Source organism: Akebia trifoliata, chromosome 7 (genome assembly GCF_017979445.1).
Source record: "Akebia trifoliata isolate Shusen 1 chromosome 7, ASM1797944v1, whole genome shotgun sequence".
NCBI lineage: Eukaryota > Viridiplantae > Streptophyta > Magnoliopsida > Ranunculales > Lardizabalaceae > Akebia > Akebia trifoliata.
In genome coordinates this window covers 29,261,775-29,332,378 of record NC_141381.1, presented here as the reverse complement: position 1 = coordinate 29,332,378, position 70,604 = coordinate 29,261,775, and the positions used below count along the sequence as shown (strand labels likewise).

The window sequence follows — 70,604 nt, the reverse complement described above, 5'->3', positions numbered from 1 at the left end:
CTTTTATCTGTATTTTTTTTTGTTGTTGCAGGAAATGTCATATCCTTCGGCCTGTTTGTCTCACCCGTGTGAGTTTTCTTTCCTCAATCATGGTTTTCAAACCCAGTTTTCATCCCGTCTTGGCATCGACCGAATTGACTCGTTTGAGTTATTTCAACTTGGATGAGAGTTGAGACAAATCCTTTATAACCTATTTAAATGTTTTTAGAAAAAGAATTATTGTTAAGTAGTAATTATTTTTATTATAAACTAGGTCATTGGACATTCAATCACATAATGTCATTTGAGATCAGGCCTAGGTCACTTAAATATCAGAAAAATAAAAAATTGTATAGAAAAATCAATGCAAGATTTCACAGAATCCAGATTGATAAATTCCAAAGCTTTATAGGACTTTGTTGCCCCTTGTATAGAGGCCATCCCTAATTTAAAAAAAAAAAAAATTTACTCACGTTATGGAAATTCTCAATACACTTGACATCCTGAGATTTGTCAATCCGAGATTCTATGAAATCCTGAGAAAGAATAACTTTATGTGCACAAAAAATTTCTCCTTAGATCTCAAAGAGTCATGATGATAGATGATTTACACCAAACATCTCTCTTGGATGCATCAAGATCGAGTTGAGTTATCTCAATCTTGGGCGAGTTTTAAGAATAAGTTCTCAATTGTTTGAAGGATATACTTGTGATGGTTTGCAACATTGATTTCTCCCAACAGACCAATGTTTAAAGGACTTTTCTAAGCTCAAACAACATTTGAGATTCTCCATCAAATATACTCATGGCTGACTTTTCTAGGGTTCGGTATTATTTTATAGGGATCAAGTCTTATTGGCAATATTTTGCGTTTTTTTATCTCTTATTTTTCAAAAAGAAAAGAAAAAGAAGACTATATTAAAGATTTGTGGGTGATTTAGACTTACCTTTTCATGCATGTTTTCGTCAATATATAGTAGAGATACCCCAGTGATGATATGTTGACCTAAGTTTTGTCTGAGATAATAACATAAAATGACTTCGTCTTCAACCCATTTTATGGTTATTAATAATCACTCAAAAAAGTTTGATGTAACCTTCTATGGTGGTGATTTATGATTCAGGCCAACATTTTATAAAATCATTAAGAAAGGAGCAGTACAGGATTTTTCACCGATCCCTTATCTGGCGACCATAATGAATTGTGTGTTGTGGGTCTTCTATGGTCTCCCTATTGTCCATCCACACAGCCTTCTCGTCATCACAATCAACGGTGTTGGCCTCTTTCTCGAGATCTGCTACATAACAACTTACCTCATTTATGCCAATAATCAACAGAGGGTAAGTTATTTTTCCAAACTCCCCTCCATTTTGATAGTTATTTTCTGATATTTAATTTTTTTTTAAAAACAGAGAATCTATAAAATTAGAAGTACTTTCCTACAGACATATAATATTACTGGGAGGATTCTTGATTCCTAGTGTTGTTTGATTATAAAATTTAATTCCATCTAAAATTTCCTTTTGTGCTTCTTATCAATCTAGAAACCATGTCCAAAGTAGTTCATCGTAAACATTTCTGCTACGGAGCCTAATCTATTATTGTTTTATTTATTTTTACTGAGGAAATTATATAAAAACAGGCACATATGATCTCAAAATTACTAATATATATATGTATCCATGAGTTTAATACCCAGTTTGAGCATTAATTCCTCAGGAGCCACCCAGGAGGGCACACCCTCACTTACCTGGTGCATGTGATGTGAGGGCGTTGTATGTGCCTGGGATTAATCCTTTGACAAGACAATGGTCTATGGACTAGGCAAAGGCCAGATACAGGCCGGGTCCTCTACATGCAGGCATACCTAGTCATCAAGAAAACAAAAGTTCATGTACACAGTTTGCTATTTATTTATATCAAAATAAGAACCCAATGAACTATCATCTAACTGAATTTACCGTTGTACCATTGATTTGAACCTGAAATTACTAGCCTAGATACATTTCTAAAATATTTATCAAAAAGTTCGTATGCGCATTTTGGTATTTGTTTATTTATATCAAAATGGGTACTCACCGTCTGGTCATTTTACTCAATTCACCTCTAAACATTGTTTGAATCCAAAACTACAAGCCCAAACACATTTCAAAAATATTTATGAAAATATGTATCCATTTTGATCTTATGTTTTGTATTAAAATATATATAAGTTTTTTACCCAATAAATACATTTATTAGGTGATCAATAAATGCATTTATATTATATTGGCATTAATTACCAAAGCATTTACTATAATAATAAAAAAAACATATATAATTCAAAATACTTAAATGCTCATAGCATATATTATGTAAACAAATATTTATTATGTAAAAGACAAAAGAAAGAAGAGTATTATTGGTAAAAAAATTATTGAACAATATTAACATCCCTATGAATATTGGACATTAACATTCCTTATATACATAAGATGGCATTCAGAGACCCTAAAGAGAGTTAAAACATTTTTTCAATGTATGGGTTAGAACTTTCAAAATGGGCTGATTTTTTGTAAGATCTCTATGATGTAGATATCATTCTCACCAAAAATCAGCCCATCCCAAAACTTCTAACCCCATCAAAAGTGGTTTACAAAACTTGGACGGTCCACAATTTTTTAACTTGTAAACTAGTGTTAAACATACACATGACCATTTTACTGTATTTTCTTTTAATACCATTGTTTTGATTTACACACCAATGAACTTACTTTTTTTGGAAAAAAGAAATAAGGTAATGGGTATAAAAGTAAAACCATGAAAGTGATACTACAAAATATATCCATTTTGGTAGAAATAATAAATGCTGAAATAGATTTATACACTTTTAGATAAATATGTTTGAGAAAGGTGTCTGGGCTTATACTTTTGGTAAAAAAGCCCACCCATTTTGGTAAGACATTCTCTCCTCTTCTTTTTCCTTAATGCATGATAATGTTAAAGTCTTAAAGACAATGCCTACATTTTTGTAATGTATCATACTATCATATGTTTAACTCCTATTGTGTTACTTTCTTTTCAGCTAAGGGTATTTAAATTTTTGGCCATCGAAATAGTATTCTTCGTCATTGTAGTAGGTGTTACACTAGGTGTATTTCACACCTCCGACGCAAGGTCGATGTTTGTTGGAGTTCTCTGTGTCATATTTGGCGTGTGTATGTACGCTTCGCCTCTCAGTGTTGTGGTATGTCAACCACTCTTGTGATTACAATCATAAATTCTGTTTGCATTTTTCTTCTCCATCTTTGAGATTCTCTCTTTTTTTTATCCATTTAATGACAATAATAGGCTTTATTTTAATTTTATCACTCATTTTCCTTACTTGCAGAGATTAGTTATCCAAACCAAGAGTGTGGAATATATGCCATTCTTTCTTTCACTTACAAGCTTCCTCAATGGACTCATTTGGCTGACTTATGCTCTCCTGCGTTTCGACCCCTATATCTTGGTAATTACATTAGATACAATGCAATTTAATAAGAATGTTTCCCAAAATGGAGATTAAAATATTTATCAGAAAGGCCACATAAACATTTTGGTATTTTCTATTTTTACTAAAACAGGTATCTAGCCACTAAACTGAATTTATCTTTATACCTTCATTTTTCCAATTCATACATATAAACTTTTTTTTTTTTCAAAAAGGGTACCATTTAGCTGAATTTACCTTTATACCTCTATTATTTTCATGTTTCAATCACCATCCAAATCCTAAATATAGTTTAAAAATAAATAAATACCAAAATGGATATACGACATTTTTTATGAAGATTTTAGAAATATGGCCGGACCAGTAGTTGTGGCCTTGTACAGGACGATTTTGGTATGTATTTATATGCAGATAAGGTTCATTTAGGGAAATTCGTTAAAATTAATGTTCCTTTTGCAGACTGGGAATGGTTTGGGAACCTTGCTTGGTATAATACAGCTTCTGGTGTATGCGATTTACTACAAGTCAACCTCTACAAAGGGAGACAAGACGAAACCTGAAGTGCAGATGGCGGCCAATAGCGTTTGATTGTAATGTTCATATTCGGTTTTTTTTGAGTTCGTAATTCGGTTGGATCAGGCAAATAAAGCAAACTTAATTAAACAATTTATGGTGTGCGATGGTTTTAATTTTCTTTCATTATTTTTGTTTATTTATTTATTCAAATTTTTTTTTTTGGGGGGGGAGGGTGGTGTTCATGCAACTTTGGTACTTATTGAATGGTATTTTTGCCATCTTAACCTGTGTGTCTTCTTCAACTTTATCTAGTTGTTAACCAACCCTTGTGTAATCAATGACAAACTCTCAAAAATGTTAATTAGGATTTGTGTTTCATTTATAATAGAAAAATGGGAATTTGATTGATTTGGAGAGAGTGAGAGGAAAGAGAAGATTAGGATTATGGTTTGGCCTGTTTGAGATTTTGGGAAGGTACCTGAAATGATAGATTAATTATTAGGATTTTGGTGGAAAAGAGGGTAAATAGAGAAAGAAAGAGATGGAGATGGACCATGGAATTAGGAAGACCCTGAAAGAATTTAGAGGGGTAAAGAAAAATAGAGGCACTGTGGTTGATTTATCAGTTTTTTTTTTTACACTTTATGGCCATTTTCTTGGAAAATGTAATATTTGCTTTGAGCTAACCATTTAAATGGATTACAACATCAAAATGCTTCCTGACTTTCTTTTTTATAATTTTCCTAAAGAGAAGAGTAAGTATTGCATTAGATGACACAATACCTTATAAAAGTAGATTATCTATTTGAAATTTTTTAAACAATCTCATTAACTAGTTATACATATAAAGAGAGAACCTTTCATAGATACTAATTTTGTAACCCATGCATGCTACTGTCCACCACTGCATGAAGTACTAGAACTGCAGTCTTTAACAAATATACACATTTCCTAGAGGGAAAGAAGGTGAACAGAGAGGAATTTTAATCTCTCTACTGCTGTTGGATTCTGAACTTTGTGTTTTCCTTTCATGTTCCCAAGCAAAATGTTGGCAGAATCGATACCTGAGATACATTCATAACAAATACAAGAGAAGACTTCAAAGCTAGGCGACGAAGTAATAAAAAATGGAAATTAAATAATTAGTTATTCGAAGGAGACGGTGAACACAGAACCTGCTAAGTAAGCACCATGTAGATAACCATTGTAATATTCACTAGTATGTTCCCCAGTAAAGTAGACCCTCCCCACTGGTGTCTGTAATTCCGAAATTGGTATCATCATTATCTTTCTTCTATTTAATTTCATTAATGGAGGAACAATACTCATTGGAAAAATTCGATTTTATATACAAAAAAAAGGTTACATGGACTGAAGGACCACCCGAAACATGATTGGGTATCACATGGATGTAAAGCATGCAAAATTATGAGATTTCTAAAAAAATATTTTTCACTATTAATCAATGTGCATGTTTTAAATTTGGAGTTCAGTGGCCATTCATTTTCAATGCCGTTACTTAGGTAAAATGTTAAATCTAATGTAAACCATAAACCCTAGAGGGCTGAAGTGTCATTTGGGCCAGCGTGGCAACCCACGTGACCCAAATGTGGACCTCGGTTATATATATAACTCTTTTAGGTTATAATATAGTGAAATGGAGCAGAAAAACTAGAATTTCCAGGTTTTGAAGTCTTAGAATTAGTGAATCACGCTCACGTTAAGAGGCTAGAGAGAAAGTAGTTACCGATTTCTCTACCTTAATTTGATTGTAGGCATGTCTAGTAACACCAATAGGCCAATTTGAGAATGCTCCCTTGAAGAACCTGTTAGACCACCATCTGGGGACCATGATATCTGTGGCCTCTGGAATGTGATCGCCGAACATGTTACGTAGAACATCCATGGCCTCTTCTTTGGTCTTGGAGTCAGGTTGCTGCTCTATCCTTCTCGACTCATCATCTGTTACCGAGACAACGAGAATGTTGGAGCCTGGGTACTCCCTTTCCAGATGCTATAACCAAAATCAAATATTGAAGTTATCATCTTTAGCATTTGACACATTACCATAAATAGCTCCTCTTAGATGACCTGATTTTCAAACTAAACACGCTTTAAATAATAAAAAATAGGCCTAATTTGGTCTATGGAATCACTTCTATAAGAATCATGATTGCCAACATCGTTTTCTTGTGCTTTTGTATTAAAGTGACATTTTTATTACGCTTAGGTATATAATATTGCATATTAAAATGGTAGAACCCATGATCAACAAAAATCAATTTCTATATTCTGAAATCAATTTCTACAAATAGTACATCTAGATGAGATTCTGGACTCTGAAAAGCAATTTTTATAATCAGAATCTAAAATGGTCTGAGACCCTTGTTAGTGCCACCCCAGAAGCAGCGCCAACAACGACCAGAAGTTGCCAATGGGTGATTGTATATCAAATAGCTTCTGAAGGCTTGGGTCTACAGAGAAGCAGATGTTGTTAGTGAAAACCAACTGACCTGCCACATAGTAAAGTAACCATGCTTTTCATGGGCATATATGAAGAATTCTGAATCGAATCCTGTAGGCCAAAATGAGTAAGGGAACTTGAGGTATATCTTGGTGTATATAGACATGTCAAACTTGCAGATTGATAACAGTTTCCATCCCTGCTTCATCACAGTTTCCAATGTAAGAGTAAGATATTAATCAAACTGAAATGTAGATTTTATTTCCTTAATTAAAACCCACCGGTAAGTCAGGTTGAAATTTAATGAGATTAGATTGAAGGACTCCGATACTGGCCGAAACCATTATGTACTCAGCTTGGTACGTTAAACCGTCCTCCGTCTTCACCATCACTCCATTCGTTGAATGATGTATCTCTCTCACTACCTGTAATTTTCAACATATTCTTGTTAAATATGCTTGTTGATGTAAATATTGTCAGCGAAACTAAAAGATCGCAAAACCAAGCATGCACATGCAAACATGTACCGACATTATTGAGCTTGAGGCGAGGATCTGTGATGAAACCATCTTTGTCAGTCAAGAGGAATTGTTTGGCCACGTAATGTACTGTACTCTCGAAACCCCTTGAATCAGCGACGAAGTACTTTTCCTCACCAAAGTCGACGAAGGTTGGAGTTGGTTGAGTGTTCATGAGACTTGTAACACTTGGTGGCTCTCCAAATTCATAGTCATACATGTAGTAGTCAAGAGCCATCTCCAATGGAGTCGATGGGAAGCTGCCATTGACAGATCTAGATAAGTTATATGCATTATACTAATGTATTAGATACTAATTAGGGTAACCCCAAGGGGTTGGCCTAGTGCAAGCTTGGGGACACCCTCCAAGGTCCAGTTGACTCTCGAAAGGATAGGTTAAGCGTTTGAAACTCCATGAAGCTGTGAATTCCTTGGGGCCACCCTCCAAGGTCCAGTTGACTCGCGACTCAACCAATTGCACGTAGGACTTTCCGAGGGGGTGGGGATACCCACGATAAGCACACACACACAAAAAAAAGATACTAATTAGGGTTATAACATTCTATCACTCACTAAAAAAATTAACTGGGTTTGAAATATAAATACACAATTAAATTCATCAACATCCTTAAAGCCTCATCCCAAAGATTTGGGATCAGCCAAACAAATCATGCACATGTTCCTTCATTCCACTCGCATGCCACGTATTTTGGTATTGAATGAAAGTGTTCAATCATCTCTATTTTTATAATTATCCCCATCGACATTCTTTTGGATATTCCTCTCACCCTTTTAATACCTTTAACTTGAATATTTCTTCTAACTAGAATTATAATTGGCCTCTGAATCATATATATATTTTAAAAACATTAATGAACAATTTTGTAACTATGAGAAATGATTCTATTTTTCAAAATTAGTTATGCCAAAAATAATTGCAACAAAATTTGTAGATACCACATTTGTCCCCTCCTAGGATGGTAGCACAAAGCCTAGTCATATCATGTACCAAAAAAGGAAAGTAAAATGAATGACCTTGAGGTTGGTCATCGTCTAAGGACACCAATTTCAATTGACCAAAGATTAGGGAAATATAGTTCAGTCTAACTCTCGAACCGAGAAAAGTCGAGCACACTCATATCTAGCTCCCTGAAGAGGAAACCACCCAATAAAGCTTGAGAAAGAAAGAAATAAAAAGGGCATGGGTTAAGATTGATAGCTCAAATATCTCACTGGCACATAATGAAAAAAATATGTGAAATCATGGAGGTAGTGAAAGCCAAGTTTTTAAGCGAATACTAGATCAACTTGGAGTAAGGAGCTTAGACATTTCTTTACTGCTCATTAGAAGGAAATGCTTGAATTTCTCATACATAACTTAAAGATTCAAGCGTCTTAAAAAGAACTAGTGAGCTCGAACATCACTCCAACTCGATTTGAAAATGCACAACATAGTAAGACAAAACATTCAAGAAGATTTGAGCTATCATCTTTCTGCCAAATCTCCCTCATCAATCCCACATCAATCCCACATCAAATGATCTGAGACCCTCACTAATCAAACTCAAGTATTCATTAATGAACATTACTACACCGAGCGGAATAGGAGGCGCTCATGTTTTAATTTTTAGCATCGGATTTTAAGTAAAACAATGTTATAAAGGTATAATTTTCACGAAAAGTTGCACGAAATTCTATAAAGGTTTATAACATTAGTTTATTTATTTATTTATTTATAAAACTGACGTTATTAACTTTACTTAAAATTATAGAGATGTTTATAACATCAATTTTTGCAAAAGTCGACATCACAAAGCTATATTTTTCATGGTTTTCGCGTGAACTCTAGAAATGTTTATAACAACAGGTTTTTCACAAAACAGCATTATAAAAACATTAATATAAATAGTTATTTTTCTTTGATTTAACGACTCTAGAAAGATTTTCTATCTCAATTTGTTTTTCTGTGCTTCGACTCTAACCCTAAATTGTTTTCAATTGGATACCATGAAGAAAAGAAAAAACTTTATCATTTCATCGAGACCTATTGACATGCAAGAATTTAGGAAATTGTAGCAGTATACTTCAATTTGATAAGTTGAAAAATGAAGAAAAGCAACTTGTAGAAGCAATCATTGTGTGCTGCTGAAGTTTCAATTTTAAGTCACAGAGGAAGAAAGTGTTTAAGGATATGCAAACCCATAAATAATTACCAAAGTTTGTGAATAACAAAGAATGTAGGATATTTCTGGATTAATGTTGTAACTACGAAAGTAAAAAAAATAAAAAAACGTTGGTTTTGCATAAAATAGACGGTATAAACTGTATATAATTTTTGCGATCTAGAAAGATTTATAAGTGATGGCCTATTTGTAATATTTTATTTTTAATAATAGTGTCGGTTTTGCATAAAACCAGTGTTATAAACTATATATTATTTTTAATAATAACGTCAATTTTAAGTAAAATGGACGTTATAAAGTTGATGGTATTTTTCTAATATTTTATTTTAATTATAACATCAATTTTAAGGAAAATCGACGTTATAAAGTTGATGAAATTTTTGAAATATTTTTTTAATTATAACATTGATTTTACATAAAATCAACGTTATAAAGTTGATGGCCTTTTTGTAATATTTTATTTTTAATTATAACATCGGTATTCAATGAAATCGATATTTTAAAGTTGATGGCATTTTTGTAATATTTTATTTTAAATTATAATGTCGGTATTTAGTGAAACCAGCATTATATAATGCATCTTCAAATTTTTTGTTTTTAATTATAACTTCAGTTTGTAGTAAAATCGACGTTATATAAGTGATGGCATATTACTTTTTAATTATAACATCGATTTTAATAAACAATTATATTATAAACTTTTTTAAATTAGAGCTTTTATGCCTTATTCTATCACTTTTGCATTTTTGTTCTCTACTCAAGCTTTAACTCTCTCAAATTTCTTCCCTATCAATCTCTCAAGCTCTAATATCTCAATCTCTTAACTTTCTTATCTCTCAATCTCTCAAGCTCTACTAAACTCATCTCTTTCTTGTTTTCTACATCTCATTCGAAGTCCTAACTCTCTCGAACTCAATTGGTGAAATAAGTATGACATTTACAATGAAGAATCATTATTTTTTATTATTTTTTTGTTTACTACTAACTTGACCTCATCAAAAGTTTTTTTTTTTATCTGAATCATAGAAGAAAAGAAAAGGTTCATGGACAATTCTATTTTTGGATTCGATATCGTTCTCCTTCTTTTAAACCCCAACTTTTTCAAATATCGTTTTCCCTCTTTCTCTCTCTCTCTCTTCTTCCTTTTCTTAATTTTAAAGATTTAGGATTTCGATCTATAATGAAATTTGAATCTTTGATTCGATGCTTGAAAAGGATCATAGAGATTTAGTTATACCACCTCATTGTGCCTTTATCTGGTTGTATCATTGAAATAGATCATTTATCCAAGGAAAAGACACATCGATATGTTTTACAAGACATAAATGATCTTAGCTTTATATCGAGTATGTAATTTAACCTTTCAAATTTAGTTTTTTTTAATTACTTATGTCATTTATTATCTAATGACATATTTATTAATTTATTATAAGAAACATATGTCACATTTAAAAGAAATTACTATTACCAAACAATTGAAAGATAAACAATGGTCACAAGAACAATATTATCGTGATTTTATACCGTGGATTAAAAAAAATGGTTGAAAATTATTTAAGTATCTCGAGGAATATCATATCAGACACATTGAGATAGATAACACAGTGACCATGAATAAAAGTAGTAAAATGTATTAGTTTTATCATCAATGAATGTCATTAGAGTACAGAAAATCAGGATAGTAGTTACATCACTCAGAATAATGGGGTTATTGTAGAGGCCACATCTTTGGATGTTGCAATTGCGAAAGATAAGAACTTTATGATTAAAAATATGTGTTATTACGGTGTTATTATTGAAATATTACATCTTGATTATGGTATGTTTAAGATTCTATCATTTAAGTATGATTAGATCGATAACAATAACGATATTACAGTTGATGACATTGGTTTCACGATAGTTGAACTTGGTAGACTTAGTCATAAAAATGATCATTTTATTTTTTCTTCCCAAACTAAATAAGTTTTTTACGTAAAAGATCAACTTGATTCAAAATATTGAATTGTTCTATCAACTCCTTCAAAAGAGTATCTTATCAAGGACAATGTCAATGATGTCATTGATATCTTCAACGAACTTCAACCTTATACCAATGCATTACTAAAAGTATAATCATTGATTTAGCTAACGATGATGAATTTGTATCAACTTATATGAACTATGATTGTAATGGAACATGGATCGATTCATAGGTATTTTCAATACATATATTTCTTTAAAAAATAATTTTTATTATTTATGATTCTTTTAATATCTACTTATTTGTATTGTTTATTTGTTATTTCAGAAATAGATCAATCCCAAGCTAGTAACAGTCAGGGGTGGAAAGAAAGAAAAAAAAAATAGACGTGGTTAAACAATAAGACCAGAATTTACTAGGTCGAATGATAGAAAACAACTTGAATACAATAACATGTGAGTTGCAAAAGGACCTAGTGCAAAGAGTTTTAGTTAATACCTTACCTCATTGGCATTCCAATATGTTTATATAAGTGTTAAAAGTTAGAAGAAAGTGCATGCATCAATCAAAGACAATATGTGATCTTTGATAAATGTGCCTAAATATTTTAAATTTAGTATTCTGAATTAGTAATTTATTTCAAATGTGAGCTAACAATCTAATGTTATGTTTTCAGTCCATATTTATAGTGGAACCAATGACCTAAACAACGAAGTACATCATTCCTTACATAAATGACGAGGAATATAAAAAACTTCGTAATGTTCCAGATAAATACCAGCTCATCCAATAAATTGATTGGGATGCATTCATTAAGTTCAGAGTGACAGAGGAGTTTTAACAGTTCAGAATGACTCAAACTGAAAGACAGTCTCATAATATTTACCCTTATCGTTTTAATAAAAAAGACTATTTGAACTTGATAAAAGAGATGGTAATTGTTTTTCAATCTCTTATGTTATTTTTTATTAATTCTTATTGTAATTAGTTTAAGTAAATTATATTTAACAAAAAGTTAGCGGTGAGCTTTCATTGGAAGAATCAATTAAGTAAGGAAAACTTTAGAAGAAAGCTCATCAAAATTCAAAGAGAGATTATATCAATGAACCCACGAGACTAAATGAGAATAAAATTGTGATTTGTCTTATGTAATATTATTTATTTATTTAAATTTAAAAAATTTATCTCATTATTAAATCTATTGACATTTATTTGTAAGACGAGTTATTAAAAAAAATTGAGGAGGATAGCTTAAGCACTCAGGGATCCTGCAATGTCTTGTCAATGGCACTAGAGACTTCCGAGCATCCCGGGTGGGTTAGGGGGATGAGATGATATATGACACCAAGCCAATACTTCCAGACTTGTTATAAAATATAGTAGACATATGTGAAAGAACTCGAGTCACAGGTACTTGCACAGATAGAAATATTTAATTATTATAAAGAATACAATGAGAGACGATGGGAAAAGATGGAAGCTAGAATGCATTGTGTCACATGTGTCACATGTTGCACCTGTTGACTCGGAACACATTGGTTCTAATACTAGACAATCGAAAGTATGTCATTTTTTCTCTTTTATACAAGTCTTTTTATTTGTTAATGTTAATTAAGTACGATATATATATATATATATCGGTTATTTAGGTTCAAAGTGATAAAGTAAAGGGAATCGACCTGACTCCATTGTTTGGCAGCAACCCACCTTATGATTCATCCCGTAAAAATCTTGGATTAGAAAATAAATGCAAGATGACATTAGATTAGTTGAAGATCATCATTGTTGTTAAAGGAATCAATTTTGAGAGACTCGTAAATGAGTTCGTGCACTGTGAAACATTGGCAGAGGGATACGTTCGTGTATCAATACTTGTTGCCATACTATTACTCGTCCCTATGCCAGTTAAATATAAGATCATTATTGTCATAGATGTTGTCAACAGTTGCATTGCTTAGCCACAATATCTATTTGTAACAGACATAGAGGTAAAATTTAATTAATTTTTATTTTAGTAGTTAAATATATCTATGCACATATATCTCTAATAAATATTTGATATATTAGGATGATAATAATTTCAATGATGACGATATTGAAAATTTTCATGCCATATTATCAAGGAGGTTTATTGATCAAGTTTTTGAAATAAATTTCAATCAAGGAGTTTTTAGTGAAGCTAACGATTTACTTCATTTTATCAAGGATATATTGGTCACATGTAAGATGAAAGAATTGATGACTACCATCTTAACATTATATATAAGGTAAGATATATGTATTTGTTAATTATTTAATTAACTTTAGTTTTCTACACTTTTAAATGTTATAAAAGCTTTAATTTTTCCTATTTTTCAGTTACTTGTACGAATAAAATATTCTATTGAATCGCGATTGGTTTTACTTCATCAACCTATATACAATAAGTACTCTATTACAACTTAACCAGGAGCAAGCGTCTAAATACCTTAGAAATAAAATAGTGCAATATTAGCGGAAGTTAGTTATTATTCTAATATTTGTTGGATACGTATTTTTATTAAATATATCACTATTTGTAATGCTTAAATATAAATGATAATCGATTTCATTACTTATATATGTGATACATTTCATTGTAGTTGGCATTGGATCTTAATTGTATTAGACATATCAAATAAAAAGATTTACAATCTTTATCCAATTGGAGAACCTATTTCACCACATATAAAAATATTTATTTTAAGGTGTATATATATATTATTAAATATTAGTTAAATATATATTAATATTGTTCGATGTATTCTTGTTGTTCATTAAAAAAATTTGCATATTCAGATGGCATAAAAAGGGGTACAATGCCCTAGAAAAATATAATGATAAAAATTAAAATATTTATTTAAAGTTCAAAGTTTATTATTACTTGTTCTAAATTTATTATATATACTAATTTTGTTGTTATATATGATTAATGTATGTAGTACCCTAAACAAACAAACAATACAAGTTGTAGGTATATGTGATGAGATTCATAAAAGAACTCAATGAAAATTTTGAAAGTAACAGAAAGAAAATCTTCAGCAAGGTAATATAATAAATTTTATTAATTTTAACCTTTAATGATTAATACGATGCATATTCAAATTACTAATAATTTATAATAATATTTTAGTTCAATATTGATAAAAAAGAATACATTGATGAGATCTGGAGTGAATATATCAAAAAAGTTAAAGAGTTAATTCAGATAGTAATGTACTCAGATCATTCCTTATGTATTTAAACTCAAATTTGTTTATGTATGTGTATGTACATATAGATGACTTGATCAACTATGTTAATTAGTTTGATGTTTTTAAGTGAAGATATCTTATAATAATATTTTTATTGTAGGAATGATTTTAGCAAATCGTACAAGGATGCAAATCCAGACAACAACAATATTTTAGTACTGGTGCAATTTGTTTGCGTTTGATTTCATATTCTTCTTCTCATTAGTAAATATTTTCTATTATATATTTGTTTGTTTGATCTTATTTAATTTTACATTTGTAAATGCAAAATAGATTGCAAAAGAATAAAAAGTGATTAGAAATTGAAGTATAATAATAAATTTGCTCGGTCATAGTGGTAGTGGCATATGGTAGTCAAGTCATGGTGGTGGTGGTGGCATTTTGGTGGTCGTGGCATGGTGGTGATGGTGGTGGTGATTATGGCATGGTGAAGGTAAATGGTCGTGGTGGGGGTGATCATAGTGGCATTCTAGTGGTCATGGCATGGTGGTGGTAGTAGCATTTTGATGGTCGTGGCATAGTGGTGGTGGTGGTAGTCGTGGCATGGTCGTTACATGGTGATGGTGGTGATTGGTGCATGGTAATAGTGATTGGTCGTGGTGGTGGTGATCGTGGTATGCATGGTGGTGGTGGTCATTAGTCATGGTCGAGGTGGTGGTCGTGATTTGTCATGATTGGTCGTGATGACATGGTTGTAGTGATGGTGCATGGTGATCGTTGTATGGATGGTGGTGTTGGTCATGGTTTGTCATGATTGATTGTGATTTGCTGGAATTGACTACAATGGATTTTAATATTAGTATTGGACATATGTAAAATCTTATGAGCTAAGTAACCCAATTATTTTCTTGTAAAACTCAAGTTAGGTCATGGGTAATCTTTTTTGCACTATTTACTTTGAATAGCGATTTGTTGTCGAGTTGTCTCGTTGTTTTTTCCCTCCTCATTCTAGGATTTTTCCACATTAAAATTTTAGCATCTCTTATGTGTGTTTGTTACTTTAACTAGGTTAATTTTCCTTTACCTTTTATTAATTAGTTTTATCAAATATATATATGTATGCTTATGAACTTATAAATGATTTGAATTAGAGTTAAGAGCCTTTGAATGTTAGAAACTAATATTTTGAAACTACCATGTATATATATAAATATAATTTTAATTTATAATTTTCTATTTATTGAATATCTGTTTGTGGTGGTGGTGGTGGTGGCATATATGCATGTTTCTGTTTCTACAAGGTGCATGCATGTTTCTATAGATTGTTTTTGCAAGTTACAGCATGTTAAATATTATTTCTATTTTGTATAGGGCACTACCAAGAGAAAAAAATAAAATAAAATCATAGATATAATATCGGCTTTATAAAAAATCGACTTTATATATATAATGGATATAACATCGGTTATTTATATACTAATTACTATTTACAATATTTATTATTACTTAACTTACCTTTGACGACCCAACATAAAAAACCGACATTACTCCAAAAATATAACGTCAGTTTATAACCGACGATAAAGACAATGTTAAAAGACAATAACGTTGGTTATAAACCAACGTTTAAGGCTTTATTCCTACTAGTGAAGGCGTGGGCATAATCCCAAAGAAAGAGTTAGCAGTCCTCATCAAACTCAAGAACCAACCCATATATAGCTTACCTGAACATATCTTATTATGGTGTGTTATCCAGGAATAAAGAAAGACCATTCACCTTAGAAAACCTACGGGATAAGAAGGCACATCCTTATTTGTGTATTTCAAAAATCTTTCTACTATGTATTTAAAAACGGAAAGCAGAAGAAAGGAGAAGATAAGCAAGGCTCCTAATGACAATCATTCCACTCATGCTTCCAGTGAAAGAAGCACTTCGTTTCACATTCCCTCTAGGTGAATTCTGGCGAAAGCACAAGTTCTCGCTGGATATATTGTTATAAAAACCCTTCTCAACGATTGAGAAGGGGTTCGGAACCTGACTTCTCATCCTCCTTTGAAATCCCTCTACAACTTTACTGTTCGTGTTCTCTCTCTCTCTCTCTCTCTCTCTCTCTCTCTCTCTCTCTCTCTCTCTCTCTCTCTCTCTCTCTCTCTCTCTCGCTCTCTCTTTCAATTTTTATGACTAACTTAACCATCAAAGCATTTTGACAGGCACTACATTGGCGCCTCCTTTTTTCCTTCTCTCCTTCATCCGTAGCGACAACCTCCATTGAAGCCGTTTGAAGAAGCAAGCTTTGTTTGGAGACATCTATGTTGTCAGACCAAGTCAAGGATCACCCCAGTGGCTTCATCCTTGATCTCGAGGAGTAGAGGCTCATAAAAACCTTCTACAATTTTTATTTTTATTTTGAAATTTACTAAACAATCAAAGATGAACTAATCATATATATCGAAGACAACATGGTCCCACTATCTTTCAGTATTTTAGAGAGAGAGAGGCCGTAAATCCTCAATGAAAAATTATTTTGTTTAAGAAAAATATATATTTTTTTAATTCTAAAATAATCTATTTATTATTTTATTTTCAAACAACTGATTATATAGTTAATTATCAAATGTCATTAACATTCATTATAATCAATTACGAGGCCGATAATTAATCATTGACCTCATGATCCATTGAAAGAGATTTCAAAAGTACCATAAATTACCAAAGTAAAATGATAATAAGATTGTTATATATATATATATTTGCTTAGCAAGCAAGGAGATCATTATGATAATAAGATTGTTACATGGGAAAATAACTAGAGCAAGAAATAAATCAAAACAAACATATACACACAAATGTAACACAAAGACTATGTGGTTCGAAAAATTGCCTATGTCCACGAAGTATCAATGGTAATGATTTGTTCCAAGCTCTCAAACCTCTACAACTCTCTCAGCCGCCAGAAACTTCATATACAACAATAAAAATAGTGAAAATCTCACAAAATCCTAACCCGTAAATACTTATAAATATTGTTCCTTTCCCTCCCCCTACAGAAAATGCCCCTTTCTTGATTTAGCCTCTTGAAAATACTAGACAAATCACAACAAATATTAAAAGGTAAATTTATTGAAAAATAAAGGAGATTGCTCCACACCACATGTTGTCATGGCTAGGCACGATTAATTGTGCATGCATGTCTTGTTCTTCTATTAATTGATGTTGTATTTCCACTATGAATTTTTATATTTTTACTTCTTAAAAAAAACAGCTAGTAATAAATTAAAAATATTTCAATCTTAACATGGAAACAATACGGGCAATTTCATCCAAGAAGATGCTAAAATTGGTTCTTACCATTGATTGATGCGTTGGAATGTCCGGATAGAGATATCCTCTTTCAGAGTTTTCATGATGGGTAAGTTGCAATTAGCCTTTGCTTTCATCATCGCATCCAAAACTTCCTTCACATCTGCTTTAGGGTAAATCCCACCTCTGCACCACAAAAACATCACTTAGTAATAAGTATGCTTGAAAGTTTCATACCATATATCTCAGAATGTTTACATCGATATGTCTTGATGATACCAATGAAATATCAATCAATTAAGAAAATATCAAATGTTTCATAGGTATATTTTTTCAGTTGAGACCTTGGTTTTGAAACCTAAAAATACACGGCTCAACTCAAATGTCATTAAAGAGGAGTAGAGTACTCGATGGCTTGTTAATTCAACATGACTAGTTTTTGCTAAGTCAAATCGATCGAATTTCAAATCAACTCCATGAAATTTAAACATTGAGACTGTCTTGGTTTTTCTTTGATCGAGATAATACCTTAAGGTAAGATATGTTGAACATTAACTGAAGAAACAAAACTAATGGGTACTCTCCTCAACCTTGCATCACGTGTGGCCTGAACGAAATCGTCTTCTGTTTGAAGAGCAGGAATTAAGTGATGAATCTGTATGCCAACTGATTCTTAATGATCTTCATGGGAGGTTAGAAGGTCTGGATGTGTCAAAAACTCAAGAACTTAATCTTCTTCGACGTTGGGGCTGTAATGTTTCAATTAAAAGTGAAAAAACAACAGTGGGTTCGATGGATTCCCCCGCCAACAAGAGTTTTAAAACGGGTGTTGGGTATGGCTTTATTGTTATAGATGATAGTGGAGAGCTCATTCTGGCAGGTATGGGTAAGTCGCGGTACTTGGATATCATGGCTATAGAGCTAGATGGAATTCTCCAAGGTCTGAAATTCATTAAACAGCAGGGGTTTCCTAGAATTATTGTTAACCTAGATTCGTTGTTGTTGGCAGTCCAAAGTATTTTGGATACTTGTAATACTTCTTGGAAGCATCTGAATCTCCTAAGAGAAATCCAAAGGCGAACCATGGATTTTAAAGAAATCATTTTTGAATTTGCTTGGCATGAAACAAATAGGGCTGCTGATTGACTTGCTAGAAGAGTTGTAATTGAAGAAATGTTTAGTTTTTTTTTTATATATATATAGAGAGAGAACACTCCTGCTGACTTGTATTTGCATCTTCTTGAGGATCAATCTTGTAACTATCATGGGCATTAGCCTCTATTAATAAATCAGGGTGGGGTCCTTTATAGCCCCAGCTTACCGATAATAAATAAAACAAAAACAAAAAAACTAATGGATACTTACTTTTGTTTGTAAGTGTTTGAAGTTATGTTGTCATAACTCGATTTAAAGGTCCTTAGGCCAAGTTTGTCAGCCATGTCGAGTATGGGATTGCGCTCCATACCACCCACTCCTTCAACCCAATTCGCTCCCATCTCCAATGTGTATCCAGCAAAGTCAGTTTTCTGTACTCGACCACCGATACGGTCCGTTGCTTCTAATATCAGTATGTTGTCTATCCCAGCGTCATGAAGTTTCTTTGCAGCTGATATCCCTGAAAGTTGATTAATTTATTAGCTTACTATTCGTATGAAGTTGTTAATTCTCAGTTTTGCAACCCATGGTACCCCTAGACAAAAAGATGAAAAAATTATGAGTAACGGGGCAGATAGGAAACAAGTATTAACTTAATGCTCGTATGAGATGACTACTGCGAATAGAATAGCACGACAGACTATAGAATGATTGTATTAGATCAACGAAGTCCCGATGGGATAAAATGTGCGTAAATTATCATGTCGTGTGTTAAATATGCGAAAATTCCAATTCCAGTACACTGTTCATTTTAATTCCTAAAACATGCTTTTTAGTGAGATGGTCACTTTCATAAAATCAGTGATCTCGTCATTTAGATAAATAGCAGTGATCTTGCTACCTGTTAGCGAGATTCACTTTTATAAACCAGCAAGATCGTTACTTTTCGAATAAATATCAACGAACTTGCTATGCATTTTTTGAAATTAAAATAACAGTGTACTGGAACAAGAATTTTAACAACAATTGCCCAAGAGTCTGAAGAAGTGAGGAATTTGTAAGTTATTGTATCTATTTTCTTGAATGTATGAAGTTTATTTATATTTTGTATAACAAATTGGATTGAATCCGTTTTGGACCCAATACAATTGTCATCGAAACCATTTTGGATCATAACATTGAGCTTGGATAAGGGTTTGATCCAATTATATTTGGATTGATTTTGGGTCCAATTTGATCCTCATGGGATTGGTCCTAGATTCACCCTGATACGATCCAGACCCGATCCTTTGATGACCCTAAACCAAACCAACTTTATTAAAATTTAGTGGGGCCACTGGTCCGGTCTTATCCACATCCAAGCAGATAAGAACTTATATGATGGGAAAAAACTCATCAGACTTTGGGTTTAATCCCATCCATTGACAGCCCTAGTTTGGTTTAATTTGAATTGAAAACTTTGGGGGAAAGGAAAACAAAAAGGTCATTTCTATAGATTGGATGTTTCAACTGATTTATCACTTGATCGAAGAGCAGATTTTTATGAACCATTTTAAATATATAAAATTTTAGAATGTTACAGAGATCTTTTCAGGATAAGATTATAATCAAATCTTAGCGAGAATGCTTAATATAAAATTTAAGGGTTCATGAGACATAGACATCCTCCACAACTATATTTCTTTCACAAATATCTCTTAAAAAATGTTTTTGACAAAAAAAAAAAAAAGATTTGTATTGTTACTGTTCAATGGGTTTTCTTTTCTTTTTTCTTCTAAATATCACAAAATTGTAAAAATGATCAAGGACTATAAACAATTTTTTTCTTTGCATTAAAACTTAAAAGACAGTAAAATCCCTTTTTGAGGAGCAAGATAGATGGTTAACTTTGTGCGTCACTAATACCACAATTGGGGTTCAATCCTCCTCCCTCCTCCCTCCTCCCTCCTCCCCCCTTACCTACTAATTACTAATTACTAATTCACTTGTTCGTAAAAATAAAAATAAAATGAAAGAAACATGATTGTAGAGGATGCTGATGTCCCCATAAAATCTTGGACTTCGGGATATCCCTTTAATATTATATTTTGAGAAGATCAAAAAATAATAACAACAATAAACAAACTAGTTAAGAAAAATTACATAAAAGTTTAATCAAACTAAAGAGGTCGAAGCAAATTGAACCAGGGTCCAACAATGGTTACACCAATTTGACAAATGTTCCATCCATTGAACCATGGGTTCAATTTTTAAAACATTGCTTGGTACAAGAGACTCAATGTTGCCCTACTCACCTGACATGCCAGCTCCAACGATGATGACTAATGAAGAGGATGATGTTGCTCCCATTGTTGCAGGAAATTGCCAATGTTTGCACTCTCAAGGTGATAGCCCCCTTTATATTTGAAATTTCGATACAAATTAGGGCCATAATTAATGCATAATTAAGTGTAATAAATGTCCAAGAGGGTCTATTAAATGCATTTTATTTTGAGGATTTGCATACAAAGACGATATCAGCGGTATTTAACCCGGAACTAAACTCAGCTCATGTATCTATTGAGTTAGTCAATTCTATGATTCGCATAAATCGATAAAATGTATTAAATTTAAATAGTTTTCATCATTTTAAAATTTGAAAACATATTTATTTTCTTTTTCTTGGAAAATATTCGATATCATATGTATAACTCGGAAGAGTTTTCAAGTCAAATTGATAAATGTATCCTTTATGAGTCACCTCGAAATTGAGTCAGTCGAATTAGCAAAATCTTTTCTTGGTGGATTTTTACATGGATTTTATACATATTTTACTCATAAAAGAATTGGTTCAATGTATAGTTAGCTCTTGGATAGACTCATGGATAGGTTTGTTATCCTCTTTTTGAAGTGTTTGTAATCCTCTATTTAAGCATTCGATGGATGTAGACTTGTTTTCAAATGGGTACAAAACTACAAATGATTCTTTTTCAGATTATTAAAATGGTTCACCAAACCAGGTGGTTCAAAAGTAGAACCACTGATTCTCTTTGAACCGAATCTAATTCATTAAGAATTGACCCGTTGACCAATGTCATCCAAGGTCCCCAACATTGCATTTCAGGTTAGTCATGTGAAAAATCTATCATTTTTTAAGTAAAATCATTAATAAAAACAAAAAAAAAATTATTATTATTTATATAATAAAACATAACGGTGGTTCCTACTCATATTACAGTTATAAAGTATAAATATCCCATCAAATGGGTTCCACACTACATTACTCTATTATTTTTTCTCTTCACCCTCTTCAATTTTATTATTTTTTCCATCTAATTTTATCTCTTTTTTCAATAATATCCTTCCAACTTTACTATCTTTCCTTTTTTAACCTTTTAACCTTAAGAAGATGCTTATGACGTATGCACAGACAAACTCTACTCATTTAATAAAAAGAGATTTTATTGACACACCAACTTTTACTAATGCCAAACCAAAATGTAAATCATTAAAGAGTCACCACACATCTTGGGGTGACGTTAGCAAAAGTTGGTGTGGCAATAAAAGTTTTCTTTCATAACTTATGAGAGCTTCTATTAACACCAACTTTTACTTATAAAACTAACCCTAAGGAATTGGCCTAGTGGCAATCTGATCCTTTATAAGCTCCTCGGGAAGGGTAGGTCAAGTGTTCAAAACCCACAAAGCTATGAATTACTTGGGATCACCCTCCAAGGTTTAGTTGATCCTCGACTCAACTAGTTGCACGAAGGACTTTCTGAGGCGGTGGTGCATGTGACTGTGGGATTAGTCTCACTAGAAGGATGGGGATACCCACGATAAGTAAAAAAAATATATAAAAAAAAGTATACACGTTAATTTATGAAATCCCACAAAGCTATGAATTACTTGGGATCACCCTCTAGGGTTTAGTTAACCTCTCAACTCAACTAGTTGCACAAAGGACTTTCTGAGGTAGTGGTGCATGTGACTGTGAGATTAGTCTCACTTGAAGGATGGGGATACCCACAATAAGTCAAAAAATAAATAAATTATAACACGTTAATTTTATATGAAGACAATCATTTACTTTCAAAAGGATTTGTGTTATACTAATAAAATTTGGTGTGCCAATAGTCTCTCTAAATTATTAATCAATTGAATTTGTCCTTTAGAACATAAACTCATTTTAATCTAGATTATTATTTTTGACTGAGGTAGAAAACCAAGGGAGAAAAGATCTATCCAAATTTAAAATACATTGGCTCCAACCAAGACCTTTTCTATTAGGGTTGCAACTCGAGTGGGTTGGGCATGGGTTGAGGGCCGAGTTGGGGATTAACCTGTACCTAAGTCAAACTTGACAAACACCAACTTCAACACGACCTCGGGCACGAAATGCTCAACCCAAACCTGAACCCGAACCCAAACCCGAACCTTAGCCAAGTCTGGTTGGTCACGTTGTTCAGGTTGTTCAGGTTAATGTATTCCTCATTAATACTAGGTAATTTTATAATTATAAGAGTTTATATAAAGATAAGTGGATTGTATTAACATTGAAAATTTACAATTATTTTTCCTAAAAATGTGTTTCAAAATTTTCTATACATAAAATTATAAACAAATTTAAAAAGAGAGAAGAAAAATAATAAGAATAATTAAAATAATTATCTTTTATTAATAATGGTAATTTTCAAAAAAAAAAAAAAACATTTAAAATTGTAATATAATCATTGTATGACAATATAGAATTATACTTAAAGCAAAGCATTAATAACAAAGCAATTATTTATCAAATGAAAATAATCACACATTAGTTTTGATATATGGATAAACAAAAGCATACACTTTGAAATACGAATTATGAGTGTCAAAGAAATAAAATAAAATAAAAAATTATAATCATATGAAGTTTGCATTTGGGCAAATCAAGTTGGTCAATACCTATGCCCATGCCCAACCCGATTTGAGTTGGGCATTTTTTTTTTTTTTTTTTTTGCCTGAACCCAAGCTAACTATGCCCAGACCTGACCCAAAGTCGGCTTCAACCCAGTAGGTTCGAGTTTTGCTTGCCCAAGTTACAGCTCTATTTTTTACATTGAGCGCAGTCCGTTGTATTTAATATCAAACCAAAACGTGCCACATAAACACCTAATGTTGGTATAGGAACTGGACACCATTCTAGATCACGACTCTTTGTTGAAAAGATTTGACTAGCCTTACTAAATTAGTAATGATTTCATCCTTACTAAGGGTCTTTAGGTTCGTCTTGTGGCATCCAAAAACTTGATCTGATTCTCAAGGTTGTAGAGGACAAAATTCTATGAATTTTAAAACAAAACAAATTTCAAAATAAAATTTTTTTTTACCGTCGAATTTCATTTTTAAGTTTGGGAGTTATGTGTAAGTTCGTAGCTGTTCATTTTTAAAACCTTGAAGCAAGCTCAAAATAAATTATTTTTTGACTTTTTTTTTTTTTTTTATCTATCTGAGTCTTTCCATGAAACTTATAGGGCTGTGGCGTTGTATGGCTGATGTGATAATCCATTCGCCAAAACCCTCGCTTGTTTGCATTACTAAATGTCTAAATGGCTATTATTATATTTGGTAAATATTTGCTAAAATTTAATAAACATTAGTAAGGAAATTTTTTTACCAAGTAAGGAAAGTGCACTACTCACTTGTTTGCATTATTAAATGATTATTATTATATTTAGTACAATATTTGCTTAAATTTGCTAATATATTTATTCTCAAATTTTCAGTATAACAACTCTTGCTTGTTTCAAATTCATTCTTGAAAATCTTGGGAATTTATAAATTCACGAGCAAAAATAAATTTGAGTGAAATAATGGTGTAAACTTGGTAAGTTGAGTGATAATGCCGGATTGCATATTAAAATCTGCTTCAGAGGCTTGCTTGTCTGGGGAAAAAAATTAGTAAATTTTTTTTTTTTTTTTAGACCGATGTATTCAAGCAATCTATCCACTTAGAGCACCCCACTAATCCACTTCCCCCACACACACTCCAAGTAATTTCTAGGATAAATTCCTGAGGATGACGCCCAGGGATGACACGAACTCAAGAACTACTCTTCCTAAGATGTGGCCTTGAACATCTCACCAACCCTTCGCGGTCAAATTTATCTCTCATAAAGTGTGATATACCTTCAAGACAATTTAGTAACACAAGGATTTATAACTGCATGAAAAATCTGCTAGATAATATATTTTTCAAGAAAAAATAATTTACCATGCATTTGATGGTGCATTTTGCTTTGAAGCCTGAGAGAACAATTTTCTTATCAGAGCAGCAAAGCGTGAATATTTTTTTCCTCAAGATAACCCCTACTCCCAACATTAAAAGTCTTTGGGTATTTTCTGAAATGCAATCGAACACTGGTAAATATTTTCTCAAGAAATTCATTTTCTCGCAAAAAACCTTTGTGAGACATTTTTTTTCCCAGCAATCAAGCACACTATGAATAAAAGTTCCTATCATTCTGAGGAAGACATCTCATGGGAATATCAATGCAGGGGCTTTTATCAATGGTATCCAAATCGGTGGACCGGGCAGAGAGGACGCAGAGGGGTTTTGCAAGAGAGCTTTTCTATTGTCACACCAACTTTTACTAATGCCACCCCAAGATGTTAGCTAATTCTTTGGTGATTTACCTATGAATTGGGGTGGTGTCAGCAAAAGTTGGTGGGGCAAGAGATTCTCTCTTTTTAAAATAAGAGAGAAAGCAACATGATAACATGTGAATTATGGAGGCAAGGAACACATGGGTGGAAAACAACTCCATTTGCACAATATTTGATGTAGATAATCTCATAACCTAATAGCAGTATTCAACATAATTAAACCACTCAAAACAAGTTCTAACAATTAGGTGATTTATCTTATCGATAAGGCCCCACCGACTGCTTCTGAGTACTCCAAAGGATTGACCCATCTTCTCCCTTTGATACTAGAAACATGGAGATTTTTTTTTCCTAAAAGAGAATTCGCAACTTGGATTCAAGATTGCCCAGAAAAAACTACCAAATACTACTTCGGCAACCTCAATAAAAAAGACAAATTTGCATCTTACTTGGTTCATTTTTCATTCTGGTGGTAGTCATGTAGCAACCAATTTCCATATATCACTCTACAACGACATTCACTAGTTCGTACTCCACCAGCGACAGGTTGTTATCTTCCTTCACAGTGAAATTGGCAGGCTCAGTCACTTCCACACGACCCCATTTGTCCACAGCAAGCCTCATTGATCCCTTGAACATGTCAATTTTCGCATTACGCAGGATTATAGTAGTATCAGGTTTCGCCAAGTCCACTGCATTTTATAGTAAATAACAATAATAAAGCACAAAAAAATAAACAATAATAATAAAATACAAAATAGAAACAAATAAAAGCAAGAAAACACTGGAAGACAAATGATATGTGGTGAAAAAAAAATTAAAGAGAAGTGTCAATTTAGACATAGAATGTACAACGCTTGAGTGAAAATACCAAATAGTTCCAGAGGAGATAGTAACTATAGAAAGCTTCTTCATATAAGTTGAATATGGGTTTACAATACATTGCTATCCCATTGCATGACCAGTTACCTTCCACATAAATAACGGTCAAGGACCAGTAATGAGAGAGTAAATAAAATGCTTAAGAGGTAAAATTTTGTAAAAAGGGCGAAGAGAATGTCTTCATCATTCTCTCTTGTTGATGACATCATAACGAGTACAAAAGTATGCATCAAGCAATCCAATCAATGGACCATATCAACTGTTTTGCTAGTTCAACTAGGTTTTTTTATCTATAATATTGAATCACACTAGCTTGCTATGTAATGCAAGGCTTTTATCCGTAACAAAATTTATTCTATGCAATAATATTATGTCACAATCCACATTCCACCATTTTGGATAAGGCTTTAATGATCACGATGGTTTTGCAGATATGAATGCTTCCTAATTATAGAGTTTGGTTTGCAAATAGGGTAAACAACCCCAAATTTTTGGGTTAAGCATTTGATGATGGCTTTGACAATAGAGTAGGTTGTTAAAGCTTAGTAGTGGCAGTTCAACAAAAGAGACAAGCCTAATCAGAATCTCTGGCACATGGGCCAGTACGATGGCATCTATCTTATACGAAAAGACAGAGAATTGTCCCCTTAACCTAATGCGAATCACAATGCAAAATGTTGGATGTTTAAAATAGAAGCATACAAGGATGCAAAAAGTACTTCTTCAATGAACAAGCGTACAAGGATAGGTACTGTGTTGAAATAGTTAGGTCTGTCGCGTAAATCTCTCTTTAAAATACAGTCATTATCCAAGTTGACACTCGACATAAATACTATGGCTTGGTGAAAACAAAGATGCATACAAACTTCATTATTGACATGATGTAAGCTAAGTAGTAGAAGGTGCATGGAAAGAGAAAACAAGTTGACCCTTATGTTAAACAAGGGTTTAAATTAGACTGGAAAAAATGGTAGGAATGGACCATTACCACTTTCCAGCAGAGAGAATGAATAATTCCATTTAATTTTATTTATGTGTTCTTTTGTTATAAAGTAACCTAATTTATATGGCATCCTCCCGAGTTTCTCCAAACTCCAAAGTCCAGAACCTTCATTAAACCTCTTATCTAAATATGGTCAGACATAACAACGCAAAAGTTGTTGATCAACCCCAAGGGGTTGGCCTAGTGGCAAACCGAGCCTTCATAAGCTCCTCAGGAAGAGTAGGTCAAGTGTTTGAAACCCCACGAAGCTATGAATTGCTTGGGGCCACTCTTCCTGGTCCAGTGGACCCTTGACTCAACCTGTTGACATAGGACTTTCCGACGGGGCGGTGCATGTGACCGCAGGATTAATCCTGCCCAAAGGGTGGGGATAACCACGATATTAAAAAAAACAAAAGTTGTTGATCTCGAAATAAATGAACCTTGAGAATCTGTTTACCAAACAATCCTACATGCTGAAAACAGATGTACACAGATTATTAGAGATAAAGTACCCATTCTACTTAAACAAAGAGGTTGGTGACATCTTTGAAACAAAATATACTTTTTTAACATCTAAACTACCAAGCCGCCAATTTAAATACACATACATCATACCTCCCCTCCTAAGATGCTGTTCAGACATACCACAATGATCAACCCTGCATAACATACAATCTTATCCCAAATGCATAAATGATAGTGAATGCTAATAACAGTTAGACTACACCATTACAATGATCCATAATGCATGATCATCTTTACTATTATAATGATAGAAGGCAGAGAGAAGTGGTTCAACACCAAATTTCGGATCCCGCAAATGCCCCCACTGTTAAATTTAAATTTAATATAATCAGGGACATTTAGGTCGGAAAAAAAAGTCACCCACCACCCTAGAATCACATTGGTTAGTTTTCAAAATTACAAAAAATGTCTTTTTTATAATATAATATTCAAAAACCCTTTAATCAAAGTTTTAGATTACAAATAAGCCCTTTTGATACATGTGTGTTTGCACATGCCACCTAGTATAGTTTAACAATGATTTCAGAATGTTTATACAAATTGGACAGCAAACAATATCCATAATGCATGAGTGCATGTATCCAATAATGGAGTGAAATTTTACAGACCACACACTCTCATTGGTCCACGTGTATTGAAAGGCATCCCATAATTAAAAAAAAAATACCCCTGTTATGTCACGTTGGGATACTTTTCAATACATGAGGACCAATGGGCATGTGTGATCTCGTGTGGCCTCTAAAATGTTGGTCTCCAAAATCGCACTCCCAATAATGCATGTAACCTTTTAAAAACCATTAACCGGAGTCGATACCTTGGTCGTTCCTGGCCGTAAAGACGATAATTCCAGTTTCATCTCCAACCAAGCATTCAGCAATTCGCATTTGACGAACTTGGGGTCCATCAGAGCGACCTTTTTGCAAAACCATCTTCGAACTCACCACCTTCACAGTGAGAGTATGTCCACTTGTGCCTGGACGAAGCTGATCAACCTTGGTGAACACTGGTTTCCTCATACCTGGCTTTGCTTCAGCCATTTCTAACAAACCTTGAAATAGGAAAAGTAATCCAACTTTTCAAAATCAAATATATAAAATAAAATAAACACATAATTTTGCACGATTAAGGGTCAAAAATCATCAAAATCGTAAATTTAAGAGCTTTAGTTCAGATAATACATGCAGACCAATAGAATCAACCAAGAAAATATAGATCCCCAAATTGATAAAGAAATCAATGTATATCAAATGCATTAGCAAACGACATGGGTCACTGAGAGAACAGATGCATCAAATAAACCCCAAATAACAATCAAAACCCTAATCTCTCAATAATAAGTGATTCGTACCGGTACAAGTATGGATTCGTAAATTACTTTACAGAAGTGAGGATCAAAATCAAACCATAGTAATCAGATCGATTAAGCAGATTAGCGATTTCGATTATTGTTTCAGTGAAGAAATAGCAGAGATCGAGACGATTAGGGTTTTGGTGCTCACCTTTGTATCAGAGGCGGAGATAGAGAGCGATTTGGGAGTTCGGAGAGATCTGTTTTATCTGTTGAGGAAAGCGATTATCAATTTGGATTTAGAAGAAAAAGGTGACTGAACTTGTGACCGTTGATCTTAGAACCGGTACGAGTTAATCTTTACCGTCCACGTGGATATTTCCGAGACTTGTAACACGTAGGTAGAGAGTAAGATGAAATGTTAATCACTATCATGTAAGGTGCGTATTTATATTCCTAAATTTACCACGTAAGACATTTTTTAGGATTTTTTTTATATATGGGTTTCCTACACCCTTTGGGATGGGACTAATCCCTATGATCGCATGCCCCAACCCCACAGAAATTTCCCTAACTTACAGTAAATTAAGTCGGAAGATAACCCAATTTCAAACACACAACCAGAAAGAGTAAACGTTTATCACTGATTTTACTGTTGAGTCAACCTCTTACAGATTTAGACCTAATTATTAACCATTACTTTATTTCCAAGGCATCACCATGTCAATAATGCAATTGGGTGACATGTAAATATGAATGAGAAACATTTTTCTAACTAACTTAATAAAGATTTGAGTCTTACTAAAGGTCAATTTTTATTTTTTATTTATTATTATTTTTTTGGGGGGGGGGTGGTTGGGGGGATTTTTGTTTTTAAAAATTGAAGAATTTATCCTCTACAATATATATTGAAGAATTTATCCTCTACAATTTTGAAGTATTGGACCATGTTTATGGATTCCATAAGTTGAGCTCGAGGATCCATAGTGGGGGTGAAATCCTTACTATTTATTAAGGCTAGTTAGACTCAATACGAAATACAACTGTAAAGATTTATGTGTATCCCAATAATATATATTTTGGAGGTATTTATCTTAGAATGAGTCTTAACCATTGGATTTTGTGTCTAGAAAATTAGTATCGTATCCTTATTCATGAGTCACCGAAATCCAATCCCTCACTAAATCATATATTCTTGTAACTATCTCTTTTCTTTTCCTTTTTTCCTATTGGGGATGTCAAATAACGTGCTAGCACAAACGCAGTTAATATGGCAAGTGCACAGAATCATAAATCTTTTTCCTTATATATACCGAAGAAAAAGATCTATGATTTTGTGCACTTACCACGTCAACCACGGACAAATAATGTGTCATTTATTACAAGTCGTTTAGTTACCATTTGTTAGATTGGATTGCACTCGATTCATGTTAGGGTTATGGACCTGCCAAATTAGCCTACAAGCAATTAATTATTTTTCCTAAAATAATTACAAATTGTACCATCAAATTTACTATTTATTTAACTAGTAGGTAGCATATGAAATCACACTCATGTGATTTAAATTTTTATTTCCAAATTTTGGTGTCATCAAACATTTATTCGTCCTTCTCTCATTGTAATAGTAAAGATTATCTTTCACATCATCTTCCAACTCAAAGGCATTCCATCGAGATACATTTTTATAGAGAAGCGCAATCATGTATCTGAAGGAACGCATATCTACGATTCTCGAACTTGTCATGTCAAGGTAGTCAGATTCTCACAATTCTAAAAAAAATTATGCATATAAGGTGCCACATGTACTCCAAAAAAGTCTAGAAATATTTTAGTGAGATTCTATTTTTCACAGCATCGGTTACTTACAACACACCTATCCTTCTGAAATTAAACTACTTTTTAGAGAAGAACATTTTCTCTACTAACTTAATAAGATTTTAAGTCTCATTTTGTTCAAATGGATAATCAAATTGCAATTCAACACTACAACCCTCTATATTTCATTGAAAAACTCAAATCTAAAAGAAAATATTCAAATTATTATTATTTTGAGCTTCATCCAAGGTTTTGAAAATGGATGATCGGAGTACTTTCAAATCTAAAATTAAAATTCAAGAGTGAAAAATAACATTTTTTTGAAGCTTTTTCAAAGTTGGTAGAATTGTCCTCTACAACCCTGTGGGATCGGATCATGTTTTTTTTATGTCACTTCTGAGGTCAACGATCTTTAGTAAGAGTTGAAATCTTACAAAGTTAGTGACGCTAGTAGGACTTTTATATGCATATAGATTGGTGTGTTATAAGTAAAAGTTGGTATGTTAATAGAAGCTTTCTTATTTGATTCAGATTATCCCATTAACAGTTTTGACTCTAGAGATTTGAGTGTTCAGAAGTCAGTTGGGACCCGTTAATGGTTGAAACCTCCAAAACCAAACACAACTGAAATTCAAAAATAAACAAAAATATAAAAATAAATAATGATGCCAAGAACCCTAATCTCCTCTGCAATCCCTTCTCCACTTCCCTCGGTTTCTCCTTCTACAAACCCTAGAAATCTCCACCGTTTCTTCAAACCCGAAGTTCTCAATCGTCGCCATCTCCTCATCTCCCTCACATTCTCAATTAATCCCTTCTTCTCTCCTCTTCAATCTCCAAACATCCTCCCAGTATTGCCAATGCCCGAGGCCTCTTCCAAATGCCGCCAGTTCGCCTCAATAATCGGTAATTTCACCCCCACTTCTCTCCTCTTCAGTGGGTATGATTCAGAATCCATTTTTGCTCATTAGGGTTTCTGTTCCAATAGGTATTTTCTTGTTAGGGCTGGTGAGTCGGAATTCGAGAGTTTAGGGATAATTAATACTAATCCAGTTGCGAAGACATCGGTGGATAGTGGGCTCTCGATAGAAGGAAAGAAACAGACGGTGAGGGCGGCTTTAGCGTTGAAGGAAATGGAAGCTTGTGATGGGAGTTGCTGGATTTGGCCATCTATCACTCAGAGAGCTTATCAGGCTGCGGAGATCATTGCCTCCGTAAATGGGGTCAATCGTAGGTAAATAAATTTTTATTTGAATTGATTTGGATCAAATTTAGCTAATTTTTCAAAATCACAATACTTTAAATATTTCCTCTTTATCGCTCCTGAATTTATCTTTTTTACCATTGCAAAGAAACCAATTAAGAATGACAGACAATCGATTCGTGTACAAAATAAGTTGATATATGATATGATCCCAACCAATACGCTAAAAGCACCTAAGTGATAATGATGTGGAAAGTTAAACCCTTATCTCTTGGGGTTGTAGCACACCTTCATGCCACACGGCCGACATCTATAACGGCCCACTCTATGGAGAATTTCACTCCAGTACCCTTCTTTTTGGGACTCCCTAGTAGCCCGGGTAGCACACTCCACCCCTTAAGTAGTAGTTTCCCCACGATGGTCCACTCTATGGTGGTTTCCACTCGCCCATTCCAAGAATCAAACTTGGGATGTGGTGCTGACTCATACTATTAGATATAAAACTAAGTAATACACCAAAAAAAACCTAGGAAAAATGGTGCTAAAACGTAAGCCTTTATTTCTTTGGGGGCGTAACAATACAATTGAACAAAATCTCTCTGTCAGGTGTTGATTGATTCTCATTTCACTTCTTGCATTTTTTTTGGCAGCCGTATAGTTCCCGAATACAGCTTTTTGGATGCTCGTGGTCTGGGAGCTTATGAAGGCAAGAATTTGGATGACATTGCAGAGGTGAGATTTGCAACAACTTCAAAGTGTATTAGTTCTGATGGAAGCAAAATGTCTGGTACTACACTGTCTCTTTTACCGCATAATGGCAGGAAAGGTTCCGTGTCACTTGAAAAGCTCAATTTTATGGATTTCTACAGACGTCACTTATTTCTATCAGAAGATGAACTTGAGTTATTGATTTAGGTTAAAGATCCTTCCCATGTGAATTTGGATTACACACACATGTGCACTTTGGTGAATTTATAATTTTGTTTTAATCTGCTTTAATTTTTTTCTTAACAAAAACACATCAGGTGTATGCGTCGGATAGTATTTCTCCAAGAATCAAGCCACCACCTATTAATGATGGAACCCCAAATGAGAGTGTTGCGGACGTGTTTGTTCGCATAACACAGCTCATGTCAATTCTAGAGACCCAGTATTCAGGGGATACAGTGATCATTGTCTCACCAGATTCCGATAACTTGACGGTTCTACAAGCTGGTTTAATTGGATTGGATCTACGCAAGTAAGCATATAGTCTTTAAATACAAGCATACTGAAACACGCCTTAGTAATTAAGTTCTTACTATAATGATGCACCATGTTTTGATGGGTTTCCTTTGTTTGGTAATTTGCAGGCACACGGATCTGTCATTTGGTCCTGGTGAAGTCAGATTTTTCGACGACAAGACCATACCTACGTACAAGCAACCTGCCTATGGCCTTTATAAGTGTGAAAACCCACCAAGCTGTAACTGAAAACTTATCCTTATTTTTTATATTTATGATCACAATTCACAAAGACCTACTATATCTGTTTATCTTTAGGAAATCTCCAAACCACACGTGAATGCTTTTGTACTGCAAAGTTGAAATCATGGGGTTGGTTCACCAGTTTAATAACGATTCAAAATGATTTCTGAGCCACATAGTTCCCTTCTTTTTACTCAGATTTTTTCAAGTAACCTTTCTTACAGAATATCATGCATGCAGACTCAAAACTGAGAAGGTTGGGAAAGGATAGGTATGATAACCCATTTGATAATCTATTGTACTGTTGGGATTTTCACCTAAGCATATAAAGCTATTAAAAGTTAACATAGATAAACTATGCTTACCTGAAGCAAATATCTTAACTGACACCAAATATTTGAGTGGAGAAAATTTCATTAGAAGGTGAAGAAATACGTCAAGAAAATATTATGTTCCTCCATTTAATTATGTCTAAATCCATGTATGTTGTTATTGCAAGTGTGTTCATATCCACTCTCATGGTCCAGCTTTGGTATCTCATTTTCCTTGTTCAAGCTTCATGTTGTAACATATGCTTTACATATAGTGGTTATTGGAAAAGTGAAAGTGAAAAAAAAAAAAAACAGATCATAATGTTGGTAAATCCATAATCATATATCCGCACAAGTAGGTAACTAAACACCCTTTTCTATGGGAAAAGTGGCACCCGAACCGAGAAGTGTTCCTCTCTATACTTGTTAAATAATGGACCTCTCTTCTTCTATTTGCTTTTCTTAACTGCCTGCAATAATAAGAGCTAGACTTTTAGAACTTAACTATCAAAGAACAGGGGAAATGATATAAATTAAAAGGTTATGATGGAATAAAAATTGACAAGAGTGACTAATCAGTGTGAAACTGTTTGCATATATCTGTAAAGTTTGTATTTTGAATATTTGTGCTATTTATTCAATTATGAATCTCTGCATGAAATTTCACCCTTTTCGCTAGCAGAGTAAGTTCCCACAATTCATTCACATAATAAAGGAAATTGTACACCACATGATCAGTGATGAACCATTTAAATCTCCTCGAACCCTTTTCTTAATGCTGGTGCATGCATGCAAGATTACACGGAAACAGGGCCATATACTATCCGATGTGTTTGGATCGAGTCAAAATGAAAAACTTACGGTGCCCGTACACTTTTACCACACCACACTTTATATATGTTTGTAACAAGTCATGAGGATATAAATGTTCTACAGAGCCAACATGCTGGAAATAGATTTAAAAGGGAGCTCAACTTTTCTCTTCAAACCAAAAGAAATGTCATCACAGAAAATAAAATAGAGTCATGTTCCATGAAATTTCTTGAAAGAAATTACCAAGATCAAGATGATTCTTCACAACATTGTGGACATGGGTGCAACAAAAAAAGGGATAAACATGAAGCATAGAAAGATGGCAGTTCAAGGCTACCCTCATGTCGAAAACTACAATGAAACCATGAGAATAAACATGAAGCATATTGACAATCCAATGTAAAGGAAACACATACAGAAGTTTGGGTGAATTACCATTTCGTTGAGTTGAATTTGACGAATTTATGATTCTGGCTCACTGTTCATTTTAATTACCAAAATGTGAACGGTAACAAATTTGGAGGTTTTATAGTGACTATTCCGCAGGTTTAAAGTGACTATCCTGCTAAAAATAGTGAAACCTGCGAAATCGTCACTTCAAACCCTCCGAATTTGTTATCTTTCACATTTTGGTAATTAAAATGAACAGTGAACCGGAATCATAAATTCGTCAAAAGTTGATCACATTTTCATAAATATTCCTAGAAGTTTCTATCATCTAAATGGAAATGAGTTATAACAATCTTTTTATTTTATAGGATGCTAAATCCCTAAACATTCTTGTAAACTAATTTGCTATAATTTCTCTTGCTATTGAATTTATGGACTAGTAGATGTCTCATTCTCAGGAGGGATCTCCAAAAATAAATAAATAAAAAGAAAAAAAAAATCTACATTTCCTACATGATGCAGATACAAATATGGTAAATTTATAATCTTCAGTGAAACACTTCTTAAGAAACTGGTTCACTTACTCGAAATTATCTTCTTTTTCTCATTGGCGAAGACCGTAGCAATCTCACCCTGAGCCAAATGAAATAGGTTACACAAGAGAGAGAGAGAGAGAGAGAGAGAGAGAGAGAGAGAAGATGTACAAATGCCATCAAGAACATAAAGAATTTTTTTATAAAAAGAAAAATGAGAAAAAAATACAGAAAGAGTTGTATATTTACAAATATGTGAATATTCATTGATTAAATGAATTATTTGATTTGGTGGGTTTACTAAAGATTATGCATTAATTTCACGGTAGGACATGGAATTACAATTAAATTTCTGTTTTATTAAGTAGCTATATAATTTTAATTTGATCACTGTTGCATATATTTCAAAATGTAAAAGAAGTATTAATATATATATTTCTGCATTTAGAGATTGTATACTCAAGTTATTGAATCGAAATGATCACATACCTTTCGATTCTTGTTATCTAGAGGTTGGACTTCAATACCAAGAATTGATCCAGCATCATCATCAGTAACCAAATAAGTTGGTTTATTTGCTCCTACACCCAAAAAAGAATTCAAGCTCACATTTGAATATATAACCTCAGCAATATTGGAACAGAAAAACTATAATCACCATCAATGTAGTTTACAGATCTGTCGTCATCCGAATAGCGAACCCACTAGTAATGCAAAACATTAGAAAGAATTAAAAATGGGCATTAATTTTAATTAGTTATATAAAAATAAAAAATTAGATTCAAAGAAAAAAAAGAACATATCCTCTAAATTAATTAAGAGTTTACTTTGAAATCACAACTTGTTGTTCCATTGATAGAGTATCCACATGCTTGAATTTCTCGCCCCGGAATCGCTTCACCTGAAATTTGAAGGCCTTCTATTGCTGGTAAAGGATCATTTTCTGCCATTGAAATTTGTATATATTATCTTTATTGATCAACAACAGTAAAATAATAGATGGAGTTGAACAATAAATTATTACCTTCAAGAGAAACTGGGGAGCTTGACATATCTCTCTTAATAACTACAAAAAATAAAAGCTAAATAAAAGAACAAACTATAATTAAATTCAACAAGTTTTTGTTTCTTTTCTTAATTAATTTTCAAGATTACTGATACCAAGCTTTAAGTACTCTCTAGAATCAAATCTCCTAACAAGAAAATTAATTTAGTATACAGAACCCAATTGAGTAACACAAAACAGATTAATTTCTCCTCAGAATTTTGAAAAAATAAAATAAAAAATTTGCATTAAAACTGGTTTGAACCCATAGAAATCAAATCAAATTAAGTAAAATCGTTTACCAAAAAAAGAGATGAAATCATCAGAGTTTCTGCATTATAATAATCCTTCTATATATCAGACTCAAATCTTACCTCTGAAACAGAGAGAGAGAGAGAGAGATGGGTTGGTAAGGAGATGTTTACCAAGAGGAGTAGGCAGCCATGCAATGTAGGGAGCGGATCCTCCGTAGAAATGTCAATGTTCGTAAACAAAACGTCACGCATTTTTTGTTGACTAAAGACTTTGACACTTAGAATACTTTGAAGATCAATTTCTGGAGTGCCGCTCCAAACTTCTTCAATGCATAGGAGGAGGGATTTTACTTTTACCTTAAGTCCTTATAAACGTGTAAGCTGGTTGGATAAGGGAATTCCATACACGCCTATGAGAAAAAAAAAAAAAAAATTGATCACAGGACCCGGGACCAATCATATGAGCCAAGCATGTTTTGAATGGCATCCCTAATTTACAAAATTACCCTCGTTTAAGCCTAAGGTGCCTCCACCGCAGAGTCGTGATCATTTTCTTGTTTTCGATAAATGTTTTTTTTTTTTTTCATTTTATAGAACAATTAAATTGTCTCCCTATCTTAACTTAAATATTTTAATTCCCAGATTTAAAATTTTCAAAATTAAAATAAAGGAAAATGCTTAACTAACTGAGCTCGAGCTCGACACTGCTGATGTGGCAAGGTATCCGGAACCATAGATTTTTCTCCTTGTATCTTGAGGGAAAAAAATCTATGGTTCTGAGTACCCCACCACATCAGCAGTGTGAGTGCATACAGTTTTAAACAACTCTAAAATGAATTGTATATTGAAATGAGAATTTCACAATTTTTTGAGCATATTTTGTTGAAGGGAGCTGATATTTTAATAGAAAGTCTTCACTCAGTACTCGGCTGATGTCTTACGGACACGGGACCATAAATTGTTATGTGTCCATAACATGTCAGCCGGGTGAAGACTTTCTAGTTAGAAAATCATCATTCTTTGATAAATCAGCCTTACTAGAAACTCCATCCATGCGGAGAAGAGAATTGGGACGGCACTGCAGATATGAATTATTGTTTGCTCAAAGCTTAACGATATTATTGGGCTTTGGTCTGTCTAAGAGATCATTCAATGGGGCCCAATGGTAGGAAAGTAAGTGTGTGGTATGTGGACCAAAAAGCCGAACTAAAACCCAAGTGTTGAACTTAAATAAATAACTTTGGGTCTGACAACATCTAACCCAAGCCCGATCCTCTTTACAGCACTCACGCAAGTCCAATCCAACACTCGAAAGATGAAAATCTTAGAGAAGCCCTCTTCAAAATCAATATAATATTTGATAGATTTCTTAAAGAAAACCACCCACCCACCCTCTTCGACAAAGAAATGGCTCTATAAATAAAAAATGACTTTTCAAATATAGTCATGGATTTAAATCTAGTCGGATCCATCTTGGGTATCGTCCACCATCGAGACTGGATAGACAAATCATCTCAAACCTGACGTGTTTCTCAAAAATCAGTCCATTGTCTCATTGTTGACCGAGATGATTCAGTCTTGTTCATGGACGAGACCATACGTCAAAAAGTGTTTTAAATCCTTGAATATAGATGGATGACACTGACCTCCAGTGCTAGTGAGCAAAGGAATTAATGAAGACATGAAAGAAGATAAAATGGGTTCTAATGAAATAGATGATGAGAAATGACAGAGAGCCTATATTAATTGTTAATCATCAAAGACTAATGATAAAACAACGCGATCTATATGCAGCTGATGTGGCAAGTGCACAGAACCGTAGATCTTTTTCCTTGTGTATCTCAAAGAAAAAGATCTATGGTTCTGTGCATTTGCCACATAATCCAAGTACAGATTGAGTATGTTTTAGTGGGTCCCTTTATCATATGACTCATCATCAAATGCAAAGAAAAGGGAGAATAGATTCTCTCACAATTTTCCTCTCTCAAATCAAATGTTCCTTCTGATCATGAGAAAAAAAAAACCCACAAAGCGCTCACATTAAAAAACTCTGTATCCGCGAGTAGAAAGAACAGGAATATCACAGGGAACGCAGAAATCACAAGTGGATCTCACTCTTTAAAGAAAAATTTGGCAAATAGTCTTACAAATGATGCTGCAAATACACAAAAACTAAAGAAAACATGAAAGGGTTAAGACTATGTAATAACACACCCTTTACAGAAAATGACAACCTGAGTTTTAAAAATGCAACTCTACTTGTTAAAAAAACAAGCCCCTTTTCTTCCCTTTCCTTTTCTCATTAGCCTGCAATGATAAGAATTAACCCTTTGTAAGTAGGCTATTGAAACAGAGTAAAGCAAAAGAGTTGTGATTTTCTGACTCGGAAATTTTCACTCGGTTGACATGGCGAGTGCAAAGAAGCACATAGATCTTTTCCTTTGGGATACACAAGGAAAAAGATCTACGGTTCTAACAGAGTAAAGCAAGAGAGTCGTGATTTTCTAACTTAAAATTTTTCACTAGGTAGATGTGGCAAGTGCACAGAACCATAGATCTTTTCCTTCAGGATACACAAGGAAAAAGATCTACGGTTCTGTAAACTTGCCACGTCAACCAAGTGAAAATGTTCGAGTCAGAAAATCATTATTCAAGGCAAAATATTTTAGGTCAAACCTGTAAATTATAACAAAAAAATATTTTCTAAAGTGATTGTAAAGCATCCACAACTGAATTTTCAATGCATTTTAGGACATCGTGTGCTTAAAATCTTTTAGGTAAGTGAACAAACAGAGAGATTTTCTTGGGAGGTCTACTTTCCAAAATATTTGTCAGAAAGCCTCCCAAGACAAGCCTTCGACAAATTCTGATATTTGTCACATCTGAAAGATTGATAGAAAATCCTTCTCCACTCATATTAGAAAACTTGAGGCCAGAAGGTTTTTTGTTTGGTGAAGAACGCTTGAAAAGGGATACTATCAAAGAAGAGTTTCTATCTAGTCTGAATGGGGGAAATTAGTTGGATACAAAAGTCTTGAGCAAAGTGGATCGACAAAAGAGAGAAAAAATACTAAATTTTTAGATAAGGTTTACTAAGTAGAAGAAGATTCAACACAATTTCTCTTCTACAAGAAGAGAAGAGGAGAAGATTAAAGATGTTATTGTGGACTTCTAATATTTTCTTTATTAGGAACTAAACCATTATTATCTAAGATGCCCAGATACAAACACCAAGACCGATGGCATTAAACAAGGATACGATGACACCTTGTTTACCAGAATCCAAGGCACAGATACAGACATCATGATGAATTGTCATACCTTTTAGCTTTTTTGAGCTAATGTTGACAAGATAAACAAGAAAATTGTTGAGGTAGGAAAATAACAAATAGCACAACAAAATAAAAATTGTAATAAAAAAAATTGTAATGTTGATTATGTCATAGTTTCATGCCAATAAAAGGGTATGCAGGCATATTGAATTATCCAGATATCATAGATTGCTATCCTAGTCTTGATGGGCTGAGTTTCAAACAAATTTCATCAGGATCCTAGGATAGGTTAGAAAGTTCAATTATGGAAGTTCTAAAGCACCGGCCAGAATGAGTAAAGAACCTGCTCTAGGTCCATATTACTTTTCAATGGTTTCTATAAGAGAGATTAGAAAACATAAAGGAGGATTCCAGGAGAAGTGGAGTTCCATAATAATGCATCTCTTACTAAGGCTATGTTTGGATTGAGGGAAGTGGAGAGAAGAGAAACTCATTAAAGAGAAGAGGAGAAACTCAATTTCTCTCCATTGTGTTTGGATTGACAGGAGAGAACTTGGGACAACTTTGGAATTTTAAAATATCTTAAAAGAGATCTAGGGGCAGAGTTGGAATTATAAAATATTTTAAAAGGGTTTCTCTCCATTTCTCTCCTCTTCTCTCCACTTTTGGAGAGAAAGAAAGCTCACCTTTTTTTCTCTCCAATTCTTTTCTCTTCTTTCCCCACTTAACAATCCAAACAAGAGAAGTAGAGAGAAACTCATTTATTTTCTCCTCTTCTCTTCTCTCCATTTCTCTCAATCCAAACACAGTGTAAATGTCCCATTACAAACTTTAATATTCTTGACCAATTCTCACAGTTTCGAACAATATCATATTTTTGTTTTATCTGTCAAGGCAACTTGTCCAAGAAAGATAGATTCTTGATGGGGGGTGGGGTTCTCATCATAAATGAGCGAATCATTTCTAAAGTCCAAACCAGTATTACTTGTAAAATAGATATGCAAATTAGTTTTGTGGATTCTATAAATAGCCAAGTGGTATTGGCTTTGAGCAACCAGTTTCACACCTTCTTTATCAGCGAATTCCGGTACTCTCGCACTACTTCTTTCTTTCTATTTTGTTGACCCTATTTGTACCTTCCCATAATTTCATCCATAAATTCCAATCATCACTAATTAGAAAGAGTAACATGTCAATAACTCAAGGAGATGGTCAATCCAGTTTCAAATCTTTCGAAGAATAAAACATATTATTTATTTGCAGAATTGTGAAATTGATATTGCAACAGGAAGCCTGTGTAGGTAAACTATGCTGCTTGAAGAATCAATGTTGTGCTAAACCAGTTTAAATACACTAATCTATATGTCAAAAAAGTACACCACTCTACCATATGGTAAAAAACAAGTACAAAATCATACCTTTATAATAAACAATCTCATGATAAGCACAATGGTATCTCTTAACCTGCAGAACAAATAAAATGGCAAAATCAGAGACAGATCATCATAGAACTCAGGATGGGCAATGCTTAATAGATAATAAAAGAGAGCTTCTATTGCCACACCAACTTTTACTAACGGCACCCCAAAATGTATGCTAATTCTTTGGTGATTTACATATAAATTGGGGTGGCATTAGCAAAAGTTGGTGTGGCTCTCTAATAAAAAAGCATGTCCTCAACCAATTACTGAAGACATCCATCTGTAATCTTGGAATGTTGTTATCCAGCCATATTTACCCGATGACCACCTGAATTTTGGAACCAAGAAAACAGCATCCTTTCTGTGGGTTCAAGGAATCTTCCCACCAGGATTTCCTTTGCAAGTGGTACATGACTCAATTTGGAGATCTTCTAGAGGTTTTTAATGATTATTTCTACTCATTTTGCACAATTTGACAATGTTAAGCTGAGGAAAAGTTAGTAATAGATTGAATTGAAAGGCTAAATACGATTTGTGTTGTAAACTCAAAATATTTTGGATAAGGCATAATGATAGTGCTGTTATTAAGTGGCTAATGGTTTAGAAACAGAACTGTCAGTGAGAATTTGACATTTTTTGACATAATAGCCTTGTGTGGCTTTGACAACTGTGTTTATTTCTGAAGAAAAGATTCAAAGAAGAATATTAAATCAAAGTTTATGATTAAAAGTAGGTTTAAGTCACGTGAGGTATTTTATGATTAAAATGAAACTAAGTCTGCAGTATTACCACTCACAGATTTTACCAACCCACAAAGTGGGTACCCTCAAGTAATGTGGAGTATTGACATAAAGATCTCTTATAAGTGAAAAAAACTTAATAATGCTTTTTCATTATGTGAAATTTAAACAACATATTGTCCAAGAGGCCTTCATTTTGCGAGGTACTCTTTTCTCTCAATTCCTTGGCAATTGTGATTTGACTATTCATCAAATATACTATTTTAGTGGCATAAGGACATCTTGGAACTTACAAGCTACTATCTGTCGTTCGTAAAAGATGTTCAACGCCACTAGAATGTAGTATTGAAAATGCTGTAGCATGCCCATAGGGGATCAAAACCTGCAAACGCAAAATATAACATGTTATTCAGAACACACATTAAAAAAAAGAAAACGATAAGCAGTTAGACCTGATGGCTATGCCATTTTGACATGTTAATATTAGGGGTGCAACTTGGTCAGGTTCAACTGAGAACCGAACCAATCAATAACCTTGGGCTGGTTTGGAACAAGTTGCGGTTCGGTTCCAGGTTACAAAAATGGAGAACCGACCTATTTGGTTTGGTTCTCGGTTCAAGGCTTGTATTGAACCGAACCCTTGTATTATATATATCTAGGGGGAGTTCGAGGGCCATACACAAAACCAAACATTGTGCCAAACATTTTTCTATATGTAGGTTAGAAGTTTCGGAATGGGCTGATTTTTGTGAGGATGATCCCTATGGTGAGGAGATCATCCTCACCAAAAATCATCCCATTCCGAAACTTCTAACCCCATTAAAAGTGGTTTACAAAAATTGGACGGTTCACGATTCTTTAACTTGTAAACTGGGGTTAGAAGTTTTGGAATGGGCTAATTTTTTGTGAGGAGGATCTCCTCACCATAGGGATCATCCTTCCCAAAAATCAGCCCATTCCGAAACTTCTAACCCATATATTGAAAAATGTTTGGTACAATGTTTGGTTTTGCATAGGGGAAGGCTAATGTTCAAGACTTCATGTGGACGTTAGCATTCTCCACCACATTCAGGGGCAAAGCTAGTAAGGAGCTGGTGGGGGCAATTGCCCCCACAGAACTTTGAGAAACCCCTATATTTTCAATTAACTACATGCCCCATTTGTCCCCACTCCTTCACCTCTCTCCCCATTTGCCCCCACACCCTCACCTCCCTCCAATTTTTGCCCCCATAGAAGTTTGAGACACCCCTATATTTTCAACTAATTACATGCCCATTTGTCCCCACTCCCTCACCTCTTTAATTTTTTGTTGATGACATTGCCTCCTGACCGGGACTTCTCAAATATTTATTGGAAATGACCTAAATATCATTTTCTTCAACTACTAACTAAAAACCTTTTAATTTCTCTCTAAAACCATTCATCTTCATTATACAACTAACCATAGTTTGCCCCCACTACAGGAAAATCCTGACTCCGCCCTTGAGCACATTTTTTTTCAATAATACCCTTCCCCATTTTGTCTTTCAATGAAAAAGACAAGGGTATGTTAGTCTTTTACATAATAAATACATTTATTCTGTCCTTAATAAATGAATTTATTATGTTGGCATCGATTGTCAAAGCATTACTACGAAAAATGCATTTAAATCAAAGGACTAAAATTCCCTTAGCATTTATTATGTAAACAAGCATTTTCAATGTAAAAGACCAACATATCCTTGTCTTTTTCACTAAAAGACAGACTGCAGAGGGGTATTATTGGAAAGTGAATTTGGTGGACGATGCTAACATCCCCATGAGGTCTTGGAAATTAGCATTCCCCGCATATATATATAAATTTATTATGAATTATTTTAGGAGTTAGGACATAAATTAATGGCTTTCATTTTATGAAAAATTAATGACTTTTTTATGCATAGACTTACGACTTACTATATGAAATTTCATGTTTGTTAGTTTTTTTTTTTTTTTTCATTAAAAATATGTTGCTTCCAAGTAGGTTCATATGATATTGACAACCCATAGAACCGAACCCAAACCGACCTTAGTTCAGTTTGGTTTGATTCAGTTCTATTGGCATTTCGGTTCTGTTCTGATTCTTATTTAGTGGAACAGACATATGTCAGTTCGGTTCTGATTTGGCACCAGACTGAACTAAAGTCATAAGATTTTGAAACCTTCATAAATTCATCAAGGAAAAAAAAAAAAAAAAGCTTAAGAAACCATACAGTTGTGTCTGGCAGAAACTTCTCCGTGACAACTCTGCCACGAGGTCCATTACACTTGATACTGTAACCTCCCCTCTTAATGGCCAAAACAGCTGGCTCCCAGCCATCATGATATCCAGCCTGTGCAGCAAAAGAAAATTGTGGTAATTAACCATAAAATTCCACATTATAATGAAATATTAGTTTCGTTTTATGGTAATAAAGTGCATGATGATACAATTGACTCTCTCATAATTCACAATCCATTAGTCCTATACTTAATAACCTCCAGTATTTTAACAAAAATAATAGGAACAACACCGCACCACAGGATATAAAAATGCACTGCAATCCCCAGCATAGACATCATATATCACAAAACCGTAAGCTCACCTCCCAGCAAACCTGTAACCGAGACTAACAAAATTGCAATATTACAATATTGCCAGATAGTGTGAACGTTTAATAATTTTTTTTCTTTTGGGGTGAAGTGGGTCCATCCTAAAGAAATGGTGGATATCATCTTGCAAAGCTCGTTATGGGTCTTCCTGATGCTAGAGGTGATCTTCTTTGGAATATATTCTTGTATGCATTAGGTTGAAGCTGATAGGAAGTCTTGTTCGACTTCGGAAAATATGAAATTGTATTTGGATACTCCTAATGGTGTGTGTTTGTGTTTAGGATGATTTTCTTGGCTTGAAGCAGAAATAAAATCGCTTCAACACATACAAATCTTCAAGGGTGCTTCAGAGGTGAAGGGAGATTTGAATACCACTATCTGATGGGTGAATGAAGAGGAAAGCGATTTCTGAGAATGTCAAAGTATATCCTGGAGTTTGTCCATAAGCAATCTATCAACCTTCCCACACTTGCCATCCATGCCTTATCCCAAATATCAAGAGTCAGAAACATAAATCTTACTTCACAATTCAAGTCCATCTAGAGCTATATCTTTTGTCAAGGAATGTCACTTTAGATCTTTCCTTACTACCTAAGTCCATGCCATTTTCTCCTTAGCTTCCATTCCTCATCAGTACCTTCATTGGTGGAAGTAGGAACTTTCTTGTAAATTTTTATGTTATAAGTGCAAGATTTAACTGCTATTTATCAAAGAAAAACACTTCTGAAATACACAACAGCAATCTTACCGCTAAGGAAACTTCATATGAAGCATGCCCACTAAAAAGTGTTTTCTCTATCTGTTCTTGAACATCAGGATCTGCAAACAGTAAAAAAAAATACAAGCTACAATTTTATACACCGTAAAAATAAAAAATAAAAACAAGAAAGTAGAAAGGAAAAGAAAAGAAAAGCAGGTGAAGCCATCACCACTAGTCTAAGATATGTCATCATAATATCGAAAATGTAGACTCTGAAAAGTAAAATTGGTAACTGTTTAAGTGGAAAACATAAGCTTTACAAGGAAAATGTATTGTTTATTTCAAAAGTTCCACATACAAGAAAATGAAGATGGATGAAATTGACTTTGAAATTTGGATGCAGAAGATTAAGAGTTTCCTCGGACTCTCAAATTCTTGTCCAATGCCTTGCAGGATCACTTTCTACTCGTTGGTGGGTCAGGAGATCTATTAAAGTTATTAGGAACTTTAGGCCTTCATTTCAAGATTTATCATTCTCCTTTGTGTACAGAGAAACAAATAGGGCAGCTGATTTTTGGCTTCCTTTTCTTCTACTTGTCAGGAAGTTGAGCTTCTCCCTAATGAGCTTGTTTGTAGGGTTAGGGAGGATGTGAGCAGTCTCTCTTATGTTCGGATGTAATTATTTCCTTCTGTTTACATAGTTGGTCGATGTCCGGCTAACCCCTGATTACTCTTAACAAAGTACTTCACAAGAGGAAAAAACTATTGAAGCATAATACATCAAGCCTTAAAGAGAGATTTTAATTGCCATTTCTACCTTTGTATTTCCTGGAACACTCAACCTAGAGGCATCTACATGCAACTTAGGTGGCAAAACAGATCAAAAATATTTATACATCAAGACTCATACAAGAAACAATAATGCATTCACTCTCTTAATCCTGCTTGTATTAATCAGTATACAAAAATAAAATTTGTTTTTGAACTTAAGAATCATGTCAGTCATCTTTAAAAGCCAGGCTCCAATGGAAATGCGGATAAGAACTTGAGCATCATTAAACAGATAACCATTGATATCGAATATATTCAGCGACATGCAATGATTCGTACAACTGACTATAATTTACATATCAGTCAATGAGTTAGTAGATGCCTTGTTGGATACCAAAAAATAGAAAACAAATAATAAGTAAATGAGACAAATGCAAGTAAAATGCTTCCAAACTCAAATAAACATAAGGTGGTTGGCTTACCGCAAGTGATCTTTCTTTTCTCATTCGCAAATACATTCACAAGTTCACCCTGGAATTGTACAGGACACAAGTTATTCCAACATCGATGTGACCATACTCTTAAGCAAAATATATAATGTTTATGGAACACCAAGGAAAACTGTAGAAAAATTGAATTTATTGAGAATTCTTGGATGATCATTACAAATGCCCCAATAGTGGTATTTATAGACCAACTATCCTATTACAAGAATAATCTAGAACTTCAAGAATATTCTAGAATAATAAACCAACTATCCTATTGTAGAACATTACAGGAATATTCTAGAAAGTTAAGAATAATCAAGAATAATCAAGAAGAATATCCTATTTTCTTGATTCTATGAGATCAGATTTCCGGATTCTTCTACACTCCCCCTCAAGTTGGTGCATAGATGTCAATCATGCCCAACTTGCTTATCAGATGTTCAAAGTTAGGTCTAGCAAGCCCCTTAGTCAAGATGTCGGCTGTTTGCTGACTAGAAGGCACAAACGGCAAGCAAACAGTTCCAGCTTCAATTTTTTCCTTAATGAAATGTCGATCAATCTCAATGTGCTTCGTCCTATCATGCTGGACAGGATTGTGAGCAATACTTATTGCAGCCTTGTTGTCGCAGTACAGCTTCAGAGGAAGTTCCACAGTCATCTTGAGTTCTTCGAGGATTCTGTATATCCACAATACCTCACAGATCCCTTGAGCCATTGCTCTAAACTCAGCCTCTGCGCTACTTCTGGCAACAACATTTTGCTTCTTGCTTCGCCAGGTAACCAAGTTTCCCCACACAAAGGTGCAATACCCTGAAGTAGATCTCCTGTCATTCACCGAACCTGCCCAATCTGCATCAGTAAATACCTCAACACTCCTTTGATTTGTCTTTTTGAAAAACAGACCTTTTCCAGGAGTAGACTTTAAATATCTCAAAATTCGGTAGACCGCCTCGAAGTGTTCTTCATAAGGTGCGTGCATAAATTGACTAACAACACTGACAGAGAAGGCAATATCCGGTCGAGTATGAGATAAATAAATTAGTTTTCCAACCAATCTCTGGTATCTACCAGTATCAACAGGAACACTTCCCTCTTCCCAAAGCTTTACATTGGGATCCATGGGAGTCTCAGCCGGTCTGCAACCACTTAACCCGGTTTCCTTCAAAAGATCAAGAATATACTTTCGTTGAGAGACAACGATTCCTTTCCTTGAACGAGCAACTTCCATGCCAAGGAAATATCTTAGCGCTCCCAAATCCTTGATTTCGAATTCTAAAGCAAGGCCCTTCTTCAATCTCTCTATTTCGATCACATCATCACCTGTGAGAATAATATCATCAACATAAACTATTAGCACAGCAACCTTTCCTTCATGAGAGAACTTGAAAAACAAGGTATGATCAGCTTGTCCTTGAGAATATCCTTGTTTTTTGACAGACTGTGTGAACTTCTCAAACCAAGCCCTTGGAGACTGTTTGAGACCATACAGGGACTTTTTTAGTTTGCATATTCTTGAGCCAAACTTCAAAGCCCGGCGGACTATCCAAGTACACTTCTTCCTCCAAGTCACCATTGAGGAAGGCATTCTTCACATCTAGTTGTTGCAAGGGCCAGTCCAGATTAGCAGCAATAGATAAAAGTACTCTCACCGTGTTTAATTTTGCAACAGGAGCAAAAGTCTCAGAATAATCAATGCCATATGTCTGGGTGAATCCCTTTGTCACCAACCTAGCCTTGTATCTTTCCACTGAACCATCAGAGTTGTACTTCACAGTGAAGACCCATTTACAACCCACAGTGGTCTTCCCAGCTGGCAATGCCTCAACACTCCAAGTATTGTTCTTCTCAAAAGCTTTCATCTCTTCAAGTACTGCTTCCTTCCACTTTGGAACCTTTAGAGCCTCCTGTACACTATTAGGAATTTCTACACTGGACAATTGAGAGGTAAAAGCAGCAAGAGATGATGACAATTTCGAGTATGATACAAATTTAGACAGTGGATGACTAGTATAAGATCTAACCCCTTTACGAAGAGCTATAGGAATGTCTAAATCAGAAGGCTTAAACTGACTGTTGGAAAGAGAAGGAGAATTACCTGTAACAGACTCAGATTGTTGATTCGTCCTTAGTTCAGAATCATGGCTGTGCTGTAGAGTCAATTCGTCTTTCCTTTTCTTATGATTCTTCTTCAAGTAAACAATCCCTTTCCAAGTTCGGTCACCATCCTTGAATCTATTATCATGTTGTGACATTATAGTAGGTTGTTCCTTATTTTCGGTTTCCAAAATTTGTTGTTCAGAATTCTGATTTTTAAATTGTTTTTCAAATGTAGGTCTAGACTCAGGGGAAACATCATTCATAATAGGAGGATTTTCAAGGAATGAATCTTGGCCATTTACTGTAGGTGCAGAGATACTAAACTCAGATTCTTGCGAGAGAAACACATCATCTGAGAGAAAAACATTGCCCGAGTTAAATGAATCTTCCTTAAAAATCTCCCCCTGAAGATGAATATCCTTAAAATATGGTTGTTTTTCAAAAAATGTAACATCCATTGTGACAAAACATTTTTTCGATATCGGGTCAAAACATTTATAGCCTTTCTGAGTTGGGGAGTAACCAATGAAGACACATTTTATAGCTCTGGGCTCAAGTTTTCCAATTTTTCGATGTTCATGAACAAAAACCGTACAACCAAATATTTTTAGAGGTAGATCAGCAGAAAGTCTAGTAGTTGGAAAACAATTTGTGAAAACTTGGAAAGGAGTTCGAAATTGTAAAACTTTGGAGGGCATTCTGTTTATTAAGTACGCAGCAGTTAAAACAGCCTCTCCCCATAGATACTTGGGAACTTTAGTTGCAAAAAGTAATACACGAGCCACCTCCAACAGATGTTTATTTTTTCTTTCTGCAACACCATTCTGTTGGGGTGTATCGATGCAAGAACTGTGATGAATTATTCCTTTTTCAAGAAAAAAATTTCCCAAGGTCGTGTTAAAATACTCTTTCCCATTATCACTCCTGAAAACTTGTATGTTAGTTTGAAATTGAGTCTGCACCATATTGTAAAAATTTTTAAAAACGCGTTCGGCCTCTGATTTTTCTTTCAATAAATACACCCAGCAGAGTCGAGTATGATCATCCGTAAATGTGATGAACCATCTCTTGCTAGAAGGTGTACTTATCTTATTAGGACCCCTAACATCACTGTGAATAATAGTGAAAGGTTTTGATGGTTTATATGGTTGTGAAGGAAAAGATGTACGGTGGTGCTTTGCAAATTCACATATTTCACAATGAAACATAGATGGATCTTTATTGCCAAACAACTTAGGAAATAAATGTTTTAAATATTTGAAATTTGGATGACCTAATCTTAAATGCCATAACATAATATTATTATTGGAAACAGAAATAGATTCAAAGCAGGAACTTATTTGTTGAGATTGTCGCCTCGATTCAGATCCATCATCAAGGAAGTAGAGTCCTCCACTCTGTTTAACACTGCCAATCATCCTCCCCGAGGTCAAATCCTGGAACACACAATGAGTTGGGAAAAAATTAGTTTGACAATTTTGATCACGGGCTAGCTTGTTGACAGACAAAAGATTACAGAAAAGTTTGGGAACGTGAAGAACATCGTGAAGAGTGAGTGATGGAGATACTATAATAGAACCTTTTCCTGCAATGGCTGAAAGAGAGCCATCTGCAATCTTAATTTTCTGATTACCTGCACAAGGATTATACGAAGAAAAAAGATTTGACAACCCTGTCATATGATCGGTTGCACCTGAATCGATGATCCAGGTGCGATCAGGGTTGACACCAATGAGAGTTGTTTTCAGGTAATTACCTTTTTGAGCCAAAGAACAAGAAGGATTTTTCTGAGACTCGAGAATCTTGTACAGTTGGTCTATCTGCTCCTTGGTGAAAGGAAACGAACTTGAAGAAGACTGCTGCTCTTGATCCGAGACACTGGCCTGAAGTGCACGCCCCTCTCCACCAGACTTCTTCTTCCAGTTTTGAGGCTTGCCATGAATTTTCCAACAGGTTTCCCGTGTGTGCCACGGACGTTTGCAGTGATCGCACCACGACCGTTCAGAACGCTTACCATCCTTCTTCACCTCCTCCTGAAAACCCCGAGTTACAAGGGCAGAACTTTCTACTTCTGAGTTAGTAGTACTAGGAACCGATTTGTTGTTAAGCATCACACTCTGCCGTGCTTCTTCTCTCCGAACATCTGAGAAGGCCTCACGAATTGTTGGCAGAGGAGTTTTCCTTAAAATTCAGCCCCGCACCTCGTCTAATTCTTTGTTAAGTCCTGCTAAGAACATAAATACACGATCATTCTCCTGTCGTTTCATGAACCGGACACTATCATTCGCACACTCCCAGACATCATCATAACAGAGGTCTAACTCCTGCCACAATGTCATCAACTCGTTGTAGTAGGAGGTTACATCTCGGTCACCCTGTTTCGCGTGCCAAAGTTTGGATTTTAAACCAAAAATGTGCGAAGAATTTTCTAGATCGGAATACGTATCCCTGACTGCTTCCCAAATATCTTTGGCCGTCGGCAGAAACATGAAGGGCTTGCCAATTGCGGGTTCCATTGAGTTCACCAACCACGCAATAATCAAAGAAATTTCTGATTTCCAGGTCTTGAGAGTCGAATCTACATCGACAGGTTTTGTCACTTCTCCTGTCAAACATCCAAGCTTCCCCTTGCCTTCCAAAATCAAACGAACGATTTGCGACCATTCCGTGTAGTTTTTTCCATTTAGACGGTGGATATTTAATTGGAACGAATTCATGGACCCTTCCGAACCACTAAATGAGATGGAGGAGTTCAGGTTCGGTCTTGTGGTGCTTTCCCCTGACACCAATGAGTCCTTAGTAGTCGCACAGGTTAAAGCCGTCTTCCACGGATTTTGACCCGCCATAGGTAATCCCTAGATCAGAACCTAATGCTCTGATACCATGTAGAAAAATTGAATTTATTGAGAATTCTTGAATGATCATTACAAATGCCCCAATAGTGGTATTTATAGACCAACTATCCTATTACAAGAATAATCTAGAACTTCAAGAATATTCTAGAATAATAAACCAACTATCCTATTGTAGAACATTACAGGAATATTCTAAAAAGTTAAGAATAATCAAGAAGAATATCCTATTTTCTTGATTCTATGAGATTAGATTTCCAGATTCTTCTACAAAAACGATAGTAATAAAAAGGACTAACTAGCAGGTGCTCACTCAGAAATGAGATTGCATTAGATAAGTTTATCGTCATCAACCACCATAATCCACAAATCCCATTTGGCAACTTAGTTTTCCTTTTTAATTGTGATTTCATAATTTTAGCATAGCTACTAAAAGGGAAAATAGGTAACATAGCTACTTTTAGAAACTCATTACATGGAACAATTAAATCCAAGACTGCAGAATAAATTACCATGCGCTTTCTGTTATCCAGAGGTTGAACTTCGATAGCAAGGTATGAGTCAACATCATCTGCTGTAACCAAGTAGTTGGGTTGCTTTGCCCCTGTAGCCAAAAAATTGTTGAAGACTCTTGACTTTCGGATAAGGAAAAATGAGACAAAAATAATTCATAAATATACAGAAAATTAGGGGCAAAAGATGTATTACCATCAATGTAATTTACAGACCCATCTTCCAAGTACCGCACCCACTGGAAGTTTTAACAAAAAATGGGGGGAGGGGGGCAAAACAAAACTTTAGAGGATTCATAATTGAAAGGTAATGGAAATACCCCAATCTTAGCATTTGAAAGTATGTCTAAGGTATTTCTAACCAAAAGCTCTGACAAATGAGATTTGAGAAAATTATAACAGTAAAGAACACAAAAATTATATTTTTTATTGTTACAAAAGTCTAAAAAAGTACCTCAAAATTACAACTGGTTGTTCCATTGATAGAGTATCCACTAGCTTGAAGTTCTCTCCCTGGAAAAGCTTCACCTGATATTTGGAGCCCTTCTATAGCCGGCAAAGGATCATCTTCTGCAGCTGCAAATTGCAATATATTTAATGAGCAATACAACCAGCAGAAAAAAGTAGCCAACAGCAGGCTCAAACCAAAACCCCAAAGTTGAAAGTCCACAAATTTATTACCTTCTGACAATGAGGAAGAAGATTCCTCGAGTACTGGTGGTAAATAAGGAGAAAATGAGGAGCCTGGATCATCGCGTGAAGGGTTCAAATAAGGAGAGTTTCCGGAGCTCCACTGGACTGATGGTTCTCTCCCATTTTGATTTCCAACTGCATCTGAATCGTCCATCTCATTGCCACTAAAACGGTTAAAATGTTTGGCATGAGAATCACCATGAGCAACAGACCGAAGAGGTACATCTTGGGCATTCCTTGAGTTACAGAAAAAAAAATAGAGATTGATTAGGAGTCTTCCACAGATGGTGATCACTTTTAGGGTTCACAAAGAGCTCAGGTAACCACAATATAAGCTTAATTTTTTCCTTCATCTCAGATTTTTTCGTTACATACTCCTAGAAGGGCAGATGTTGATGAATCCTGTCAATTGTTCAAAGTGGTTTCATAATTTGAAAATGCCTCACCTCTCTTTTACTTTATCTTGTACATTTTTCTAATTCGTAATTCTGGTGTTGATTTTCATATTCAAATGTCAAAATTAAATAAAAATCTGTGTCAAGTGAAGATCGAAAAAACAATTTCCAATAAATGACAAAATGGTGCACAAATGGAGTGGAGGATTATGTTGTCAATACATTAAGAAAATCTCTTACTCGTATTTATGGCCAATCTAAGAATATGGGTACACAATTGATCAACAAAACATATCAAAGATAGAAGAATTGCAGAAATATATATTAACAAAAGCAAATAGGCATACTTTGCTGTCTCCATTTTTCCAGGCATACCTGCTTGGAGAAGGTGATGACATTCCTGTCTCCTTATTTTGGGCTGCAACGCCAACCAGACCAGTGTGATGGGTATGATGTCCCGGTGGATCCCAACCCATGGTTGTCTGAGCATTGGAAGGAGAAGAAATTGGTATTTGTCCATAAGTATATGACTGAGGCACCAGTTCAAGCCCGTTTTTGTTCTGACACAAAAATGGAAGCATTTAAGAGAACCATTACAAGTATGATAGAGGAAGAAATTATAGAAAGACATGTGACCATACTGAATTAGTCAGTGTTACACCCATGGAATGAGCTGGTGATTGTGGAGTAAAACTTGGTTGGTTCAATGCATTAGAATGCCATGGAGATAATTGATAGTGAGACACATTTAACTTTTCCTGAGACATGAAGATAGATAAAACAATTTTTAAAATGATTCAAGTGCAGATAATTTTTTTCCAAACACCCTGCCACCATGCCGTTTCAGATTGTTTCGGCCGAGGCCGGAATGTAACATTGAATGTTTCATATTTTCTCGGAATGTTTCGATCAAGACTGTGTCAGTTTTTCTTATAACAGAAATATTGTATTGAAATGAAATTTTAAACCTTTCCTGCCACCCACTTAAAGATGAACATTAGCCTCTCTCTTTTTTTGAAATAGGTAAAGATGGGCTAGTGGTTATCATAAGAAGTGTGGGTTCAAGGGGGTTTGAACCTAGGACGTGGGAACAACTCTCCACAAGTCTCACCACGTAGCTAAGTGGCACTTCTTTAAAACCAACCTAATTTCAAAAGTGAAAACTACAGGATGTCAAAATAGTTCCCAAAAATCTACACAACATACCTCTGTTACAAAGAGCTTCTCCTGCAAATGTTTAAATAAAACCTGCAAAAGGAAAGCCAATGAGAGTAAGAGATCATTCACATACAAACAGCTTCATTTACATTTCACCTAGAGGAAGTCTATTTTGACATCTAAAAGAACTCTCATTTTACTTCATTAGAAGTAATTGTTCCTTTTACTCTTTTCTTTCCGTTTGCCTCTCCAGTAGATGTTTCCTCACACTGAGTTAGGAAAGCCAGTCGTATTCATTAAGTGGAAAGCATGAGATCAAGTATTACCTTGGCACTTCTATTTTTTGAATATTTTCATGCCAACACCTGTTGGCCCTTGGACACACAACAAGCACAACAATTCTAGCACAAAAAAACATTGTATGACATCATCAAAATGTGTCTCATTTTGACGCATTAAAATAGTGTCCTTTTAGGAATAACTATATAAATTATAGTGTAAAGTACCCCAATTTAAATAAATGCTTGAGTCCTTAAAAACTAATAGGTGTTGACATACATAATTTCATGGTTTAAAAATTCGTTTCATTTCAGTTTTTTTATTTTTTCAAAAACCGAAACGATCCCGAAACATTCAAAACACTAATAACATTAAAAAAAACACAAGTCTTTGACAAGAGATCATGATCAAGGGGCATATCTTTGGTTTGAAAACACGGGTATAACAAATATTTACAAAACATGTGGGGACTCAATCTTTTAGAGAAGACCAAAGCCAAGGGTTGATAAATTATAAGGTTGCTTTGGCAAAATGAAGAGACGTAAACAGATACCTCCTCTCTCGGCAAAAAATGCAGGTACACCCCCCCCCCCCTGTCTCTTTCTATTATGTGTCTAGAAATTATTCTCTTGTATCAAGATTTAATGCATCTTGATGTATTTTATTTTAATTATTTTATAGTTTCAATTAGTTAAGGAGTCTTAGGTAATGGGTAAGGGTAGTAACGAATTGTGTAGGAGTTATGGTTATGAGATAGTTCCTTGAATAGGAGAGTGGGTAGTTAAGGTAGTATTTCTCTGTATTTAAATTCATTGCGAGATTAATGAAAAAATAGAGAAAGGATATTTAGTCCTTAATTGGATTGGAGATTCACCATCTCGAATTGGTGGTTTAGGAGGTCCGATCTCCCTCGAACAAAATCAATCTCAATCTTTTTCTTCTTTTTATTATTTTTTGTGATCCGATCTAAGTAGGTACGTAACATTGGTATCAGAGCAGCGATCCTCACATGAAAATTGAGTCGATGGATGATGAATTCAAGGAGTTTTGCGAGTTTATGCGTGATGGTTTGAGGAAATGTTGTCTCATAATCAAAGAATTTCTCAAAAAAAATGAAGAAATTATTCGAAAAGGACAAACTATAGTTTTTGGAGTCGATGGCCTAGTTCAACGTTATGCTCGGGCTCCTTAAAAGGAAGCCCTTCGCTACACTGCCTTAGCTAACTCACGAAAGCCGGCCTTCGGGCCGAGTGCCCTCCAGGGGAACCACCAAAGCTATAAACAGAACGAGAAATGCCTCAGGGAAAGCGGGAAGGAAACACACAAACCCCTATAAATGAGAACTTAGATGTGATCTAAGATCAACCTCCACGATCATTTTTCCAAAGATGTGAGATAAATGCCAATGACAACCTCATCAAATATGCTGAAGACAAAGAACATCAAAGATCTAATGAGGAGGACAAAGGCGAAGTCAATATTCTTGAAAAATATTCAAAAATTGACTTTATCCTCCCTATCGAATTCAAAGCATATGTCATCAAGCCATTAAATATTTTCAAGAAGTGTCAAGACAACGACATCCAAAATGATTATTGCGAGGACATCATCGATTCCAAGAGATAAATAGTTTGGGAGTTGAGTGTTAAGATGAATGTAATTGATTCCAATATCAATTGGGATCCGGGAGGTTTCGACCTTGAGGACAAGGTCGTTTTCAAGGAGGATGAAATGTTATGTGCCTAATTGTAGGGATGGGAGTAGAGTAGTTTTGAGTACATATTATGTATAGAATATATTCCTAATAAGTGGTAGAATAGTTCAAATATGTTGGGTGCATGAGATCATAATCTGTATTGTGGGAGAAGTTGAGTTGTGGGTTATGGGATAGTGGGTAGTTTGGAAAAGTGGGTAGTTAGGGTAGTGTTTCTTTTGTATTTAAATTCATTGTGAGATTAATGAAGATATGCAGATAATTATTATTATTAAAAGTCCTTTGGGATTTGGAGATTCACCATCTCAAATTGGTGGCTTAGGAGGTCCGATCTCCTTCGAACGAGATCAATCTCAATATTTTTCTACTTTTTATTAGTTTTTGTGATCCGATCTAAGTAGGTACATAACATTCTATCTTTTTCTCCAGAGTAAATTCTATATAAGGAGGCAAGTTACCCTCGAAGTAACCATCTTTTTACTTCCAATTTGCTGAAATTAGCAAGACACATAACATTGGTATTAGAGCGGTAGATTCTGGAATGGTGGAAAGAACACAAAATACCAAACTCAATGAAATGATGGGTCTCTTGAAGGAAACCACAGAGATCCATGGGAAGCTTAACGAGCTAGTGATAAAGGTTTCAAGTTTGGACACCAAAATTAAGTACTTCTCTAAATAACAAGGCAATGAGATAGGGGAGAGTTCCAGTAGAACAATTAATCGACGTGGTGAACCTCATTAATTTGATGTTGACAAGGAAATTCAGACTCAGACAGTATGCCTAAAATTTCCAAGGTTTACTGGGGTGGATCCAGATGGTTGGCTTTATAGGGCAGAGCAATTCTTCTTACACCAGCAGACGCCCTCCACGCAAAGGCTACTTATAGCCTCCTTTCACATGGAAGGGAAGGCACTACAATGGTTTCGTTGGATGGAATGGTCGAGAGCGATTTCAGATTGGAAGTCATTTGCTTCTGCTTTGCAAGTTAGATTCGGCTCTTCACCATACAAGGATCCAATGGCTATGCTCTCTAAACTGCAATAAACGTCTTTGGTGGAGCAATATCAAACTCAGTTTGAGGAGTTAGCAAACAGAACTGAAGGTCTTAATGAGTCCTTCATGGTGAGTTGTTTTGTGGGAGGACTGAAGGAAGAAATTCTTTTGAGTGTTCAGATGTTGAAACCAACACCACTCACCGATGCGATCAGCCTCGCTTGCATGCAAAAAGAAAAAAAATATTGGTTCAAAGACGGCTGAACAACCCTACAAACAACACCAACACCATCGTTCCTTCAGGAAAGCCATTATCAGTTTCCTTCAAACAACTCTCACCTATAGAGATGAAAGAGCGTAAAGACCGTGGGTTATGTTATAATTGCGATGAGAAATTCTCCCAATACCATAAATGTAAAGTTCAACAATTTTTCCTTTTAGAGGGGAATTGGCCAGAGAAAACGGGGGAAACCGGTGGGCGAGATAATAGAGATGAAATTGAAGATGAAGGGGGAGGGAATACTTTCTAGATTGAAACCTTGAGGACAAGGTTTTTTACAAGGGATAGAGAATGTTATGTATCTAGAAATTATTCTCTTGTATCAAGATTTGATGAATCTTGATGTATTTTATTTTAATTATTTTATAGTTTCAATTAGTTAAGGAGTCTTAGGTAATGGGTAAAGGTAGTTACGAATTGTGTAGGAGTTATGGATATGAGATAGTTCCTTGAATAGGAGAGTGGGTAATTAAGGTAGTATTTTTCTGTATTTAAATTCATCGTGAGATTAATGAAAAAACAGAGAAAAGATATTTAGTCCTTAATTGGATTGGAGATTCACCATCCGAATTGGTGGTTTAGGAGGTCTGATCTCCCTCGAACGAGATCAATCTCAATCTTTTTCTTGTTTTTATTATTTTTTGTGATCCGATCTAAGTAGGTACGTAACACACACACACACACTTTCTCTCTCTCTCTCTCTTCCCCCAGATCTTTCTTTTCGATATCTCTCTCACCTCTTTCTAGATTCGCTATTCCAGATTTTTCTCTTTGTCGCCACAAATCTCTCCCTGCAGACCTCTCTCCCAAATTTTTCTTCCTTTCTCCACAGATTTCTCTTCTAGATCTGTAAATCTGAAGGAAAAAAAATAAAAAGAAATTGAAAGAAACTTCTAATGTTTCAATTTCCATGTAGATTCATCTCAACAAATCGAAAGACCAAAATGTTTCGTACAAAATATTGTGAAATGGAACGAATCTTTAAACCATGCATAATTTAACTTTTCATCTTTTCATCAAGAAGATTTTCCAACCAACTCTCTAAAAATTCCCAGCAGTTTTTTCTCAATGGCACATGTTTCATTTCTAATGTATCAAACAATCTGTACATCATAATTATTAGTCTTCTTACAATATGCTTCCTCTATTTTTAAGAGGAATAGGTGCTCACATAAGAATGGTCTCGAAAATATTTTTTGAACTGTATCCATCCGATTTTTTTTCTTTAATAATTTTTGTTTGGACATTTCGCCATATTCAAATTCTCAAACTTTGACATGCGAAACACCTATCAACACCTTGACACTTGGTACCTGTGCCATGTGTCTAAGTGACACTGTTGAGATATGGAAATCATAAGACTCCCTGATCTCAAAACTAAAAACATGGACCGAAACCAATGTGGTCTAATGTTTCAATGGGTTGTATTCGTGAAATATTGTTGCATCTTCCGTCATGTGGTCTAATGTTCCAAAATCAATGATCCACAGTCTTGAATGGCTTTTATTAACTATAAAGGCATTGGAAAAATTACCTTTCTGTATTAACATGCTTGTTCCAAGGACAGAAGTACTTGACTGGGATATTGAATTCTGGTTGAAGAGTTTCTGTAGGACTTCGAGTTGTTCTTTGGTGAAAGGACCCGTCTTAGTAGGTGCTGGATTTTCATCTGTGGTGACAGCAACATTGGCTCGGCTTTCCCTGTCATTTGTTGATCGTGATGACTTCTAGTCTGTAGGTTTGCCATGAATTTTCCAGCAATTTTCTCTGAGATGTCCAAGTTTGTGGCAGTGGTCACACCAAGGTCTCCCTTTTTTCTATCGATTGTCATTGTTGTTGTTCGGCTGGGTTTCACGGATTGCAAGGGCAGGTCCTTCGAGTGTGGGATCCAATCATCACTTTTTTCCTACTTTCCTCACAACGAACTTCTGAGAATGCCTCTCTAATACTCAACAAAGGCTTTGTCCCCATTATTCTGCCTCTGACTTCGTCCAGGTTTTTGTTGAGGCCGAGAAAAAATTTGAAGGTCCATTTTTTTCCACAATTTTCCTATATAGGACTGTGTCTTCCAAGCACTTCCATGCATGGACTTCGAACATATCTAGATGTTGCCAGTGGCGGGGAAGAGTATTAAAATACTGAGTAACCGTGAGATCCCCTTGGCGCAGATCATGCAATATGGCTTCAATCTCGAACAATTTTGAAGTATTTTTAGAACTTGAATACGTGTCTCTTGCAACATCCCAAATTTCCTTGGTTGTCCTGTACAGAAGGAAATTCTCTCCTATATCATTGTTCATCGAATTAATCAGCCATGACATCACCATATGATTCTCTATTTTTCATAGCTTGAATTTAGGGTCAGTCTTCTCCGATACAATGACTTCATCGGTGAGGTAATCGTCTTTTCCTTTCCCACATATAAACATCATCATGGAATAGGACCATTGGAGGAAATTTTGTCCGTTGAGTTTGTGACTTGTGATGAGAAGAGAAGAGTGTTATGTTCCTCCATGATTGCTTACAGCAAGTGTTGTTTCTAGATTGGAGATCACTTCAGATGTGGAGCTTTGTCTATCAGTCGCCATGCCGTATTTGGTCATGTGGGAGAATTAGGTTTTCAGAACCTAGCTCTGATACCATGTAAGTTTCTAAGAAAGAGTTGCTCATTGATTTCTCTTATCTTGAAAGAAAGATTACATAGAAATATATATAGGAGTTGGCTACAATAGGCAAGCCCTAAGATTAGGAACTAATCAAGTTAACAGAGGAAAGAATCCTCCACTAATCTAGGAAATAAAATAACTGTGAGATCTGGTAATATACAACCAGAATCTCCTTATTAAGATATTCCTAAAATATTAGATATAATCCCTAAAAGTCCTAACTAACTTTGACCGAAAATTCCACAATACTAAAAGAGGTGGTCTCAAAATTTGAACCAACAAAGATCTTGGTTCTCAATGGGTCTCACGAAACTATATATTGTATAAAAAGAGATAAAGAATAACTTTAGAAAAAAAATACAGGTGCCCTAGGAAGAAATTTGACATTTTTAGCACTAATAGGTTTAAGCGTGAAGGTAGGGGCTTTGTTACCAGGTCTGTCATGGTGTTCAAGTTCCAATAAAAAAACAAGTACCCCCTGAACTAGGACATCTTGTTCCAGTTCCATTTTCGGGTATCAATTAATCAGGTACCCATTGACATTCTCAGGCAAATCAAGAGCTATTTTCCCAACAACTGGAGTTGGTGAGCACAATTTGAAACGTAAAAGCTTGATCAATAAAATAAGATAAAACATTGAGTGGACAAGGGAGAGCCTTTTTTATTCATAAATTCAAAAGGTAGTTCATACAAACCTTGAGATTATTAACAATGGACTGCGCATCAGGCATCGATGGCTGTAGAGAATACTCTGCTAGAAGTGGCAACAAAGATGATACAAATGTTGATCTTTCTTGTTGTGCAACCTGAAAAAATAAAAAAAGAAGTTCAATTTTTACCTAAAAAACTTAGTGTAAAGTTGATCTCAACCCAAATTTTCTAATGATGACGATTTCACATACAAGTTTTCCTTTTTATGAACAGAGATCTTATTAATAAAGGGAAATAAATCAAGGAGATTAAATCCAAGGCAAGATTTGGAGTTGAATGTTTGATCGTCAAGAAACAACATGGTACATAAAATGATCCTCGAAATGATGTGGATGCTGAGAAGGATGAATGTCATGATAGGAAAGACAATAAAAGATGAGTACATTTGCAAAGATATAGGAATAACCCATAAGCTTGAAACAAAAGAAAGTTAACTCTAATGGTTTGGGCACGTACAATAAAGACTAATTAATGACTACACTAGTTAGAATTGAGGGATTTTGATGCAATTCGAAGGCTCTACAAGGGTGAGAAGAATGTTGAAAAGGACATGGACACCCATTATGGGTTGATTTTAGAGGCTCTCATTTTGATGACTTGTATTCTTATGGGAGGATATGATTTTTGGATCCACATTTAGTTGGCGTTTATGATGAGGTTTTGTGATACTTTCACTCACTCCTCCCTCTTTGTTGTATTTCATGGGCTTTTTTACCCCTCTGGTACAATCCCACTTCTACCAATCAAAAAAGTCACATGGACGGATATAGTTAGAAAGGAATGAAGACATATGCATCACCCAAAGCACTCCATCTCACTGATGCTTTGATTGGTTTTCTTAGCACATGCCCAAATAATCACAATCGACACATACAAAAAAAATACAAGTAATTACTATTATTTAAAAATATATACATTACATTATCAAGTTAAATAAAAAATTAATCAAATGAAAAGTAGCTCTAGTATCTTCAGGGCATAAGAACTAACATAACCTTGTCACCCCAAAGTGAGAGAGAGAGAGTACCTGCAAAGCATACGTAAGACGTATGTTTTCCTCAGTTATGTCTTGTCTATAAGAGAGAGCTTTCGATGCGGTGTCAACTAATTCTTGCTGCTGCTGATCAAATGCCTGATTGTGTGCATTCAATTCCAAAGCTACTACTTACTACACATTAAACCAAAGAGGTAGGAAATAAGCAGAGAAAGGAAAGTCTTGCCTACCATACGCATATAAGCAATTCTCTTTTCCAGAACACATTTCTCATTGCGTATTTGCGCTTCCTATCAATAACATGGGTTAGTTGGTCAACACAGAAATGAACATATCAACCAAGAATCATTCGTCCAGGCCTCCAGGGAACAGGTTAAGATCAGATTTGCCTTCCTCACCTTCATGGAATAATGAGCAAGATGTTTCCGTAGCTGCAAAATCTCTTCTTCATGCTCCCTAACCTTTAGAACAAGATCCTGCCTCAATTATAGCATTTGGTTCATCAAACATCAAGCAATTACACTAAAATGTATGTTACACACTAATAAGATAAGAGAGCTTCTATTGCCACAACAACTTTTGCTAATGCCACCCCAAGATGTGTGCTAATTCTTTGGTGATTTACATATGAATTGGGGTGGCGTTAGCAAAATTTGGTGTGGCAATAGAATCTCTCTAAGATAATACCTGCTTCCACAAGATGTTCTGATTATTTATTTCAGATGTTGGCATCAGTCCATGTCCAGATAAATTGAACTTGCAATCATATTCTCCTTCTCTTTGGTACCTAATGCACACAAATTGGCATAATTATTTTGAACCTAGTTGCATGATTCCACATGAGACTGTTGTGGAATATGACAGCTAAAATAATGCGAGAGATAGTCTTTCATGTCTAATCTGGAATACCTGCTTGGAGAAATGGATCTTGAAGATGGTGAGGAGAATTGAGAGAAGCCTGCATTATCAACAGCTCCCCGTCCTCTAGGAAGTATCTTCGAATTTCCATTTACATGGTTGTACTCGTAGTAGTGTTGGCTTTCTGCACTCTCTTCTTGATTCCCTACAGGAGAAACTGATTGATGTTCTTTGTAAGGTCCTGGGATATGCTCATTCATTAAAACATCTGAATGAGATCTTAAAGCTGTTGAATCATCTGATTTCTGCCAGAAAATGAGTGCTTTATTAACCAAATGTAGCTTTAAAAAAGCATAGAAACAGGTAATTGGTGATATCCAATGAAAAATTATGTGCATAAACAGAAAACATTTCTCCATCACCAAAGTATATACTCTTGAGTGATAGGAACCTCAAATGCCCAACAAAAAGCACCTACAAGATGCACCATGAAATGATAGTAGTCTTGCCACCTTTTAACAAGCATAAACAATAGTTACAAAACCAAAAGAAAAAAAAAATACACCCTACTGCTTATGACCGTACCTAAAGTAGGTACTCTAATCATGCTTGAAAAAACATAAAACTGAAATAAATGAATAACAATATTTATATGTCAATAATGGGGAAAAGATTAAACAATGAACTAACAAGAAGACCACCCCTATATAGAGCATATATTTATTCTTTCCATTTACTATCTATCTACATTCTCCTTTCGATGATTGAGCTACAGGTTGGAATGATTAGCCAGGAATTTATTATGGAATGCAAGGAAAGAAACCAAAAAATATCAGCTGGTGGAGTGGTTGGTGATATGTAGATCTAAAGATGAATGAGAGATTGGCTAAGACAACTTAAGGGCATGAATAAAGCTTTATTGGGGAAGTAGCTGTGGAGCTATTAAATGGAAACTGAGCCTTTGGAGGAAGTAGGTTGATTGAAAGCACAGTAGAAGGAAATTTGGGTGGGATAGCAGCCCAGTTTGGTCTTCATATAGGCATGGTTTATGGACATGCATTTCAAAGGTTCAACGTGATTTCTCCAAAAGCATTAGTTACATGGTGATGGTGGCCTAGAGGACAAAGCATGATTTATTTTTATTATTATTAATATTGTTGTTTTTGTCTTTGTTTTTTTTTTTTTTTTTTTTTTTTTTGGGTGTGAAGGTGGGGGGGTATACAGTGTGGGGATGATTCCTTTCAGGGTGCATACTCATGAAGTCATGCTCTAACAGATTCAAACGAGCCCTCCTCCAAAACTGCATGGAAAATAAATAAGTGCAGAAGTTATGGCTCAAAAGAAATGTCAATGATTGGGAGGTGGTTGATTTGGCTAGTTTTCTGAGTTGGTTATGGATGTCCATGTGTTAACTGATGAGGTTGATGAAAGAGTTTGGAATTGGGATTTCAAAGGTATCTTTTCACTTTAGACTAGTGACTCGAGTTCCTTTCTGGCAAGATCTATTTTAGGTGTTGGTGTTCACTTGAAACTAACTTACTATGTCTGGAAAACAGCACACAAACAAATCCTTACAATTGATTATTTGATTAGTAGAAGAAGGTCTATGCCGATTATATTTTTTACATATAATTCTGAGACAGAGTCAGTCACCTTCTCCTCCATCGTAGTTTCATTTTGCAAGTGCAGAAGTATTACTAGTTTCCAAAAAGAATGATGCCAACATATTTGTGGAATATGATCTTTATCAAGACAAAATTGTATCTTGTTACTTAAGAACCAGAAGCACAATACCAAATATTCAGATTTTCAAATCGAAATTTATACATGTAAATCATTATAGTCATGTGATGCTAACACCTTAATATCCTCCAAAAATCAACCCCCAGGAGGTGATTTATTCCACAATCAAAGGAAAAAAGAGCAAAACAAAGAAATGCATAACTAGACCACACATCAATGCCTAAAGTTAATTTTTATTGGAATCGAAACATGACAATTCAAAATTCAAGTAGCAGAAGAGCATAAACATCATACAGATTTAAGGGCGAAAAAGTATCCCCAAAAGTGAAATGGAAATAAAAAATAGATGTACAAAACAAGAAATCATAAGAATTGTGAAGTGAACAACACATATTGCATACCAACCAAAGCATCTGTGTAAAAGCACTTACATATTTTTCTAGTTCACGTGCTCTTTTTTGAAGCTCAGCCCTTAAACAATTATTCTCTTCCACCTATGCATATGCAACACAAAATAAATATCAGAAACCCATTTTGAGCCATACAAACAATTGACTAAAACTTGAGGAACACAAGCAATGCACGTGATACTCAAATAGTTGCATTACTTAAGTTTTTTTATGATAACAATAATATCTAATTTACAATACTAAATAATTTATGAAAATAATAAATGGGCACCTAAAACACTTATATTTCCTTTTTATATCTCAATTTAGATTTTATAAATATTATTTTTTAAGGATGTTCTAAGAAATTTATACTATGGTAAATATTATGTGTAATCAGGTAAACTAGTTAGTGATGGATATCATTGAAATTAATAGCTCTCCAAGCAAGGACAACATATTTAGTAATGTATAAAACTGGATAGTTATGGACATCATATTGCACATATCAATTCTCTTGTCTATAGGTATATGAAAGTTATCTCATCACATTATGCATCATATAAAGACAAACTTTATTTTACATTATTTAAAGTGGGTCCAAGAATCCTATTTTCCAGAGTTCAATGAATCCTATGTTAGGCACCCACATCAATTCAATGTGGCTGGTTTGCAACAAACTGCAATTGACGATATGTATATGCATTTTTTGGAAAATGAGCATGCATGTAGGATTTGCTCATAATTAAAAATTCCCCAAGACTAAATCTATAGAATGAACAAGAGACTTGTGTCGCATAGCCCCTAGTCATGTAGCGCCCAATTGCAGCACTCAAGCTAATCAACGCGATATAGCTCAAGTCAACCTTACCCCTAAAATGTCTTAGGAGTTACTTGTCACACCCTCACTAATGCGCTACAGGTTGGACCTGTGGTTGATTGGGCACGTGTGACTAGGCTCGTGGTTGTGGGATGGAATAGCAGGGAGGGGGTGAAGTTAGTCCCACATTGACCAGGGATCATTCGAGATTTTAGCCTATAAGTAGTCCAACTTCATTGCCTTGTAACAACACGTTTCAAAGTCGTGAGGGGAAACCCAAAGCAGATGATATTGTTACCTGGTCAAGGGTGGGGGCCTTACATAACCCCATCACACGAGAATATACACACTTGTGGAACTATTGGACCAATTAATGTGAGTGATACTTCTAAACCCATCCGTGCTCGCCAAATGGTAAATGTCTTAGGGAGTTGAGGAAACTCCTAGGATTCATTGGAGTAAGGTTGACTTGAGCTACATCGGAGGATTAGCACGGTTGCCACCCGGGCACCACACAATAAAGGACTATGTCCATGACACTCCGCTACCCAATCTGGACTTAGTACATAGGTACAAATGCAAGCATTACAACTCATTATGGATAATTCACATAACATTGGACCTGTTTAATTAGAAAAATTAATATTTATAATACAAGTGTCAGAAAGAAAATAACAGAGATATCGATCAAAAAAAGAAAATAACAGAGATGATCCAAAAATTTGATTTTCAATGTCGATTCGAACTAAATCTTCAACTGCATATAACATATATTTGATCAAATAAAATATAAACCTCAATGAAATTAAAAACACACAAAATCGTCCCAAGATCACTAACCTGTTTTTTTATGGTGCTCTCGGCAGCTTCAACAGCTTCCATGATCTGAAACAAACTTTCCTTCGAAGAACCATTAACACCTAATCCCGAAAATTTATCAACCAGGTTTCCAATTCCGTTCTCCATGGGAGGATTCCACTGAGATCGAGTCTCTCCACTGTAAGCAAGTCCGTTTCTAGGATTTTCTTCGTAAGCTCCCATGGCTGAAATCTGTAACTATATCAGCTCCATCGACTCAAAGAACACAAACATACAGTTACAGACGATTGATATTCGCAGAACATGTTTCGGAACATTTATAATGAGAAATCTTTCTAGTGTGAATGGAAATCGAGAATTTCGTTTTTTTTGTTTTGTTTCGTTTTTGTTTTTGTTTTTCTCTGTAAGAGATTTCCCGGAGGCGTCCGTGGAGAGAGAAGAAAAATGAGAAGACCGAGCTCCAATGGGCGATGGTCGTTGAATACGAGCTACTTTTGATACAGTCGGAAAGTTCGATGCATCTCTTGAAGAGCCACGTGGCATACTTTGATGCTCACTTGGTAATGAATTAGGATACTTACGCGCCAAAATAAGGATGAGTTGCGTAATCGATACTTACTAACAACTTTCCAGTTGAATTGTTACACGTGGAAAAAAAAGACCATTTTTTTTTTTTAAGTACAAGAGCTAAGAATATATGGCAATTAAAGTTTTATGCTAGCTTCTTAATTATTTTGTATAAATTTTTTTTTTTTTTTTTACGTCAAACTTATTAATTAATTTATAGAATATTTAGCCTGATAGTCGATGATTTCTAGTCGATTCTTATTTATGGTTTGATCAATATTTAATACTTAATGGTTCGATGTATCTCATGAAAAATCAATAATTCTATGCACAAACAATACTGTAAAAAGTGTTGTAGGATATTAGTGTAGCACAATAATGATATGATTTTTAGACCCAATTTTTTTTCACTTGATTTGTACTCAGCTGATGTGGCACAGGCATAAAATCATAGATCCTATTTCTTGTGTATCCTGAAGGAAACGATCTATGGTTATGTGCCATTGCCATGTCAGTCGAGTACATACCGAATCTAAAAATCAAGTGTCTTTTATGTAGTTTGCAAAAATTGGTATATATGAAATTTGTTTCCTGTAGATGTTGATTTTCGCTCTATGCTTTTCCTTCATTTCTTTGTTCGGGCGGACCTCCTTTTATCCTTGGTCCTTTTCCTTTTATAAGTGTCTATCATGATCGTTTTCTGTGCCATTCTTTGGGGTGACTCAAGGCAGTTTGCTTACTCTCTGGCATGTCAGTTGCAGGGATAGTTGCAACTGCTTTGTCAACCCTGGAGTAATCAGAACTGATCTGACATGATATGGGTTGTCAGAGCTGTCAATCGATGGCACATTTGTCAGACTCGTCTTACCGACTTACACTAACCTTTGATAACTATGGAACATTTTACTCGAACTACTTGATGGGTTGGTGGTGTCCGCTCGAGCTGAGCACCCGTGCGCCCGAGAAATTCCGACGATTATACTTATCAAGCCCACTATCCGAGCTACGAGTTTACGAGTCCAAGAATCGTTTAAGCCACGTGTCTACATCCGAGAATTTCCCCCCACATTTCCCATTAATATTTTATATAATACAATATTGACATGTAGAGAGAGATTCTATTGTCACACCAACTTTTGCTAACGCCATCCCAGGATGTGTGTCAATTCTTTGGAAATATGATTATCGTTGTTGTTTTGTATCCCCTAAAGTATTTCATGATTTGTATTTGATGTTTGGCATGAACAACTTTCTCTAAAAGCGAGAAATCAAAAGGGGACTGGAAGTTGAATTGGTTCTACTCCCATATACCTTCTTGATCTTGCAATGAATAATGTTGAAGTGACTCAGGCTGGAACCTCATATCGCATATCTTGACGTGAAAGTGTATGGGAACCATAGATGTTTTTCATCGACTTTCATGTCAAGAAGTGTGATTTGAGGTTCTAGCTTGAGGTCACTCTAGCATGACTCTTTTACAATAAGCAAGATGATTTGTTGAAAGTATGTTTTTTTGTATTTTCGTCTAATGTCAAAATTTTCAAATTATCCCTATTCAAAAGTTATGATTAGTTTCTTTTAGTCATTTTGTCATTTATTTCTCACATTTTTCAAACTACGATTGTCTCAATATTTTTTTGTTTTTTATAATCAAAATCACATACGGTGTTTATGTGGCATGTGTTTGTTGGTGTTTAAGATACATTAGACTCTTAACTTAGCCGTTTTTCTAGTCATAGGTCGTTCGATGTGTTCGTTCTCCAATAAATGTGTACAACATAGATATCGTAGGTTGCTATAGGAACAGACACCGTTATAGATCGCGACTCTTATTTATTTTAATTTATTTATTATTTTATGTGACCGTACGTTATTCCTATTGAAAACAACATCCTATAATGGAAAACAAAATGCATTACATCAGTTGGAAGAGGGCAACAAAAGTCAAGAGGGATGGAGGTCTAGGCTTCCTGATCTAATTCTTCAAAACAAAGCTGTCATACCTAGGCAAATCTGGGACATTGCATCAAACAAGGAAAGCATATGGCTTAATTGGATTCAAAGAAACATGATCAAGGGAATGCACTTCTGGATCATTCCCTCTCCCATTGAAGCTTCGTGGATATGGAGGAAAGTGCTTCAAAGTAGGGAAACTTTTCAAAATCTGATCTGGCACAGAATAGGAGATGGCAGCAAGACCTACATATGGCATGGTCCTTGGAGCACTGTAGGGATTCTGATGTACAATAGGCAATAAAAGACCAACACGGAGCTAAAGTTACACGGGGAAGCAAAAGTGAGTTCATTGATTCACCAAAACTCATGGACCCTCCCTATGCATTTATTTGTTACATTGGGGCCCATATGGGACAACATTCGAACCTTGGAGTTGGATGGCATTGAAAAGGTGTCTTCACATTGAAATCTGTTTACAAAGTCTTACAATAACCCAACCCACAAGTCATTTAGCACAAGCTAGTTTGGTTCCCTAACAACATCAAGAAACATAGTGTTACCTCATGGCTTGGATTGAACAAGAGCCTTAAAACCCAAGACAAACTAATGGTCATGGGAATCGTCAATGCTTGAATTGTTGCTTCTACAAGAATGCCCCGGAAAACAAAAGTCACTTATTCCTTGGGTGCGACTATGCCTTCAGAATGTGGCAGAGATTGTTAAGGAAAAGTAACATCAACCACTTAAACAGAGACTGGTACTCTGAGTTAAAATGGCTGAGTAACCACATCAAGGGAAACTCCTTAAGCTCATTAGTTAAAAAGCTTATTTTTAATACATTCATACACCACATATGGCTGGAAAAATGCAAAAAAAAAAAAAAAAATTCAAAAATAGCTTCCTTCCTTCAAATATGTTGGAAAACTTCATCGTTAGAGATGTCATCTTTAGAACTATAAGCATAGACACAGCTACTAAAGACAACGTTGCGAATAGAGAGTTTATGAACTCTAGGAAAATCATCACTAAATTCGAGGTAAAGAGCATCGTGAGATGTAAATAAATTAAGCCTTTTCAAGGCGAATATGCACTCAACACTAATGACTCCTTCAAAGGTAATGTGGGGGGAAAAAGAGCAATAATTAGAGATGACCAAGGAAGAACAATAGAAGCCTTGGCGGAAATCACCCATGGGGAATTAGTCTTGTATCATCAACTTCAAGTGATCCTAAAAGGTTTGGATATGACAAATACCTTTCATA

At 34.8% G+C, this 70,604-nt stretch overlaps 6 protein-coding genes across 13 annotated transcripts in view; 2 read left to right on the top strand and 4 right to left on the bottom strand.

The window, feature by feature from the left end:
* Positions 1 to 4,184, top strand: part of ATVEX1 (Nodulin MtN3 family protein) — a 4,370-nt gene extending 186 nt beyond the window's left edge. The window contains exons 2-6 of the mRNA XM_086448206.1: positions 32 to 68; positions 1,104 to 1,320; positions 3,045 to 3,206; positions 3,351 to 3,470; positions 3,912 to 4,184. Coding sequence (XP_086304332.1) covers positions 32 to 68; positions 1,104 to 1,320; positions 3,045 to 3,206; positions 3,351 to 3,470; positions 3,912 to 4,040 — 665 coding nt within the window. The 3' untranslated portion in view covers positions 4,041 to 4,184. The remainder of the gene's footprint in view (positions 1 to 31; positions 69 to 1,103; positions 1,321 to 3,044; positions 3,207 to 3,350; positions 3,471 to 3,911) is intronic.
* A 590-nt stretch (positions 4,185 to 4,774) lies between these two features.
* Positions 4,775 to 21,346, bottom strand: LOC147398867 (polyamine oxidase 6-like). 3 transcript variants are annotated; one of them, XM_086448203.1, is made up of 9 exons: positions 20,999 to 21,346; positions 18,975 to 19,224; positions 17,658 to 17,795; positions 6,964 to 7,210; positions 6,714 to 6,857; positions 6,482 to 6,631; positions 5,716 to 5,982; positions 5,144 to 5,225; positions 4,775 to 5,032 (listed from the first exon to the last, which is right to left on the bottom strand). In XM_086448203.1, exons 1-9 carry the CDS (start codon positions 21,051 to 21,053, stop codon positions 4,920 to 4,922), a joined length of 1,446 nt encoding a protein of 481 aa, XP_086304329.1. In that variant the 5' UTR covers positions 21,054 to 21,346; the 3' UTR covers positions 4,775 to 4,919. The 3 variants fall into 3 exon arrangements, with proteins under 3 accessions (XP_086304329.1, XP_086304331.1, XP_086304330.1); XM_086448205.1 differs by having other exon boundaries at positions 18,975 to 19,299; positions 20,999 to 21,068; XM_086448204.1 differs by having other exon boundaries at positions 4,776 to 5,032; positions 5,728 to 5,982; positions 20,999 to 21,344.
* Positions 21,347 to 25,469: 4,123 nt separating this feature from the next.
* LOC147398866 (uncharacterized protein At4g28440-like) lies at positions 25,470 to 29,371 on the bottom strand. 2 transcript variants are annotated; one of them, XR_015180059.1, is made up of 4 exons: positions 29,220 to 29,371; positions 28,535 to 28,768; positions 25,778 to 26,020; positions 25,470 to 25,679 (listed from the first exon to the last, which is right to left on the bottom strand). XR_015180059.1 is itself a non-coding variant. In XM_086448202.1 (3 exons), exons 2-3 carry the CDS (start codon positions 28,755 to 28,757, stop codon positions 25,830 to 25,832), a joined length of 414 nt encoding a protein of 137 aa, XP_086304328.1. In that variant the 5' UTR covers positions 28,758 to 28,768; positions 29,220 to 29,371; the 3' UTR covers positions 25,774 to 25,829. The 2 variants fall into 2 exon arrangements, 1 of the variants encoding a protein (XP_086304328.1); XM_086448202.1 differs by lacking the exon at positions 25,470 to 25,679 and having other exon boundaries at positions 25,774 to 26,020.
* A 2,018-nt stretch (positions 29,372 to 31,389) lies between these two features.
* On the top strand, positions 31,390 to 33,668 carry LOC147398865 (Phosphoglycerate mutase family protein). The gene is made up of 5 exons (XM_086448198.1): positions 31,390 to 31,729; positions 31,812 to 32,057; positions 32,678 to 32,759; positions 33,053 to 33,267; positions 33,380 to 33,668. Exons 1-5 carry the CDS (start codon positions 31,704 to 31,706, stop codon positions 33,498 to 33,500), a joined length of 690 nt encoding a protein of 229 aa, XP_086304324.1. The 5' UTR covers positions 31,390 to 31,703; the 3' UTR covers positions 33,501 to 33,668.
* A 227-nt stretch (positions 33,669 to 33,895) lies between these two features.
* On the bottom strand, positions 33,896 to 37,107 carry LOC147398864 (uncharacterized). Of its 3 annotated transcripts, none has more exons than XM_086448199.1 (7): positions 37,012 to 37,107; positions 36,566 to 36,623; positions 36,369 to 36,484; positions 36,200 to 36,245; positions 36,031 to 36,122; positions 35,593 to 35,641; positions 33,896 to 34,275 (listed from the first exon to the last, which is right to left on the bottom strand). In XM_086448199.1, the coding sequence occupies exons 1-7, from the start codon at positions 37,090 to 37,092 to the stop codon at positions 34,268 to 34,270; spliced, it is 450 nt and encodes a 149-aa protein (XP_086304325.1). In that variant the 5' UTR covers positions 37,093 to 37,107; the 3' UTR covers positions 33,896 to 34,267. The 3 variants fall into 3 exon arrangements, with proteins under 3 accessions (XP_086304325.1, XP_086304326.1, XP_086304327.1); XM_086448200.1 differs by lacking the exon at positions 37,012 to 37,107 and adding an exon at positions 36,889 to 36,971 and having other exon boundaries at positions 33,898 to 34,275; XM_086448201.1 differs by lacking the exon at positions 37,012 to 37,107 and adding an exon at positions 36,889 to 36,976 and having other exon boundaries at positions 33,899 to 34,275; positions 36,566 to 36,607.
* A 1,811-nt stretch (positions 37,108 to 38,918) lies between these two features.
* LOC147398863 (uncharacterized) lies at positions 38,919 to 67,307 on the bottom strand. Of its 3 annotated transcripts, none has more exons than XM_086448196.1 (21): positions 66,841 to 67,307; positions 65,223 to 65,285; positions 63,100 to 63,353; positions 62,878 to 62,977; positions 62,589 to 62,651; positions 62,421 to 62,480; positions 62,224 to 62,328; positions 61,181 to 61,291; positions 54,598 to 54,639; positions 54,033 to 54,149; positions 53,767 to 53,951; positions 52,985 to 53,232; positions 52,758 to 52,879; positions 52,500 to 52,542; positions 52,304 to 52,395; positions 46,837 to 46,885; positions 45,632 to 45,702; positions 44,505 to 44,624; positions 42,567 to 42,655; positions 41,531 to 41,576; positions 38,919 to 39,147 (listed from the first exon to the last, which is right to left on the bottom strand). In XM_086448196.1, exons 1-21 carry the CDS (start codon positions 67,039 to 67,041, stop codon positions 39,103 to 39,105), a joined length of 2,226 nt encoding a protein of 741 aa, XP_086304322.1. In that variant the 5' UTR covers positions 67,042 to 67,307; the 3' UTR covers positions 38,919 to 39,102. The 3 variants fall into 3 exon arrangements, with proteins under 3 accessions (XP_086304322.1, XP_086304321.1, XP_086304323.1); XM_086448195.1 differs by having other exon boundaries at positions 62,589 to 62,666; positions 66,841 to 67,305; XM_086448197.1 differs by lacking the exon at positions 54,033 to 54,149 and having other exon boundaries at positions 62,589 to 62,666; positions 66,841 to 67,301.
* Positions 67,308 to 70,604: the final 3,297 nt, after the last annotated feature.

Excerpts from the sequence above, each read along its gene's own strand:
- LOC147398867 (XM_086448203.1), bottom strand. The coding sequence starts at position 21,053 with ATGGGAGCAACATCATCCTCTTCATTAGTCATCATCGTTGGAGCTGGC. Across the intron at positions 5,983-6,481 it reads GTTACTTTACTATGTGGCAG|CATCTGGAAAGGGAGTACCC; the intron begins GTCAGTTGGTTT and ends TTTTGGTTATAG. Across the intron at positions 5,033-5,143 it reads ACATGGTGCTTACTTAGCAG|GTATCGATTCTGCCAACATT; the intron begins GTTCTGTGTTCA and ends AATGTATCTCAG.
- LOC147398866 (XM_086448202.1), bottom strand. The coding sequence starts at position 28,757 with ATGGCTGAAGCAAAGCCAGGTATGAGGAAACCAGTGTTCACCAAGGTT. Across the intron at positions 26,021-28,534 it reads TACGGCCAGGAACGACCAAG|TGGACTTGGCGAAACCTGAT; the intron begins GTATCGACTCCG and ends TATAAAATGCAG.
- LOC147398865 (XM_086448198.1), top strand. The coding sequence starts at position 31,704 with ATGCCGCCAGTTCGCCTCAATAATCG. Across the intron at positions 32,058-32,677 it reads GTAAATGGGGTCAATCGTAG|CCGTATAGTTCCCGAATACA; the intron begins GTAAATAAATTT and ends TTTTTTTGGCAG. Across the intron at positions 32,760-33,052 it reads ATTTGGATGACATTGCAGAG|GTGTATGCGTCGGATAGTAT; the intron begins GTGAGATTTGCA and ends AAAACACATCAG.
- LOC147398864 (XM_086448199.1), bottom strand. The coding sequence starts at position 37,092 with ATGCGTGACGTTTTGTTTACGAACATTGACATTTCTACGGAGGATCCG. Across the intron at positions 36,246-36,368 it reads CAACAAGTTGTGATTTCAAA|TGGGTTCGCTATTCGGATGA; the intron begins GTAAACTCTTAA and ends TTGCATTACTAG. Across the intron at positions 35,642-36,030 it reads TAGATAACAAGAATCGAAAG|GGTGAGATTGCTACGGTCTT; the intron begins GTATGTGATCAT and ends CATTTGGCTCAG.
- LOC147398863 (XM_086448195.1), bottom strand. The coding sequence starts at position 67,041 with ATGGGAGCTTACGAAGAAAATCCTAGAAACGGACTTGCTTACAGTGGA. Across the intron at positions 52,880-52,984 it reads TTCTTCCTCATTGTCAGAAG|CTGCAGAAGATGATCCTTTG; the intron begins GTAATAAATTTG and ends TGCAATTTGCAG. Across the intron at positions 39,148-41,530 it reads TGAGATTGTTTATTATAAAG|GCTAATGAGAAAAGGAAAGG; the intron begins GTATGATTTTGT and ends TTATCATTGCAG.